The sequence below is a fragment of the Lygodium microphyllum genome, chromosome 9 (assembly GCF_053477565.2).
Source record: "Lygodium microphyllum isolate KBCC chromosome 9, Lygodium_microphyllum_v1.1.10, whole genome shotgun sequence".
NCBI classification, from domain to species: Eukaryota; Viridiplantae; Streptophyta; class Polypodiopsida; order Schizaeales; family Lygodiaceae; genus Lygodium; species Lygodium microphyllum.
The window spans coordinates 139,096,508-139,168,596 of record NC_141143.1 but is presented as its reverse complement, the minus strand read 5'-3'; the positions used below and the strand labels follow the sequence as shown (position 1 = coordinate 139,168,596).

The 72,089-nt window shown below is 40.2% G+C and overlaps 2 protein-coding genes, 2 long non-coding RNA genes and 2 pseudogenes across 4 annotated transcripts; all 6 read left to right on the top strand.

The window, feature by feature from the left end:
- The first annotated feature begins 19,094 nt into the window (after window positions 1-19,094).
- LOC148031642 (uncharacterized) lies at window positions 19,095-29,130 on the top strand. The gene is made up of 6 exons (XM_087685229.1): window positions 19,095-19,796; window positions 25,467-26,651; window positions 26,728-26,959; window positions 27,041-28,401; window positions 28,490-28,825; window positions 28,925-29,130. Exons 2-4 carry the CDS (start codon window positions 26,426-26,428, stop codon window positions 27,069-27,071), a joined length of 489 nt encoding a protein of 162 aa, XP_087541355.1. The 5' UTR covers window positions 19,095-19,796; window positions 25,467-26,425; the 3' UTR covers window positions 27,072-28,401; window positions 28,490-28,825; window positions 28,925-29,130.
- A 2,921-nt stretch (window positions 29,131-32,051) lies between these two features.
- LOC148031641 (uncharacterized) lies at window positions 32,052-32,746 on the top strand. The gene is made up of 4 exons (XR_015692004.1): window positions 32,052-32,173; window positions 32,283-32,365; window positions 32,481-32,566; window positions 32,677-32,746. It is a non-coding gene; the product is annotated as an uncharacterized LOC148031641 (long non-coding RNA).
- A 133-nt stretch (window positions 32,747-32,879) lies between these two features.
- LOC148031640 (uncharacterized) lies at window positions 32,880-33,925 on the top strand. The gene is made up of 3 exons (XR_015692003.1): window positions 32,880-32,995; window positions 33,092-33,608; window positions 33,723-33,925. It is a non-coding gene; the product is annotated as an uncharacterized LOC148031640 (long non-coding RNA).
- A 10,726-nt stretch (window positions 33,926-44,651) lies between these two features.
- Window positions 44,652-46,709, top strand: LOC148031639 (fe(II)/2-oxoglutarate-dependent dioxygenase 4-like). Its single transcript, XM_087685227.1, has 4 exons — window positions 44,652-45,101; window positions 45,288-45,535; window positions 45,818-46,142; window positions 46,297-46,709. The coding sequence occupies exons 1-4, from the start codon at window positions 44,832-44,834 to the stop codon at window positions 46,555-46,557; spliced, it is 1,104 nt and encodes a 367-aa protein (XP_087541353.1). The 5' UTR covers window positions 44,652-44,831; the 3' UTR covers window positions 46,558-46,709.
- A 7,028-nt stretch (window positions 46,710-53,737) lies between these two features.
- Window positions 53,738-54,557, top strand: LOC148031638 (WD repeat-containing protein ATCSA-1 pseudogene; annotated as a pseudogene).
- An 8,166-nt stretch (window positions 54,558-62,723) lies between these two features.
- LOC148031637 (WD repeat-containing protein ATCSA-1 pseudogene) lies at window positions 62,724-63,612 on the top strand (annotated as a pseudogene).
- Window positions 63,613-72,089: the final 8,477 nt, after the last annotated feature.

The window sequence follows — 72,089 nt, the reverse complement described above, 5'->3', positions numbered from 1 at the left end:
ACCCCAAGGTGTAATGAAGGTGGTCTTCTGTTGATCCTCCTCAGCTATTCGAATCTGGAAATAACCTGAATACCCATCACAAACAGTGTATCTCTCATGCCCGGCCACCTCGTTGAGTATTTCATCCTGAAAGGGAAGAGGAAAGTGATCTCTCTTAGTTGCAGCATTTAGCGGCTTGTAATCCACACAAATCCTCCATTTTCCATTCTTCTTGGGTATCACCACCACAGGTGAAACCCACTCTGAATCCCCTATTGGATAGATAAAGCCTGCCTTTAAAAGTCGTTGCACCTCAGTGAGTAGAGCGTTTTGTTGAACTACTCCCAATCGTCGTAGTCGCTGCACCACTGGCCGTGCTCCCTCTTTTAGATTAATGTGATGTTGTACTGCTGTCACACCTGTGATGTGTTCATAATCAGAAATAAAAAGTGCAGAGTGTTTTATCACCACTTCCATGTAGGCTGCCTTCTCCTCAACTGATAGATCCTTAGCCAACATTTTTTCTAACCCCTCCTTCTCGACCTTTGGAAGCTGCTGCGGAATTTCACTACTAGAAGGCCCTTTTAATGTAATCCCCATCACTTCTAGAAAGCTTTCTTTCTCCTCATTAGAAGACTCTCCCTCTGTCATAGATGACCAACCCTCGCTGGAACTCCATTCATCAGTGGTGGTCTCTAACACAAGATCCTCCTGTCGGCCCTCCTTCATGTTGTAGATAGTGCTCTTCCATTTTTTATGCAGCCCCTTTTGTGGCCTTAGCTCTAAAGCCCCTGTCTCCCAATCTTGTCTGGCTTTCATTCCCATTAGCCATGGTCGCCCAAGAATGAGCGGATAGCCGTCCCCCTTCACTGGCATCACATACATGTCAAGCTCCAATTGCACTCCACACACCTTTACCTTGACTTTCTTTATAACTCCCAAACAATTTACTATCACATTGTTAGCCATTTTGGCCCCAAATTTAGTAATTTCATTTACCTCTAATCCCAAACGATGCATCAACTTTTCCGTCATGACACAAATCTCTGCACCTCCATCCACATATGTCTTTGCCACTCTCTGCCCATTGATTTCGGCTTCCACTAGAGGCACAATATCTTTCATCTTTCTAGCCTGGATTGCATTCACATGTCTATTCTTCATGGATCTAATGCTTACCATCTTTGACCATTGTCGCCGCACTGTTGGAGATAGATGTAGTAATTGTGGCCATGAAATTTTTGGCCCTTGATTCCTCACATCAGCAAGCAAATCATAAGCTCTAGTACCTTTACCCAAGGGAAAATCATCTGGCTCAATGTGTCGGCGTGAGCGAGCCCTCCTCTTTTTACTGTTGCGTGTCTTTGCAGCCATTGATGACTCTGCCTCCTCTTCCATATTTTCAACCTCCTTTGGTGGTGTAGGCTCCATCTTCTCAATTCTCCGGGCTTTCTTCACCGGCATTGCTTCAACCTCTACTAATTTGGCCTTCCCTTTGACATCACTCTCATCTAAACTAATTATCCTAACATCATGATTCTATGGCGGTTGGACAGGCAAGGGCGGCACCTCTGCAAGTGGTCGAGGATGCTAGAGAACTTGAACTGGTGGTGGAGGCCTTGGATTCGGTGGAACAAACCTTTCCCTAGGTGGTGTCACTTGTTGTCCCCTCCTTCTTGGTTGGAACCCATTTCCTGGAAAACGCCTAGGATGAGGGCAAAAGTACATACCATGGCCAGTCTCCCCACAATTATAGCAAACATACTCTCTTTCTTGTCTTCTTGGACCTCGATTGCCTTCATTTATGAGGGGAGGGGGTTGTACTCCTTGCACCAAATTTAACGAAAGGCTTTCAAGTTGATTAGTAATGCGTTGTAGGAGCTCTTGCTGTGGTATCTCCGATTCAGTTGGGGCCTTTGCTATTTCTCTAGGCCTTGGCATGGTTGGTAAAACCTGTATGGGCTCAACTCCCCCCTTCAACTGGGCTTGATACTTCAATTTTCTATCTTTCTCCCTCGCATAAGTGACTGATTCTTCATAGGATGTGGGAAACTTTCCTTTGACCTTATCCCTTAGTAGAGGATGGAGTCCGGCCAGAAAACAATCTTTCTTAAGGCAATCAGGTACTCTTTCTCCCTCGGCTAAAGATGCTGTCCATTTATCCCACAATTTTATAAACATGCCTTCATAGGTTTGGTATTCCCTTGCTACGGTTTGGCGAAGATCTAAGAGTTGTCTCCAAATATCTTCAGGTGGCTCTGTATCTTGGTACTTGTGCATGAATGCAGTCTTGAGATTCTCCCAATTACCCCTTGTAGCCTCCGGGAGAGCTTGATACCACACTCGAGCATCATCCTTTAGAACTAAAGAGAAGGCCCGTACTTTGGTTGCTTCATCATCCCGGCCTGTGACTAGGAAGGCCATTTCTAAGTCATCCAAAAAGTCTAGAGCTTTCTCCCCTTTGTGCCCAAAAAATCTTGGAAATGCCATGTTACCTTAGTAGAGTATGAAGATAAAAACGTCTAGACTTAGGTTGTATTTTATAAGGGGAAGGATGAATGGGTTCACAGATGCATTGATTTCAGCAAGACGTCTAGGCCCCAGTATGCTTCTAATAATGCCTTGGAATCTAAGCTTTGTGCTAGCTACAATATGCACAGTTTGCATAGCAAGTGGACGAATAGGTCCATACAACTCGTTCTGATTCATGAGAAACTATTATAATAGGATAAAGACATGTACATTGAAGGATGCATTATAGTCTAGCATTGGGAAGATTATAGGTTCTGGTGATACAAGAATCTCTCTTAATCTTTCAGCCCCAAAGTACATCACAAGATGTTGCTGGAAGAAAATCTTCCTACTGATGCATACATTAACTCGGATGTTTTGTACAGAGTGGAAGGTGTAGAAATTCGGGCCATTATTATTATTCATGGGTGGAGACTACTTAAGGGAGTAGAGGGAACGTACTTTCTTGAATTATGAAGCATTTTTCCCAAAGTGTTTCTTTTTGGAACCCACCAACTTTGCTATACGGAGAATTTGCTCACCAGTGATTGTTCTTGCCTTGGTGTGTCCATCCTCGGTGACATATATTTCATAAGGTGTGATGGCCACCTTTTCAACCACACACAACCTTCGAGCTAACAACAGTTGAAGGTAGTCTCCATACTTTGCACTTCTACAAAACTCCACACCGTTCATGCATAGTTGTCCTCCTTTGATGTGGATTAGGCCAGAGAGAGAGAGGGATTTGATGATTTGGAGACGAGGACCTCTCGGAAGGGCTTTCACTTTGTTTGCAAAACACTCACCACAATTATGAGAACCTAGCAATTGATGGCAACATATTTTTTTCCCTTGTGAGATAATGAAATTTCTAAAGTGAACACCTTTTACCCGCATGCGTGCCGTCATCCGATAGGCATACTTTCTTTCTTGAGCTTCTTTAAGAGACAATTCTGGGAGTCGTGGACTTCGACCAGCTTCAAAAATAGTTGGTGAAGGCGTTGAGGAAGAGCCACTTGGGGAATTTGTTGTAGAGGATGCACCACCATGTGTTGTATCATTCCACATAAGGAGGTAGAGAATTGTGGTTGAGAATGTCCTCAGCGGGGGCACCAAAAATGAGGGCTGAAATGATGAACGGGTTGCCTCTTACCCATCCAACCTCCAATCCTCACTAAGAGAACTAAAGAGGGGCACCACCTAGCCAAAGGGAGGATGGGCTAGGACATCCCTTTTCTCAAAGAGAATCAAGAGAACCAAGACACAAATTTACAAGAGAGAATATATGTACTAGACACCATATTGGAATATAAGAGAGAGAGATGAGAGGAGAGGGAGACAAGAGAAGAAGAGGTAGAAGAAGCTTGCCATTATGCTACATGGAATGAGAAGATGAGAAGAGAGGGAGATAATAGGAGAAGAGGTAGAGGAAGCTTGCCATTATGCTACATAATAAAAGAACTCACTCATAGCTTACCTCAAAGAGATGAGGATATTCTAGAGTGCTCTCATGGACTTGTCATTGTCCTCCCTCCCTCTTTCTTCATTCTCCATGGGCTCTTTATATAGCCTCCATGAGGGATTAGATTAAGCTAATCTTCTTGATTAACATAATCCTAGATGATGTATGGCATCTTTGAAAATATAGAGCATAGTGAATGGGACAAGTCCCCACCTTGGTCATCATGCAAGAAGCCAAGGGTGGTGGTAGACAACATAGAGAAATGGAGCTAGATTACAAGAGGTGGGTGCCCAAAGCACATTATTATAATATATTTACAAGAAGGATAGAGTGGAAAGTTGGTGTGGTGAAAGAGAGAATAAAATTGCATGTAGCTAGCAGTCTGCGCCTTCATAACTTCAAATCCGTGAGGAATTTGAAAAAAGTTTCTTCTGCAACTTTGTAGACCAGGTCGAAACCGATCGGGCTACGTGGGAATTTTCTTGAAATTCACTTTTTCTTGGGAGTTATTAAGATTATAAAAAACGGCTTCTAAAAGTTGCTTTGATTATAAATACATATAAGCATGTGACAAAAGGGGTCCATGCTTGTAAGCTTTTGTGCAAGATCCAAATGACACCATGATGTGGATATTGACTTGTGTACTATGGTGAGGTGTCCTCTAATGATGGTGATAGATTCCAAATCTTAGTGATGCAGACAGAGCCCATGTGTAGTTGGAGGCTAGTCCTTTAAAAAATCTATGCATTCACTCAACTCCTAGGTGTAATCCATTTTCATCTTCACTAAGATAACCATCCCTTTTACCCTTTACATTGACATGCCTTCTAAGAACTTGTTCCCCCCATTTGCTAGAGTTATCATAATCGAGAAGCAATGAAGCATACCTAGTGCTTGAAGAGTAAACCCAAAGTGATATGGTAAGCTCTTGATAGGGGCTTTGGCCAAATTTTTGTGGTAATAATCCGGGTTGTAAAAAACCCGGATCAATATATTATGCATATACATACAAAACATGTAAATGGGGTGAGAAATTATTGTGTCTATTGGTTTACACAAAAAGAAAGAACCATCACATCATAGGTTATCCAAACTTATTACTATATGGTATTTGATCAATTTATTAAACCACACCTAGTTAGTGGTAACTCTCTTAAGGTCCTAGTTCATGAAATTTATACATGTCACTTTAAATGATGCTATATCTAAAAGAAAAAACACATATTATAACATCTTCAAATCCATAACATTATAAATTTTGGCCATGATAACATATTTTCATATAATGTTTAAGGCTCTTCTATTCTAAATTCTCTCTTCACTCCTTCAAACCTTTGTATTCTTACATTAAACTTAGAAATTTCCTAAATATATACTAGCTAGGTCTCCTTGATGTTTTCACCACCATACTAGCTAAGCCTCCTATGTTTTCACCACCATACAACATTATATTTTGTTAGTATGCTAGAAAAGATAGAGGTGAAATCCAAATCTCCTAATAGCCACATAGCTTACATTCATCATTTAAGCTTTCAAGATGTGTGATCTCATATTTGTAACATACAAAGTGCCCTTTAAAGATAAACATAAACATAGTCACAAAAGTAAGACATTCATTAAAAGTGGGACTTGGGAAATTTTCAAAATCTCTAATATGGTGTTTGATGATAATGATCTAGTTTCATCTACTTTTGGTGGCCTTAATAATGAGAAGACCAGAAAATCATTTGTCACTTCTCTATATGTGTGAAAGCCATTTTTAGTTTTTAATGAGTTGGTCTCATGATCATTAAAGAGGTCAACATGTAAGGTAAATCATCTGAATGAAGTGTCTAATAGGTCAGAATTTTACTCAAGTTCAAAAAGGGGACATGGAAGATCCCCTTTAAGAGGCCGTGGTTGGTATGAGACATGCTAGTGATAACCAACAAAACAGGTTGAATTAGTAGTTCAATGAAATGTAGGTTTCAGGAGACCATGGAAACTTTGGAGACAAAGGAAGCTCTAAAGGAAGAGGTGGATGGTAGAACAGAGGTTTTGGTAATTCTGGTATTGTTTCTCATTATTTTAGCAAAACAGATCATATTGCAACCCACTGTTATGCTAAGAAGGATGATATCCTTAGTGGTAAATTGTAGGAAGGAGACTATGTATCGTCTTCACAATAGAATGAATATAAAAATGAGCATCTATTTATTATGTATCATATGATGAATGTTGTTACAGGAAAGAAGAAGATACATGATATTGTATGGTATATTGATTCAAGTATATATAATCATATGACTAGTTATGTTGAATGGTTTGGAGAGATACAAGATTTATAAAATTGAGGATTTACAACTAGGAGTGGTGTCTTAAGTGCTATGGTTATATGCACTTGAGACACCACTCCTTTTGGTTGTCTCAAACTATCATCAGCCATTTTCAGGATAGTCGTGACATCCTTTTGGATGGGTAAACCTATTCTCTCCATTAAATCCATACACATAATATTCATGAAAGAGCCTGAGTCTACCATAATTACACTTTCTATCAAAATGCCATCCATATAAACTTGCACCTTAGGGAAGTGTCTTCCCACATGGTCCCACTATTCACTATCTACTTGATTGATACCAACATGATCTATAATATAACCCATTCATAGGATTTTCTTGAATTCCTTATGAATGTTAGGTGAAAAATGGATTAGGTGACTTAAGTTCATATTCGATTTTACTTCACATAAAGTATTCACTAAATCAAACTCCTAAAAGTTTGCTAGGGACTTTCTTCTCTTTCCACACCATGTGCTCTTTTGGCTTCCTAATGGCCTTAGCAATCTTCTTTGCTTTTTCTTTTTGTTTACTTTTAACCTTAGGTGCCTCTAAAATACCCTCATATTTAAGAGGACTTGCTTAGGGTTATTAGAATCCAAGATCTTCTTGTTAACCACACTAGGCTTAGGATTAGCTTTACTTTTACTAGGGCCATTCTTTTAATCCTATGTCAATTTTTGACCCCTACTAAGCACTCTAACATTGTTAGGAGCCACATCGTCATTAATTGTAAGCATCTCAATTAAATTGACCCCACCGATCATTTCCTATAGGGTGGTTTTTTCCCTTTTCAAGATCTTCTTACGTCCCTTGAGTATTCCTTTTATTTGCATGATGATTCACATGACAAGGTAGTTGACTACCTTGCTAGAGAGAATTGATCCTACTCTAACAAGGATTTGCTATATGACCTAGCTTGCCACATATATCACACTTCACATGAGGCTAGTTTCTTAAGAGGTGCCAATCACTGCACCACTTGCAGCTAAATCGACCCATATCATCAAGCTTTCTAGTTGCCATTAGATGCTAACACTTCAAGAATTTAACATCTAGAGTAATTTGCTAGTATTGTTCCATGATCATATCTATACAATGCTTCATGATATCCCTGACTTTCTCCATATTGGATACAAAGATTTCATATCTAGAGATCTCAGGAGCCACCTCCATACTAGGATTTATGATTTGTATCCTTGGTTTGTGACAAGGGCTTTCCCACTACTCATAGATGTCGTAGGCCTTAGTTGGGCCACATTTGGCACTACAAGAGCAAGTAATTGGGGTGTTATTGGTGGGTAATGCAAGTAACGAATTGTAACCCAGTAGCATCGCATTTGGCACCAACCTAGTGACTGAGAGGGCTTGCCCTCTTGGTACATAGGTAGCTTGAATTCTTGACTTAGCCTCCTCTATTGCTACTATAGCTACATCTAAAGAATTTTTTGTTGTGTTTCTCAAGTGTAGTTGGATCTTCCAACCCACTTAAAAAGAATTATAGTTTAGCAGTAGGGTGTAATTGGCTAGTATTACCCAAACAACAAAAAACTACATGTAGCTTTTGAGCATACACTTTTACACTCTCATTAACTTATTGCCGAGTCACATTTAGGACACATGGCCAATATTGGCTCCTCTTTTTAGGGAAAAACTCTCTATGAAATGGTGTAGAATGCTTGCATAGGGGCAATCCAATTTACCACAAGCTGATAGTACCAATGGGATACATTTTGCCTCAAAGTCATGGTGAAGAATATCAAATGATATGCTTCCTCATTGATTTGGAAATTAAACATAATTTTTTGAAAGTCTTTGATATATAATTCCACATCTTCATTTGGACTTCTACAAAAAATAGGCAATGATACCCTAAAGCGAGTAGAGCTGTTGTGCTAGTTGGGATTTGCATTGCTTAAGGGGGTACTAAGGGTGGTTGTGCCACCGCTATGGATATAGAAATAGGCTTAGGAAACACAACTATGGTGGTGCTAATGGCACCACTAAGTGGGGCTGATCCACCACTTTGGCTAGTCCTCCAAGGAATAGACCACCCAATTTTAGGTGTTAAGGCTAAACTACTACATTTCCATGTGCTAGGACCGCTCTTACTATGAGGGAAATAGGCCTCCTAACTTTAAGAGATACATGACTAGTATGGTCCAAGGAGTATTTGTTAGGGGAAGTTACTATATGTATATCCTCTACATCACATACGTTCAAGGCCTATTTATAAATATCCTTATCTGTGAATTTTTCTTGAATAAAACATAACCCTTTTCTATTCAATCTGTAAATAGCCCCTTTATATTACACCCTTTTGTATGTAAAAAAAGTATAAAAATGGTATTTTAAAAATACATTATTTTGAACCCACGTGATGCACACATATATTCATGAGTAATTTACCCAAGAGTATTTGCAAATAAATTCTATAATTTTGTTAGTTGTTCTTCACATTTTACTCCCATTGAATTTGAGAGATCTCTAGCTTGTGCTTAGGTTCTTGCCTAAATAGCTCTTTCTTTACTTCTAAAAGAAGATTTATACACTCAAAAACTAAAGGCTTAGGCCCTTATGAAAGTCCTAAAGACCCCTAACAATGCACCATCTATCGAGACCTAAAATGGGCTGAATAGTGACTCTCTCACACTTTAAGCTCATTGTTAGATATCACACAACCAACCCTTACGGCTATGCGGCCATGAACAATTGAGATAGAAGGAATATCTCAGAACATTAATAACTATGTTGTAGTCCAATCAAGTAACTACCTATCTTGAACTCCAAGCAGGAGTGCCCAAACATAAGATGTGTAGCACACCACATAAACATTGGCACCAACTCCTTCCCCGTTGATTCTCATGGCCTCTAATAATAAGCATACTACTTGATTAGGGATTTGACTACTTGATCCTGGTCTCTTTACACATGTCATAACACTCACTTCACTCTTTCTCATTGCTTAATCCTTGAACCCTCATAACTAATCAGCTTGAATCTTCCTCACACACTTGGTCAATGCAGAACAAGTGATATGTGCCAATGTGTGCAAGATAATGCTTACATGCATAAGTGAATGGAATATTCTCAAGCATCATTAATGAAGAAGACAAAGTCAAAGTGTAGCAAATAATCTTTCCATATTTTTCTGTGAACATGCTCTAATGATATGCGGTGTTTCTACACAAACTTAAGTGCTTTAAGTATCCCAACTCATGCTACTCTTGAGTAAAAAACTAACACAAGTTGAAACTATATATGATATGCATCAAAATTTAGTCCATTTTAGCAATATTTATTAGAACTCTAACCATTTGGAACACTTACAATGGTGGATGGCAGTGGAGCCAACCAACTCTATATTACCAAAGTGCCATATGGAGAAAAAAAGCCCTTGCTTTTTCATATTTTGAGGATGAGAGTGTGATGTTTTTATATATTTTTTGGTTTCTTAGATGATTCTTAGCATACTACTAATTATTAGTCATTTTCCACTATTTTTTCCTATTTTTAGTTATAAAAGTTTAACTAATTATTTTATAATAAATTTTAAAAATATAAAAAATTTTGAAGTGCTAAAAATTAAGTTCAATACTTATTTTATCTGTTATTGGATTTTTTAAATTTGGATTTTTACACTATAAAAATTAGAGCACTTACACTTAGAACTGCTTATGTGTTGTAACACGTATGAGATATTGTGTGGAATGCAAGGCCATTAACACTTGAGATAGCCACTAACACACTTAACAAATCCTTCATAAAGTCAAAAAATGCACTGCAAATATTCTTCTTCATACCACTCTCACCTCTTCCTCTATTGCACCCAATCCCCTTCTCTCATAAGAATCACCATTATATGTATAAGAAGGGAGGATAGAGAAATATTGAAATGCAAAGGAGAGAGAAAGACTAGAAGACTAGCATTCTATTTTCTTCAAATCAAGCCATGAAATTAACATCATGGCATAGATGAGAGAGAAGAGGATCCATTCTTCATATTTCTTGTGAGAGATGATACATATTCCACATGTAGTGATCAAGAATATCCCCAAAATTTAACACCCACTATTTTTTGCTCTCAGTTTCTCTCTCTCTCCATGATTCTTTCATGGGAATTTGTGCAAATTAAGTGTTCCTTTAGCCTTTTCCTAGATCCCATTAAAAGTGGTCCACAACTCTTTAAATCTTGGGCCTTTTTTGCCTCCTAGGCTACCCACTCCATGTTCCTTAAAAAATTAAGGTCTCTTAGCATGGAATATTACCTCAAACATGTGGAACTAATGTCCAAATAATGGTTGAAACCAACATCATGTGCCTCAAACACTTTGCATAAATGGTAACTTTGAAGCTTTAAATCTTCAAATTTCTACTAAAAATGCCTTATGGATCCACAACAATTACTCTAAAATCCTGCAAAGTGTATCTTAAAATTTATTCCTCAAGCATATACATAAGTGCCATCCATTTATGGCTAAGAAAATCCAAGTATCAAAGGAGTGGTAGTGCCTATATGTGTGACCAATATGGGTGACAAATACTCTCTCAATCAATGGGAGGGAGACACTACATCTATCTCTCTACAATAGCAATCACCAGAGCCACCCTCCCAAGTGTCTCAACAAGGGTTAGGAGTACCAACAAACCAAGGGATTATAAAATTTGCATCTCCATAGCATGCCTAGGAGAAATCCATAGCATAATGAAGAGACATAGTCTCTAGGTCTCCATAACATTCATCAAAGCTACAATCTCTACCATTCAAGTAAGAATTTACCTTAGCCTCCCTCTATGGCCAACCTAGACTGGTGACTACGCCTACTAAAGATTGATACATCAAGGAAACTGAAGCAAAATGTGAGGATGATGACCATGATTGCTCAGTATCTACTCTATCTTAAAGCACATCATCTGATCTAGAGATATATGTATGAAAATATGCTCTAGCTTCTCATTTATGTATTGTGAGTTCATGGTGCTCTCTAGACCCAATGTAATAATCTACATAACCGAAAGTAAATCTCATTATTTCAAACATAGAGATGAAAGTGAAGTACAATAGAAAGATTGAATAGGTCACTCACACATACTATGACAAAATTTTGAGCATGTTGCATCTCATTCAATTTTTCCAAGCTCGTACCTATGAAGCCGATTCTCCATGTGCGAATAGTGTCATGGACATGCCAAGTATATGGATTAATTCTTGCTCATGCCATATGAATCCACACCACATGCAAATGCACCCTTAACAAGACATCCTTGAGCCAACCATGTGAACTTGACCTTGCCATGTCATTGCTTGCTTCATTGATAATATCATCATGGAGCATTCTAGAATATCTTTAGCTGCCCTCCAATACCTATAAAAGGAGGGGCTTGTTATAGAGGTTAGCAATCTTGCCAATGCTAGTTTTGGGAGCTCAAGGAGTCAAGACCTCCAAGTGAGCAACTCCAATTATAGTTCTTGTTTAGTCATGGTATCTAGTCTAGTCTTGTCTTCCATTATACTCCTCTTCTCTTGTCACCTTGGAATCTAGTAGTATGAGATCTTGCCTAGTATTGTGTTGTATGTTGTTCATCCTCATCGAGGAAGATCTTGTAATTGTAATATCTTGTATCCATACCCACAGTCCCAAGTGGTGGGATTTTCCATATGTTTTTATCATTGTACCTTGTGCCCCTATGTGGGATTATCTTGTAACAAATCTTGCATCTAGTCTAGTCTCTCAAGCACAATCTACTATTCCCATAATAGTTTGGTGCAAGACTACTTTCCAGCCCTAGTGAGCACCATGGAGACAACCCTTGAAAGAATCATGGGCTCCCTTCAAAACCTCCAATAACAAATTCAAGACTTGAATGAATGATAAGCACAACTTCAAATAGAACGCCCTATGTATCTAGGCCCTTCGATTCAAGAGATGCAAGACCTGATTCGAGACATGAAAAACAACAGAGGAAGTGATCCGATGATTCTATGTATTTATCAACCCCCAATAAGAGAACCCAAATATCAACATGCTCAAGAAGTTCAATAGTGAATGTTGGAAGTTGAGGGGATTCCTATAAAAAGTAAGGAGCCTCCATATCCACATGTAAATGTATAGGTATCCAGATGATGCTTCCAAGGTGGGATTCACTAGGACTTTTCTTTGTAGTAAATCTTTATCATGGTTCACCCCAATCTTGGAAAAGAATATACTAGTGCTTCATAACTATGAGGCATTTCTTTTCAAGCTCACTTCCACATTTGGTGATGCAGGCACTAGTCAAGTAGTAGAAACAAAACTTTGAAAGATACCAAAAGGTAACCCCCCTACCTCTACTTATGCATATGAATTTAGGCAATTGATCTATGGCCTCACTTGGCTCCAACTGGTTTTTATCAATCAATTCAGATGGGATCTTCAATTACATCAAGGATCTCATGCTCACTATGCGTGAGGCAAAAACACTTAGTGATTATATCATCCAAACCATCCACTATGATAATAGATTGTTCGAGAGGAAGGAGGAAAATTAAAAAGAACTAAGGCCTCACCAATGAAACCTAGCGCCAATCAAAGAAGAAACCAAGCCTAAACTGATGCCATTGGATAACACCAAATTCCAGCCCTTGACCTCACAAGAAAAGCAAAGATGAAAATAAAATCATTTATGGCTATATTGTGGAAACTCTAGACACATTTCCCTAAATTTCCCAAATAAGAGGGCAAGAACCCCAAGAGTTACTACAACCATCCTTGAGCAAGAAAATGAGGATGTCATGTTGTAAATGAGATTGTACAACCAGACTTTGACATAAAAAAAGGTCTCTTAATCTCAGTCATACCAAATGAAGCTTTCCTTGTCATAGTCTAGATGATCGTGTCAAGAAAGACCCTTTCTCTCAAAGCCCTGGTCAACTCTGGGGTCTCTACATGTTTCATTGATGATGGTTTTTTGAATAGATGCCAAATTCGAGTACTCCAAAAGACCAATCCTGCAATAGTTGAAGTCATGGATGGAAGACATCCAGTATCTGGAGATATTAGTAAGGAAACTCGACCACTCATGGAAAATCTTGTTGATCACAAATCTCGATATATGCTTTGATGTCATATCTAGTCCCACAAATTCAATCATCCTTAGGATGCCTTGGCTAAAGAAACACAACCTAGAAATTGATTGGGCTAAGAAAAAGATTACATGTTGTGAAAATCAAGTAAAGTTAGTATATCTAGGAGCTAAAGCCTTTATGCACACAACAAGGCAAGAATTGACCTACATGATATATCATATACTAGCTCAAAAATCTAGTAAGGATGAGTTGGTCAAGCTACTATGTGAGTATCAAGATTTCCAAGATGTCTTTGAAAATAATGTAGATCTCTTGCTGGAAAATAGACCATATGATTGTGCTATAGAACTCCATGAGGGGGAATGAGCCACCTTTCGGACCCATCTACAGACTATCCCCTAATGAACTAGCTAAACTACCCAAGAACATTGATGAGAACTTAGCCAAGGGGTAGGCACTCAAATTCTCCTATTGGAGTCTCAATTCTATTCATGAAGAAGAAAGATGGATCACTTCAAATGTGTGTGGATTATCAAGGACTCGATAATATAAGAGTCAAGAATCGATACCCTTTGTAGTGGGAGCGCTTTCCAATGATAGGTCACATAACTCCAAATTGAGCGCTTTATAGCTCAATAGATTCCATTTTTCAAGCGCTTTCCAATGATAGGTCACATCATATGGTTTGGAGAAACTTATGGGCATGTTATCTGGGTGCCACCTTTTTAGTATTCAAAAAATGGGAATTAGGAGATTCCCAAACTCACTAATATTGTGTTCATAGCTGACGTGCTATCTCTCTCTACAAGTGTACTGAGCTTACCTCCATGCCTGATTGAGTTTCCTTCTCTCCCGAGAACTCTGGTAGCTCCACGATCCAAGTGCAAGCTTCAAGCAATCTCGATCCTAAGCTCCATTGCTGCGAGTAAGGCAAGAGAAGAGAAGAGTAGAAGAGAGGAGAAAATGGAGAGCGTCTCTACCATGGTCCCTCACCCTCACACACTCACTCCCTCACACTCTCATACTCCCTCTCTCAAGCACAAGCTCAAGCAAGCAAGCAAGAAGAAGAAGAAGAAGAAGAAGAAGAAGAAGAAGAAGAAAAAGAAGAAGAAGAAAAAGAAGAAGAATAGATCTACTTTTGGCCACACACAACAATGAGCTCCTCATTCACTTTTTAACTTTATATACAAAACCCTAAATCTCTTTTGGTGGGCAATCATCCCCTTTTTGGTCCCCGATTTTGGCCCATTCCTCCAACGTATTGGCATGGCCTCAACCCATGCCTCTAACCATTTACAATTTGCACAGGTGAGAGCCCGGGACTCTTTTACAAAATAAATGTTGGTGCACCTTGCACTCTTTTACAAAAGCATTGTCTTGTGCTTTTTCTTGTGCACCTCTCTCCTTGATTTAGGAAATTTTTGCACTTCTTATGTTTCCAAATTTTTCTTGGCGTACCTTCATCTTCCGTTTCACTTTTTCCTTGGTCTTTTCTTCTACTTTAGATTTTCTAGATTTTCCACCTTGTTTGTCTGAGGGTTAACATTATCCCCCCCTAGACGAGTGCAAGTCCCATGGCACTCTCCATCGTAGGTAGCAGGCTTTGGCATGCACAGAAGACGTGGGTGAAAGGGGCTACTGTGGTTTGCCATGGAGGAGTTTTGGTGGTGGTGTGGATGAAGGTCATCGGTGGCACTTTGTTGGCTTGATTAGCTCATGATAGGGTTGTTGTAGTTGGTGATAGGGTTGTTCTTTGTTGGGAGTTGCACTCATGACTGGCACAGGTGTTGGTGTTCTAGGGATTCTACTCGTGATGATTCTTTGATGGGCTTGCATGATGATAAAGGATAAGAGTTCAGAGTTGAGTGTTGATGAAGAGCTGACGCTACTTTTGTTGGAGTCTTCAATACCTGCAATTGAAAACCTCTCATATGGTCTCTCCTTAGGGGTTAGTGCTACTCTTCTCATCATGCACACGACATAGTTTGATTAGTTTGGGAGGTAGGTCAAACTCTAATCAAGCTCAGAGTATTGTGCTGCACTTGAGGACCCAAACTATATATAGATAGATTGTGGTGTAGATATTATGCAAGTGCATGTGCATACTTTGATATTACGTAGTTAGACGACTGCTGGTCTAGTTCCTCATAGCAATGTGTTGATGAAGCACGGGTTCAATGGGGCCAAAACATTTGTCAATGTTGAGGAGAAGTACACTTGAAGGCTTCTTGAGACATGAGTTGTGATTTTGACAATAGGATGTAGCATAATTGAGCTTATTGATGCCGAGATTAGAGTGCATCGGCTGAGATTAGATTTTCTCAAGTAGTCAGGGCCTTCCATGTCGATGGTTGATCGCCATTGTTGAGTATACCTGAAAAAAAAAAGAAGTACACTACTTCGGGGTGTGTCTACCTCACTATGGAGTGTTGCATGTTGTCTATGCTAGTGAAACTAGAAGTTGGGTCAACAAACATCAGGGAAGCATGTGGTGTTGTCCACACTTTGGGGACCCAGTTTGTGTAGAGGGTAGGTGTTGTGGGTGTCACTTAGGGAGACAGATCTAACCATCGGCGAGCATAAACTCCATTGGTGTGTCCTACCCTTGATGTGCCCTGAGTGTGAAGTGGGGGGACAAGAAGGGCCAGGGGTTCAGGCACGGATCCGGTTGACCAAGGCCATTGGATGTGCCTAACTTGAGGACCCTTAGGTGCAATATTTGTGGCACTTTAATATACATGGAAAATCTCGTTGCTCTTTTCCTTTTGCTTTGTGTAGGTCTTTTGTTTGTTTTCTCTCTCTTTTTTTCTTTTTCTTTTTCTTTCTCTTTTACTTTTGTTTTGGAGATGCATTGGGAGGGGCATGCTAGACATCATGCTAAAGCTCTACAGTAGTTACATTTCGAGGGGGCCTAAGATATTTGCCAAATAATGCATGGCTTCGCATGGAGCCTTTTGCTCTTCTAACTATACTTGTTGTGGCCATGGAGGGGGGTTGGTTCGTGCACTCATTCTTTATTTTGTTGATTTTATTTAGAGTCATGCCCTTATTCTTGGACTAGCTCTAGTGGCTCTTGTTGAGGCCGCTGCATTTGTTGTTTTGGCTCCCCAAGCCCTAGCAAGGAGAGTTCCTGTGATATTCAACCAATTGAGATTAGGGGAGTACGTTACTCCTCTACTCCTAACCGAGTGTTAGGCTTAGGTGTCGTAGCATGGAGTCCATGTTGCAAGGATGTGTTACCTTGTAAGCTAAATCTTTGATTCCATATTCATTAGAGAAATCTCCTCCTTCCTTTTGCCTTAGTCATTCTTCCTCCTCTTCTGGAATTTTCTTGCACTCTTGTTCTAGTCTCTAATTCCTCCTCCACCTTTTGTAGCTCTCTATTTTCTCTGGAGGTGGATTGAGTTCTTCTTATGAGGATTTTGAGAGTGTGATCTTTTCCTCGCCCCTTGACTTGACATTTTTTTAGCCTTGCTACTCACTGCTCACAGATTGTCTTCTCGCTCTCTTAATATTGAGATGGTTGGTCATTCTCCTTTTGATTAGTAACTCTCTCCATGTTGTCATGCTATTCCTTGTGGACTTCGTCTCCCCCCTGTTGTCCTACTACTAAAAGTGAGATGGTTGGGACTAGGATCTTAAACACTTTTCACTTATACCATGCATCCATCACATGTTTTGCACATGCACCAAATAGATCCATAGATATATTTCATCAAATATCAATAGATCATAAGCATGGGATCACATTGATTCCACCTTTCTAGGCTTTGCATGAGAGGCAAGGAATCTTTGGCTTGATCTTACTATGGATATTATGAATCCATTCACGGACTCCACTCAACTTCTTACAATGTATAGCTAGTAGTCCTTGTAAACTACAATATTGCGCCATGGCTTTCTATGAAGAAAGAACACCTAATGCTTGTTCTTGGGTACTATAAAGTCAAGAATATGGGTGTCTATCTCCAGCCATTAGTTGATGAGCTTAAGATATTATGGGAGGAGGGGATTACTATACAAGACATGAGAAAGTATATTGGAAGGAAATCCACTAATATATGAGCCATTCTTATATGGACCAAGCATGACTTTTTGGATTTTAGAAAGTGATGAGGTAAAGCTTCAGTTCTAATTGTTGGTATCCACCATCTCTCCTTTATGTTTGTGTTGACTCAATATAGATGTTGTGGTAGCCCTTGTTACCTTAAGTTACCCTGCATGTCCATTGTGTGAACCAAAGTTAGACTCTTGAAGGTAATGTATGATGAAAAAGATGGTTTATCATGGACATGCTATCATGCCACTATGTGAACAAAGTGTAAAAGAACATGGAGTGCATCATCATCATCTAGTTTTCTTATTAATCTAGAGAGTCAATGTTATATTAGTCATCAATGTTAGTGTCCATAGTATGGATGGTTTAAAATTATGAGATTTTTGGATAATTTTAGCCTATTTTTGATATTTTGGACAATGTTATTCTTGTAAATATCCTCAAAATATGTAGTAAACTTCTAGAATAGGGTGTCATGCATAAAATAAGTTGCTTTTTAGTCTATTTTGGAGATGTCATGTAAAAATAAAGACCCTCAAATTTGTGTCACATGCAATCACAACTTTAAGGTAACAAACAACACTCTAGAAAGAAAAGTGGAGAAGGAGTGACCCAAAAGAGTTTTAACCAAGTGTCATGGGGTTTTACTCCCCTTTCAAAGCCAACAAAACTATCATGGTCATCACTTGAGTAGTAGAGTAGAAGCTAGTATTTTGGTGTGAGTTTTTGGGTATAACAGGGTGAAACAGGACATAGTGAAGGGGAGACTCATTATAAATAGGTTTTCTTAATCAAGGGTTATTTTTAGGATACTTTGGGCCTCCGATCTCTTTCATGTATATTGTTTCATCTCTCTTGGTCTCTACTCTATGTGACCTCTATCATGAACTCTGCTCTTATACAAGAATGTGCCTAATCTCTTACTATCATTAATCTTCACTTTTAAGAATATCTCTAACATCATATACATTGATCTATGGCTTACTACTCTTATTCACTTCCATAGCCAAAGATCTAGTGTCTTTCCAATATACACACATATTACCTTGACAATTCCACATTCTTCCTAGAGGTCCATGACTTGAGAGGAAGTTTTCTTGGATGACCCCTTGTATGAATGAATGTCCAAAGCTAATGTGAGTGGAAGATGGTCCTCAAGGAGTTGCTTCCAAGTGGAATGGGACAATTCCTAATTTTCTATGAGTTGATATATTGGACCCATTTATAGATCAATCATTTGCTAGATCCCATGTACATTTTTAAGAATGCTGGTAGCTTGTTGTGGGACTATATCATAGGAAAGAGAGACATTCTAGGGGTATGGATGGACTTGAAGAAGATAGCAAAGATGTAGGCATATTGATCACACATATAAGCTTTGATGGTCGTATGCAACTACCTCTCATACTCCTTGGTTCCTATCTACTAAAGAAAAGTGTAAACTGAAGAAAATTATTAGGTCTATCTGCACATTGATGGGATAAAACTAAAATCCCATTATTTGCACAAGATATGCCAAGGTTTTTTTGTCCTAGTCTTGGTAGTATATGACTTAAATAAGTTTTACTATTATTTTTTTACTTTGTATTGATGCATATTTTATAATGCATTAAATTTCTAATAGTTTATACTACTGATTGCGATTGCAGGGTGTCTCACTCCAAAGATATGTCTGGTGATTTATAAGTTGTTGAACTTAGTGCAATGGATCTTGTAGAAGGAGACAAGGATATCCTCCATTGAATCCACAAGGCAATGGATAGTGGAGATAGTTTGTCTCTTTGAGAAGTACTTGCCCACAAGCATACTCATGATACAGACTCACCTCCTAGTACATCTTATAGATGAAGTGGAGATTGCACGATCGATCCATACTTGATGGATATTCTTCTTTGAGCACTTCATGGAAATCCTTAAAGGCTTTCTGTGACAATGGACTTGTCTAGAGCGTAGCATGGCTAAAGATTTTGGCTAGTATAAGAGGCATTAGTATATATTTCAAAGTGCTTGTCAAAAGTGGATTCAAATATTTGGATGTTGTTGATGCTGATGAAGAATGATGATACATTAACAAGAGATGTGGTAGTTAAAAATGGGATAGAGAAGAGGATGGATGGAACCATAGAGAGGAGAAAGTGAATTGTTTTTGTATGTTGCACCATGCATCCATGGTGAAGTGGTTGGGTAGGTATGAGCAAGCCCCATAAGGGAAGCGGAGGCAGCATGATCAGAATTTAAGCATAGTATATGCCAACTACTAGTTTGATATCCCAAGGGCATTAGAGGATTTTATCGTGGCTCATGCCTATGAGGTGATTCCATGATGTTGTGATAGCAGCTTCATGCCAAGAGGAGGAAGTCTCTAAGGAGGAATGGGAGTTCTCAAGGGGATGTTTTCCAAAGGTAAACATATGCTTTTTTTATTATTGTATCTAGCAATTGTATACAGCAACTAACCTAGGTATTTCAATGTACAATATAAAGTCTACAACATGGTATTGGTCACATGGACAACATTTCCAAGTTGAGTGCATTGAAAAATTGTACTCCAAGATGGATTGTGGTGTCATGGAGAAGTTTGAGGTAGAATCTATCAATTACTGTAGTGAGACCATGCCTCTCTACATATTGAGTCTCTGATCTTGTGAAGTTGTGGTTTGTGATCGAGTATTGCAAGATAAACAAAGTATTATTGTTAGAAATAAGGTTATTAGTACAAGTAGTTGAAAAAATAAAAAAGAAAATATAGATAATAGAGGACTTACAAATTTCCCCAAATAAGCCCTGTGACTACCATTCCCAATGTGGTACACAACCCCTACCTCTAACCATGCGCTCGCCACCTCTTGATGCTACCGCCATTGCCTTGGAGAGTCTATAGCCTTCTCCTTGAGTCTCATCCAATCCCCTATGTCCAAACACTTAGGCTTTGGTACACTAATATTTATTGCCTTGCACACATCTAACCATCTATGTGATATATATACACACATATAATCCATCATCCATCCACTGGAGAATAATGGGGTCGTGGCATAGTGGTTTGGGTGTGGGTTGAGTTATGGAGGTGCGTGAGTTCAAACCTTGGGCAGCACATTCCAAAGGCATAATAAAATATCTATTCACTTCAAAAAGTAAGAAAAGAAGAGATGGTATAGATTTGAGTACAGTAGAGCAGTGAGTGATAGAGACATACATAGCCATTGGCCACGAATGTAATCTGAAAGAAAACACGAACATCTGTCATGTGATTTTCTTCATACATGATCAATGTTCACAAAAAACCGAGGTTTAATGTAAAATGAATTGCAAATTTATAAAACTCACTTTAGTAAATTTTATAAAAAATAGGATACAATTTACTTGCACTTAAAATAATATTTTAAACAATAAATAAATGAAAAAATATTTATTGTTATTTTATTTAACATATAATTTTAAATTATTATAAACTCTTGACTCATGACTCATGAGCTATAAGGCATAACTCATGAGTCATGAGTGGTAGTTGCAACTTCTTAGTCATCAAGACTCAAGGGTCAAGACTAGGACTCAGAGTTATGAGTGGAGTGTCAGAATATTTAGTGTCCACGCTACGTAAAGTTTGATTAATGTATTGTTATTAATGAGTGACCATCGACTCACAAGCCCAAAATTTTTTAAAATAAAATCATCATCATCATCTTCTTCTACTCGTGAGTCGTCCGTTGAGTTCCCTCTCATGGGCCACTCCTCCTCACCCTCCTCACTGTCGATTGCTCCTCCAGCTCTCTCTGACTACTTAGTCATCTCTCCCTCTTTTCCCTTGAACCTCCAAGGCATCCACACAAGCATAGCGTGCACCACAACGGGGCCCCAGTGCTTTCAGACAGGCAACCATGGGGCACAGTGGAGCATCTAGGCGGCCAAAGTGGCCAGTGGCGGGCATCCAAGCAGGCATTAGGTGGGCTTCTAGGCAGGCCAATGGCGTGCATCAGACCTAGGCGGCACACGTCGTCCATGGTGGTCATCAAGGCGGGCATAAGTGGGGCATCAAGCGGCACTTTTATCAGAGCGGCAAGCACTTCCTCCTCCTTCAGGAGGATAGGCGCCACCAGGCGGTGCTTTTGCCTCCTCCTTTAGCAAAACTAGGCAGCACTACCTCCTTGGAAAGTAATTTTCATTTTCTTAGCTTTGGCATAGAAAAGTATGTAGTGTGACAATTGATAAGGCCCCTTTCTTAGCTTCACCATATCTCATTTCTCAATTATGTTTTCATCCTATTTGTATGTAAATTTGTGTCTCCCTTGACAGGGTTAGCCAAGCTCACCCCCTTTAAGCTTAATTGTTCTTTCACTACAACAAAAAGGCCTCATAGACACACTTTTAGACGCGATTTTTGAATATAGAGAAAATCTTACGGGCGCGTCTATCCGCCCGTCTATTTGCGCGTCTACCATTTCGCGTCTATAATCGCATGTATGAACGAATTTACATGCAAAATAGATGCGCAATAGACGCACATATACACGCGCGAATACATGTGCATAATAAACCAAAATTGCTATTTATTTAATTCATTTTACGCATCTATTAGCACGTCTATTTGGTAGTTAGACGGGCATATAGACACACTTATAGATGCACTTTTACAAGCACTGGTAGACACGAACAGAAAACAAAAAATCTCATTTTTTTAAAAATATATTTAATTTCTTTTTTAAATTTGAGTTATGGAGCGCGTGTATAAGCGTGTGTACTCTGCACTGTAGACGCGCATATAAACGCGCATTTTCTGCAATTTAGACGCGCGGATAGACGCGCAAAACAGAACTGGAAAAAAAAAACCAGAGAGCATTTGTAACCACATGCTCTCTGGTTTTTTTTCCCCCCCTCCCATACATCAGATTGTGCATTTGGGAAAAAGACAATGTATCTTACAGGCACGAGAATTGAAAATAAAAGTCCATGTATTCATTATAGATCAAAAGCATGTACATGGGAAGTTTAAGTGCTTGCGACCTAAAGCGTGGCCGCAAGCAGTAGGCTCAAAGATGGATCATATATATACAAGAAAACAAGGCCTCATGAGGAGGTATGGTGCTCCTCTACGAATCTGAAGAAGAAACATCTTTGCTAGTACCACCATGGCTACTAGCGTTGCTATCCCCCTCCTCGCTATGCTCCACATCCAGGTTCGCCTACACACACAAAAGATCAAGGTTGCTTACATAGACATGGTGGAGAAAAAGTTATAATTAGCTATACTTTTAATAGGAAAGTAAGAAAAACATACCTCCTCTGGCTGTCGAATCCTCATGGCCCGGTTGTATTGGTCCGCAGTGATGAGACCCTCCTCATAGAAGTGAAGCCATGTGGCTGCGCGGTTATGGCCTCGATGGTAACCTACCTCTCTAGGAGTAGGTATCCTACCAACGATAGTAGTCTGCAAAACAATTATGATATATACAAACAATTATGAGTCACAATATATTAGAATAAATTATATAAAGAATTGAAAGAAATATAAATTTTAAAAAACTAGAAATCAAAATATACTTACAAACTCTGTCTCCCACGACTCTTTGCCGCCCGATCCGTAATGCGACGATCCCATGGTTTCCATTTGGATCCGTCGTGCCTCTGCGTGGTAGCGACTCTTCACTTTCTCTACTGCTTTCTTCTTGGCTTTCTTCCACTCTATGCGGTGGCACATAGGTGGTTGGCTATAGGCTCCACGCCCCTCCTTCTGCCTCCGCACTGAGTCCCTGGCACGTGTCATGAGGTGAGATCTTTTGTTGTGAAGCATATCCCTCACTTTTGTGCGTCCCCAATCATCCGAGAATCGCTGACCCTCAAGATTTGGGTACCTCCTATGGACTGCCCTCAACACCTCCTACCACAAGCCGCTTTTCTAATTTTTGAAGGCAATGAAACAATCTTTATATGTCGCATGCACGATGCTCCTCATGTATGCCATTACATCCCTTCCTTCATCATCATGGAAGATGCCACCAACATCTGTAACTCTATAGTACTAGCGTACAACCTCCTCTACGTGATCTACTGGTGAGGGTGATCACTCGCCACCTCCTAGGCAACCCCCACACAAACCTCGTCCTCCCCCTTGACTCTCCCTCCTCCCTCTCTGTCGACTACCCTCTACCTCGCTGGATGCTTGTGCTTTAGCCGATGCACGTACAGGTGCTGCACGTGTACCTGTATATGGAGTACCTGCATGTGGAGTACCTGCATGTGGAGTTTGGGAAGTAGTGCCAAGCAAAGACGTAAGAGGTGTTCCAGATATGACACTGAACACCTCGTCCACTGTGGGAGAGCGACCAAGGTGTCTGGTCATCTCTCCCATGAAGTCTTCCCTACTAGGAAAACCTCCAAAAAATGCATTGACCCCCCTGCCAAACGAGGCCAATGTATCATTCATGCGATCCAAATCCGGGTCATTGCTAGATGAACCAGGATACGACATCTACAAAAAAAACACAGGAAAAAGACAATTTTTTTTGCATACAAAAAATCATATATTACCTACATTTTCAAAGAGCTTTCTTTAGACATTAAGCATAAAACTTAAGTGCTAATGCTTCTCATAAACAAGAAAACTGATAAGCACAAACATGGGATTGGTCACATTCATCATTGCAAAAATATATTGTTTTTTATCAGAGCTGGGAGAGCTGGCGCGTGTATAACCGCGTCTAAATTGCAGGTTAGACGCGCCCTCAGACGCGCTCCCAAAGTCAACCTTCTGTCCAGCGCATCTATATTCGCATCTAAGATGAAGCACAGACGTGCTGTCAGACGCAAATTCTAGGTCAATCTACGCGCGCGTGTATCATCGCGTGTAGATTGACCTGCACACGCGCTCTAAGACGTGCCCTCAGACGCAATGAGAGGAAACTTTTTTTTGCGTCTATACCTGCGTCTACACTGAAATGTAGACGCGCTATCAGATGCGCTCAGTTGGCTAATTTTAGCCCGACGACTGCCATTGATGATTTACAAAATGCAATACATAATGGAATCAGAAATCCTAAATACACAGACAGAGCAGAGAGAGAAAGAGAGAAACAGAGAGAGAGAGAGAGAGAGAGAGAGAGAGAGAGAGAGAGAGAGAGAGACTCACCTTGGGTGTTTGGTGTGGCGGGTGGTGGCGCTTCTTCCTTCTCCTTCTTCCTCTCCTTGGTAAGTTACCCTTCCTTGATGCTTGCTTGCTCGCTTGCTGCTTCTTCTTGTTCTCCTCTCTCTTGTTCTCTCTTTCTTCCTCTCCTTGGCTTTCCTTTTTCCCTTCTTGTGTGTTTGAAATGAAAGAAGAGGTGAGTCATGAGGAGGTGAGGCATGAAGAGACTAGGTGAGGCATGAAGAGACTGCATGTCGGCTAAACTCAAGCTTCAGAATCGCAAAAAATGCAGGAAAGGAAAGGCGTAGTTTGAAAAGAAATGATTTAAGTATGGTTTGAATTTTGACGTGTACGTCTATTTTTGCGTGTATATACGCGTCTATTGTTCAGATAGATGCGAACATAGATGCAAAAATAGACGCTAATATAGACGCGTACGTAAACGCGGATATAGACCCGCATTTAGGCTTTATCATAATTTTTTGTTTTTAAGATAAGTTTTGATAGTGAATTCTTATCATAAGTTTTAATGTATTTATGATGATTTTTGTGTATTTAAAATTGAGATCTTATGTAAACATATGAATGATAAATATTTTGATATTGTCATGAATAAGGTTTAATCATGTCATTGTCATCACCTAGTGCGGTGCATGCTGATGAGTCAATGAGCATATCCTCAAGTGAGGATGAAACATTGCATCTTCATAATCGAGATGCATGGCTACGATGAAAAATTAAATGCATGTGTGATAATTGTCGAGGGTGTATTTTTCGAGCACGTCAAATTGCAATGTCACACCTCAGCTTGTATGGAGAATGGGACTGAGAAAAATCACCGGTATTCATTATTTTTTTTTACCACTAAGATTGCTAATCTATGTTATGGGAGTTATATATCAACGTACATGAAACTCCCTTTTGTGGTTGAGCATGATGTGGTGCCACATCCTCAGATGCTCCCTCCCGGGCGTCGAGAGGCTGCAAAACGTCGACGCGAGGAGGTAGAGTCTTCAAAAAGAGTAGAGACTGACGACCATGATAGTAGCCCTCATGAAATGCCCCATCAAGTCGTAGAGGATGAGATTTTGGACAACATGGTACACCATCTATTTTCGCAACCGGTTCAGGGAGAAGGTCACTCTACGAAGCCAGATGATCCACTATATGTAGCATCATCTACTCCGTTGTATGAAGGTTGTACGTACTCCGTTCTTCGTGTGTCCCTCGAGATACTTAACTTGCAAACAATTTATGGATGGAGTAATGTCAGTTTGGATGCGTTATTGAAGTAGGTATCAATTCAGTTTGGCTTATGAATCATAATATTAATTGTTCTATTTTGAAATCAGACAAAAATATATGTTGGTGGTTTTTTAACTCGCTTTTAAAAATATATGTAGATTATTATCACAAATGCTTCCAAAAGGAAACAAATTGCCAACTAAGAGAGAGCAAGCAAGACATTACTTGACATCTCTGGGAGGCCTCAATTATGTCAAGATCCATGCATGTGTCAATGATTGTGTCTTATTTCGTGGGATTCATGAGTTCACATGAGAGTGTCCTGTTTGTGGCGAATCAAGATACAAAGTGGAGATGAAGTCAATGGATATGCCTCGTAAGGTTTTGCGACATTTTTTGATTATTCCACATATAAAACTTATGTTCAAGTGTAAGTCTATTGGAAAGCTCATGTCATGGCATGCTAGTCATCGTTCAAGTGATGGAAAATGGAGGATCCCTGCAGACACACCAAGGGCAACATATAGATAATTTGTGGCCCGTTTTCAAATAAGAGCCAAGAAATTTGAGATTTGGTTTAGGTATGGATGGAATCAATCCATTTGGCATCAAAAGCACATGATACAGTGTATGGCCAGTGGTATTGGTGAACTATAATATTCCTCCATCTATGGCAATTAAAAAGGGACATGTAATGTTGTCCCTTCTGATTCTTGGAAAGCACAAGGTAAAAAACATGGACATTTACTTAGAGCCTTTGATTGAAGAGTTAGAAATGTTATGGGAAGGTATTGAGGTGCAAGATACAAGTGCATCTGCATCCTCTAGAGATTTCACATTGAAGGCCATGTTGTTGTGGACCATGCATGACTTTCAAGGATACGGAGAGTGTTCAGGTACATGTATATAACTCTATATTTGAAATTCAAGACTTGAATCAATTACATTTTATTAATTCACTTGTTTTTTCAGGTTTAACTACGTCAGGATATCATGCATGTCCAATTTGCAGTCCCTCTCTAGTTTCCTCTAGGCCGGCACGTTTAAAGAAGGTTATCTACGACAATCATCATCGATTCCTTCCTATTGACCATCCCAAATATGTTCTCCCTACTAATGGAATGACTCCACAATCTCTAACCATTCCAGATTGGAAGGAGAGATGGATTAATGCCGATAGCCACCCTCCACTCGGCATGAGTCGGTAAGAAGTGTATGTCTCTCGATTGACTTTAAAGTATTTAGCATGATGAATTGTTTACATAATATATTGTTTGTTTGTTAGGTTCTCTATATTTTTTCATCTTCCGTACTAGACTGAACTCAAGATCAATCACCTGTTGGACCCCATGCACATATTCAAAAATTTTGTATCTACATTATGGGATCACTTGATAGGGGCTCGTGATTCAGTTAATATAAGGGAGGATTTACATAACATTGGTCACATGAGACGAGCCTGGCCACGCATTGGACCCAGAGAAAAGATTGAGCTACCCCATACACCTTGGATGTTGTCAAAGAACGAGGAAAAAATAGTGAAGGAACAAATATATAGCTTTCGAACACCCACAGGATGTATGAGATGTCTCAAGGGAGCCTTCATAAAGAAAAAGAAAAGAGGCGTGGAGTAACTATCTGGTTTGAAGTCCCACGATTGGCACAAAATGATTCAAGTAAGGGTATCTCTAACCATGAATATAGTAATTAGTGGAGTAACTATGTGTAAACTTTGGGGTATGATGACTTTTTCCTCAACTAATCATTTGATCTATGAATATTGTTTACATTTAGTTTGTACTTCCTACTAGCATATCCCATTGTGTATCCAAAGATGTACGTCGTGATATCATTTACAAGATGGGAGAGCTTGTGAGGTGTGTATACATTGTATTTTTTTATTATATATCTTTGAATTTCTACACAAAAATAAACAATTCTCAAATACATCTTGATAGATATGTGAGCTCGAAGGAAATTGATCCAAACACATTGCAAGATGCTCGAGTATTATCTGTTGAGGTGGTTTGTTTGGTGGAGGAAATTTTCCCTCGATCCATTTTGACTACTCAATTACATTTACTTGTACATTTGATTGATGAGATCGCACTTTGTGGGGCAGTTCATGTAAGGTGGATGTTTTTTCTTGAGCGCTTCATGAAAACCTTGAAAGATTTTGTGAGGCAAAAAGCAAGGCCTGAGGGAAGCATGGCTGAGGGTTGGTTAGTGCAATCATCCCTTGTTTATATCTCTGAATATCTTGCTGAAGTGGATCCCTCTCAACCACGACTATGGAAAGATGATGAAGACTTGAGGATGACCTCTATAGTACCTCAAGGAAAAGGAATGAGTAAAGTGCTAACAAAAGAAGAACTTCGTAAGTTAAATAGTTTTTGTGTGCTCAATAGTGATGTAATGAGTAAATGGGTGACACTATATAATGAAGCAAGGGCAAGAAGAAAAAGCGAAAGACAAGAATTTCGCACTAGATATGGACGTAATGTCTCATTTCCAAATCATCTAAATGCGCTCCCACGTCATATTGATATAGATTGGTTACATGAGGAAATGGAGAGAATGGAAAAAAAGGAGGAAATTAAAATATCTCAAGAAGAGTGAGAATACGCACGAGGTTGCTTATCAAAGGTGAGACATACTATCAATTAATTTGTTTCTATAAGTTTTATTTTATATAAATAATTGACATGTTTGATCTTTTATCTTTTACTACTAGTGCACATTATTCAATGCACTTTGGTGTGAGGGTAAACATCTTCGAACTCAACGTATAGATGAAAAGAGAAATACCCAAGATTGTGGTGTCCTTGCTCACTTCGAGGATGCCAATGGTACCATGGAAGGTTATTGTGGCTTGATCCAAGATATTCTGAAGCTTGACTTCAGACGATTCTTTATATATGTACTGGATGTGAAGTGGTTTAAAGAAGTGATAATAAATGGTGAGCATTGCACAATCAGACGTCATCCAAGTGGTTTTGTAATCATTGACTCTACAAAATTTCACCAAAACAAGAATGACACATTAGTACTACCTCAACAATGCGAGCAGGTATATATGCAAAGGCTAATTTTTTAATATGTATACATGTGATACATATACACAATATAATAAGTATTTAAGTTTCTTGCTTTTGTTTTTCAAATACAGGTTGTGTATCATCCAATGGTAAACAATAACCGATGGTGGTATGTCATCCCTATATCTAATCCTTCAAAACCAATATATGGTAATATTACCGACATGGAGATAGCAGATGACAATCCAACAATTAATGATGATGTGCATGATGACACCATAATGGATGATATGCGTGATATAGTACAAGATGAACCTCGCGAGGATGTTCAAGGAAACGCAGAAGAAGACAATAATGTGATTGTCGATGATATTGATGAAGTTATTGAGCAATATAGCAACACATCTGATAGTGGGATAGACTTATTTGTTTCGTTACCTCTTAGTAACATAGACCTAGAAGTAGATAGTTTAGCAAGGGCTGATCTCATTGAAGATGAGATGGATCATTCACTGTAACATACTTAATTTGCTTAATGATTCAATGTGTATTCCTAATTCTATGGTTTTTATCATGCGCACACGTGCATACTCAAGAATCAATAGTCAAGTTTAAAGCTAAATTGAATTTTTCATAATAAAAAGGAAGTAATTTTTATCAACTTCAAATAGAGAAATTACGAGATACATATTGCAATGCTTGCTACTAATTGTAAGGTTTTTGTCGCTTGCCGCTAATTACTTATATCAGGCTTGTCAACTGGAGGAACTGCCATCCATTAGAGAGCAATGAAAAAGTAATTATTAACTCTATTTTTTTAATTCAATGATTCAATGTGTATTCTTAATTCTATAGTTTTTATCATGCGCACATGTGCGTGCTCAAGAATCAATTTCAGGTGGTTAAATAATTATTAACTTTGGTTTTTTAATTATGTGAATTGCAATTTTAGGTGGTTAAATAATTGTGTGTCTGCTGGCGTGTCTATATTGGTGTCTATTTGTGCGGATATATAGACGCAAAATTTGCGTCTATTTACACGCACTTATAGATGCAATGATAGACATGTCCGACTTTGCGCGTCTAACATGCGCATCTATGCCTCGTTTCTGTTGTAGTGTTTTATGCAACATAAGAGCTTGAAATGGAATCTAAAGTCAACGTAGAGGTCAACACCTTCAAGATTTGAGAACATTGCATCTTTGGAGTCATACACTTTCTAAGAAGATTGGGAGGGATGCATCTACTTGTAGGAGAAAGACTTTGTGTTCCAAAATACATGTATAACAATGACAAGGCTACAGTCATGTTTGTGTCTTTTATTGCTGATTCCATGAAAAATGACCTTATGGACAAGGTAAAGCAATCTTCTTTCTTTGGGCTATATGTAGATGAGTCTACGAATGTCTCAGCTACTTCGCATATGATTACGTATGTCAACTACATGTGGAAACATGAGCCACGTGTTTCTTTTCTTGGTTTACTAGAAGTATATGACAAGTCAGCAAAAGGATTGTATGCATTGCTTTCAGAATTTTTTGTAAAACATGGAGTTGATGTGTCAAAGATGGTTAGTTTTGGATCAGATTGGTGCATCAATAATGGTGGGAATTAAAGAAAATGGCCTTGCTACTATGTTAAAAAAAGGTAGTCCATTTCTTACTACAATCCATTGTGTTGCACATCGAGTGTATCTATGTGCAGGTGATGCAATGAGGGGAAGTGATTATGCATGCAAAGTAGATATGATTCTTAATGAAATTGGCACCTTCATAAAACGAATTCCTTCATGTATAAAAATATTAGAATAATTAGAGCAATAGTTTGATTGTTCTACACTTCATGTAAAGAACATTCATAAGATCAGATGGCTAAGCTAGCACCAAGTTCTTCAAACCATTTGCGAGGTTTTTGAGCCACTTTTGGAATTTCTGCGAGTTCAAAATCTATCTCTTTATGAGCAGGTGTCATGCTTTGAGTTTGTCTACAGTGTACATTTTCTTGCTAATTTGTTGGAACATGTATCACATTTGAGCTATCCATTTCAAAGTGATTTTGTGGATGTCACAACAGTTCCTAGTATTATTAATGCTACTATTGGGGCCATTGAGTTAGAGTTTATTGTTGACCAAATTGTGGATATTAATGCTTGGAATCATGATAGTAAAGGATATCCTATTATTCCTGATTATGGCTCTAAGACCGGTCACTTTGCATCTTTGAGGTAATCTATAAAAGGTGATTGTTTTCCATTAGGAGAAATATGGACTCTCTTTTTTGCCCCTTAAGGAGTGAATAAACAAATATAGGCCTAACCAATGAGAGAGCTGGGATTCCAGATTCATGTAACATGAATCTTCTAGCCATATCTTGGACCAAATCTTCCCTCAGCAATAAAATAAGGGAAAAGGGGAGTACAAAGCTGTCACTTCTTGGAAGTTTGTGCCTCGAATTTTCATTTTCTTATTTTTTATGTTTGACTTTTCTTTTCTCCCCTTTTCAGTTTCCCCCTCTTTTTTAGGCAGAACTCAAATTTGTCATATCTCTTTCCCCGCTTCTTCTTTCCTGACAAAATTTTACAGCCTCACTGTTTCTTGCCATGTCTGTAACCCTGTAAAATTTCATTTGCTTTGCACAAGCACAGAGAGAGATTCATGTGTTTTATGAGAGCAGAGCTTGTTTTACCAAAGCCCTAAGATTCTCTTCACAAAACTCTACAGGTATATTTTTCTCTTCCATAGATGTTCTATGGTAAAGTTTTATCTCGTTTGGAGAAAACCTGTGCAAGTTATGTGCATTCTCTGACATGTAATTTCTTTTGTTTTGATGCTCTAGGAGTCTCTTACAGTCAATAATAGTGATATTTTGAATACTCAACTTCTTCTTCAACATCTTAGGGTTTCTCTGTAAACAAAGTTACAGGTATATTGTCTTGTTTTTTTGTTGCTCCACTGTTAAATTTTATCTCATTTAGACAAAATGTATACAAGTTACATGCATACTGAGATTTCCTTTGTTTTTTTACTCCAAGAATCTCCGAGGGTGAAGAACAATGATTTATTAAGAACTCAACTTCTACAACATCTTTGGGATTTTGAACACTCAACTTCTTCTTCAACATCTTAGGGTTTCTCTGTAAACAAAGTTACAGGTATATAGTCTTGTTTTTTTGTTGCTCCACTGTTAAATTTTATCTCGTTTAGACAAAATGTATACAAGTTACATGCATACTGAGCTTTCCTTTGTTTTTTTACTCCAAGAATCTCCGAGGGTGAAGAACAATGATTTATTAAGAACTCAACTTCTACAACATCTTTGGGATTTTGAACACTCAACTTCTTCTTCAACATCTTAGGGTTTCTCTATAAACAAAGTTACAGGTATATTGTCTTGTTTTTTTGTTGCTCCACTGTTAAATTTTATCTCATTTAGACAAAATGTATACAAGTTACATGCATACTGAGCTTTCCTTTGTTTTTTTACTCCAAGAATCTCCGAGGGTGAAGAACAATGATTTATTAAGAACTCAACTTCTACAACATCTTTGGGATTTTTTGCAGAGAAAGCCACAGGTATATTGCCATTTTTTACTACTGTTCCATGGTTAAATTTCAACGCATTTGGACAAAGCCTATATAAGTTATATGTATGTGTTGACCCAATATTTCTTTTGTTTTTGTACTACAGGAATCTGTCAGTGAAGGAACAATGGTCTTGCTATAAGTCAACTTCTTGTTCAACATATCTAGGGATCTTTGTGAAAGAAATTACAGGTACAATGTTTCTTTTTTAAATTGATCCATTTAAATTTAATTTCATTTGGAGATAACATTTGCAAATTATACACATGTTGATAGGTAACTTTTGTATTTGGTTGTTACAGATGTCTTCACGGAGGAAAAATATCAGTAGCATACTTGCAGTGGAGGTCTTCAATAGGAAAGATAATGGCGGTAATTGGATTTGTGATAAGTATTATAAGTTGGATTGGATTTTGATGCACCCAAGTACTCGAGGGAGTTTCAAGGTCAAGCGCAAGGATGTTGCAAACCCTAGCAAACATTGGAAAGGTAGAATTCTAGAGTTCAGAAAAGTGTTTAATGGCACAAGTGCAGTAACAGAAGTGTTGATTCAACATGTTTATACGCATAAACAAATCTCTGTACACGACGAGAACAACATTGCAAATTATAAACAAAACAGTAAGTTGTTAAATTTTATCATTGATTATTCTTTTGTATCAGAGTTGTTTTTAAAAGTCTTTGCAGTATTCTAATTCAGTCTTGTTTGATTGACAGCTCTATATCCATCGACTTTGCATGAATGGCAGAATGTGGAATGTTTAAGCGGCAAGATACATGTTTGGCATGAAGAGATAGGTTCTTTGATCTATGATAATACCTCTACAAGTGAACTTGCCACTCAAAATATCTTTTTTTATAATTCATTGTATGTGGTAGAAAGCCAGAGATTGCAGCATGTCCCATTGCCGCCACTGTCTAGTGGTGAATGGTTCATTGGTAGCTTGGAGTTGTCAGGAGCTTGCAAGTCGAAGATAAAATCTGACATCAATAGTGCTATGAAACCCACCACAGGCTCCAAAGATGTGCATCTTAATTGGTTTATTCCATTCTCATTGTTTGCACATTTGTTTGGTTCATGTGATGTTTTGAAGAAAACAAAGATTACTTATCAATGCAAGTGTCCATCCGAGGAATGAATGAGTCAGCTATTGGGTGAGTCTTGGGAAGTCAAAAGAACACATTTTGATGAGACGATTGAGTGCAGGGTCAACCAATCTGATATTACATTCAGGTAAAACTTTTTTACTACTTTACATACCTTGATTTAATTGACATAGGTCTCGCTTAGATGAATTGTTATGTTAGTCGCATTGATCACTTACCATTATTTTTGTTTTTATTACAGGTATTTCATTGCTAGACAAACTCTGTGCGTTCGCTTTCGATATAGAAGATGGCGACTTTTGCGAGGGGAGTGGATCAGCTTGGATCAAGATATCCAAGATGACACACATATAGTGCTCGTAGATGTGGTAATCTTGTGGAGTGGTCATAATCCTTTCGTAGTCAGTGCAGAGAGTCATTGGCCCATTTATTTTCTGAGACAAGAAATCCAATTAATGTCTAGTGAGCCCCTCTACAACTTCTATTTCAAGTTAGATAATAGAACTTCTGAGTACTTTAAATTTTAGTTTACTGTGATCCAAGCGTGCGATAATACATACTGTAATTAGTCAATCGTGCAGTTAAAAATCATAATTAAATTGCAGGTTAGAGGTCTATAATCTAGAGAATATTGTCTTTGCACAATGATATATTGTAGCGCATCTCTGCTGCTCGTTTATTACATTTTAATATTAAATTGGATCCAAAGGAAATTTCAAGGCCTTTTAGATTTATTTTCTTTAAAAATTTATATATTTTCTCTCGTTAGACTTGAATATACTCAGCGACCCAAACATATTCGAGGATATAATAATGTAGAACGAAGCGTTTGTCTGTATGAGTAATTTTAACAGTGACTTTAAAGTACTGAAATAAAGAAACTAAGGTAAGAGTTTTAATTTGAAACTTTAGAATTAATAACTTTATAAAGAACCTTTATTTAAAACCCTAGACACATAAAAGCTATAACTCCAAACTCATTTTCGCTTTCATTCTCCACTTTCCTACACTTGTGCTCTCATTCCTTCTCTCTTTGTGTGCCATGGCTACCACTCCCACCTTCGCCGCATGGATCAGTTCCACATGCTACGCGCACATAGGGGACCAGATATACCCTAGGTTTTGCGTGACCTTGAGTCTAGAGAGCTCGCTTTCCGCTGTAGACCCTGACTCTAGTATACTAGCATCGTTTTGTGATGCAGTGAACCCTCTCACTTGCTCTATTCCCGACTCCACTCTCAAGTGGGTTCCCATGGATTTTTTGTATAGTTTGTGTGCCGGATCTAGCCATGCAAAGGTGATAAGTCGAGCCCTGGTGCATGTGGGGCAACATCTCCGCGCTAGAGCAGTGCCCACCTCGTCACAGGACCACGTCACGATGGATCTCATTGAGAGGGATGCCGCCTTTGCCATATATGTTATGTGCACTGAGGTGCAAGAGGACAGTGACGAGGACATCGACGCACCCTCTCGGCCACTATTAGAGTACTTTGAGAGGGAGCCTGAGGAGATCACTCTCAATCTGAGTGTTGAGGCAGCACAGAGCTTGGCCATTGTGCACCCACCTCCTTGCCCTGATGAGATGCCCACGAGCGAAGAGCCACCCCTCTCTTCTCTCCATGCTATCACCATCGAGGGGGTGGAATATCTACTCATGCAGGATGTGCTAGAGTTGTTGGAGCTTAGGGAAGAAGAACTATACTGTATCATGGTGCGTGATGCACCTAGTGATTTCATAGATTTTGATTTATAGGATGCCCCACCACATGTTGATGAGGTGGCTTGTTATGATGGCACAAGCATCGATGACATCTCTGCCATTGTGAGCATCCAGGAGCAGATTGAGGATGCGGCGCCACAGTATTAGATCTCTGATGAGGAGTTCGAGCGGTTGCAGGAAAGCCTTTTTGGTCCTCGACCCAACTATGCAGTGCCTACCCAGGAGAGAGACGAGGGCAGCCCAGTGGCAGGAGCAGACCTGGATGCTCCATTACAGCGGCAGATAGATGATGCAGAGAAGGTAATGTTCTCGGTTTCATATGAAACTTAACCAGTAGGGCCTCTAGGGCATCGGGAGCACAAACATGTGTTTTTGTCGGGATCGGGCCCCCAGATGTGCCCTGGCCGGAGGCTCGCGTCTGGGGGCCTGAACACATGTGTGTGCTCCCGATGCCCTAGAGGCCCTACTGGTTAAGTTTCATATGAATATGATTTATATATCTTCAGCACACTCCATGCATAGTGAGTCTGATACTGAACTTGTGTGTTGCAGGAGATTGTCTATATAGATGAGTTTTCATCTAGGCAGGGTGGCCGATCTGGTAGCCAAGGAAGGGTGCAAGACTCGGCATTGAAGGAGTATGTTGGGCAGCTTGTCAACGACATTATTGTATTTCATAAGACATGCTCCCCTGCTTTTGCAGAGAACTTCTTGAAGTTGAGGGCACTAACAAAGGCTGGGCCCTTCAAGACAATCCCAACCAAATCCAGCCTGGAGAAAGTAGTGTTGCTTCGACGTTCGAAGCTTCTCTACTTATTCACGAGTACTAGGTCTGGCCCACTTTTCTCCATGGTGGCCCGTGGCATGGTTGCCGGTGTTGAAGACCCCACTGTCATTAGACAGGAACTATTGGGGCAAAATGTATTGTTGCCTATGATCAAGAATAGCTCTGACCATGGGGAGCCTAGCTCCAAGAAGCCTAGGAGAGAATAGATGTACTTATTGCCTACTGATATCGCATCACTGATGTACTGCACTTTGTAATCTTCTCTTCAAGTAATGAAAACTGATGTTTGTTGGATTCACGTGCAATGTAGTTTGTGATACGTGTCATTTACTGTTTTTTTTTACTTGAATGTTACATTTATTTATCGAATTTATACGTAACACGATTCGTACCCTAAATTTAATACACAGTGCTTTATTGAATTCGTGCGCAACATGTATTTGTTCGAACGCATGTAACGATAACTCAACGACGTAAATAAAATAAATATCAAGTGACTAAACAAAAATAAGACGCGCCAAAAACTTTGTATTTGTATTAATAACAATTTTACATGGGGTCCATTACAACCAAGGCTTTACAAAATGTCTTCAGAAGCTACATTCCATGTGCTTTTGAGTTTGTACACCTCTATCCTTGCTGACCTCCGCGAGGACTATCTTTCCATCGCCGAAAGAACCTGACTATCCGCAGATCCCTCTCGGTGACAGTGACCCTCCTTGCATGCACCGCTGCATAGACTGAGTCTCCAAATAAGTCGATGAGGTAGGCTTTAGCAGCTTCTTGTAGTGTGAGGAGGGCCTGGGCAGTCCAGCGATCCGGTTGTTTCGCGCGTGATGTGTTTGGAAACTGGTTCCTGTTGTTCATGATCAGTATGCCCTCCATGATCTCCCGCACCAACTTCTGGAATGGAGCCTTTGGTATCAGGAGGTGAGTGGTCTTCTGGTAGTGGCGGATCTCGCGAAGAGCCACTGTGCCTGGCTTCCATCGACGCTTGCGATGCTGGTGTGGTGGTGGTGGTGGTGGAGCTGGAGGACGTGGCTGCCGTATGGAATTTCCAGGGGGGTATCTCCGGGCCGCTTGCTTGGTGCGTACCATGTCTTCTAGGAGAGAGAACTCAGAACTCAAAAGTGAAATGTGTAAAATGAGGTGAAACTTTAAACTTATAGCCAAACTTTTCAAAAACCCTAAAATTTCAATTAATGAATCCACGCTTAGGAAAAATATCACCAGTGCTCCGATTCACATGAAATTTTACCTGTAGGCTCCTCAAGGACACATCAACCATCCAAAATTTTTTTGGCCCCAACAGAAGCCTCTGGGTCACCTGTCCGGAGGCTCGCGTCTGGGGCCCTGAATCTGGGGATTCAGGGCCCCAGACGCGAGCCTCCGGACAGGTGACCCAGAGGCTTCTGATGGGGCCAAATTTTTAATATAAATGAGTTTTTCTAATGCCCAGCATGAGGGTGAAGTTTCACCAGATTCCGATTTATAAATTTGACGGTTCAATCTTTTTTTGAAAATGCGTTAACTGCATTATACTGCACTGATAATGTATTGTCAACCTCGCAACTGTAGATTAAATGTATTGATAGTGAGTGTGTGCAACTACAGATTAAATGTATTGTCAACCTCGCAATGCGAAACATTGGAAACTTAAAAATTGACAAAAAATAAATCATGGGTAAAATGGAATATCGCATCAGATATACTGTTGCCAAACCACTAAATATAGTAAGGATATAGTGCATCGGCCCATGTACAACTGATCACCGACGTGTACGTGGTTGCACATTGAATTTATCCTCAACAAAACTACTTACAAATTTGGAAACTTGAAAATTCACACAATGCGAAACATGGTCAAAATAGAATATCACATATTGGATTTAGCATTGCGAAATTATGAAATACACGGTAGATAGTGCATCGCACCAAGTACAACTAGAGCTAGGGAAAATTTAGCTCCATTTTGCAGGCCACTACTATCAAATACTTGAAGGTCTATTGGAAAGATAACCCAAAACTAAGATCCTTACAATCTACAACCAAACCTGAGCTAAAAACATAGATCCAATTACAAGGTAGCTTCTCAAAGCATATTGTTGACATTAAGATTAAATGCATCCTTGTTATTGCGGATCCTGCGAACAAGAACCAGATCTATGGGCTTAATAGTGATACGTCGGGCATGAATGGCTAAAAGTTGACCATCACTCATTAGATCAATCAAGTAGCTTTCAACTGCTTCTTGGAGAGCAAGCAAGGCTTGGCTTGACCATCGCCCCACATTCCTTGCCTGGTTCCTCAAAAAGAACTTGTGATGATGCCCTGACTGTAGATCTTGCAGTATTTCTCGCACCAACCTAGAGAATGGTGCCTTAGGAATAATCAAGTCGGCACTCTTCTGGAATTTCCTTATCTCACGTAGCGCAGCTGTGCCTGGTCTCCATCTTCGCTTTTTATGTGTTGGAGGGCGTGTATTACGAGCTGGAGCAGTAGTGGGAGGTGGAGCAGCTGGAGCATGTGGACCACCATTTCTGGACAATGGCGAACCATCATTATCGACCATACTAGGGCCACCATTGTTGGCCACAATAGCGCCACCATTATTGGCTGCAGTAGGGCCACCGTTATCGGTCACCAGGGGATCTTTGTCACTCACAGTACGCTCACTAGATTCGGAAGAGTGTTGAGCTCTTGCTCTCGCAGGCGCCTTTTTGATAGGAAGCTTGGAACGTGCCATGGCTGTGATGATGAAGGATAGAAAGGTGGAGGGTAGAGTGGAGAGCAATGGGAAAAAATGAAAGGAGAGACGACTTAAATACGAAACTTTCAAACTTACTATGGTGTAAATGAATTTTAAATTTATCATTTCATTTCATTTCTCCACCCCATCCCTACCTCTCTCTATCTCCTGACACCCCCCTCATGCCCCCCTCTCTCTCTAGGCCAATGAATGTTCCAATGTTTAGAATTTTCATATATTTGTCTTAGGATTTCAAAATGGACTTTTCATAATTAAAAAACAAAGTTCGAAATCGACTTTGAAAAATATAGTGACAAACCTTTGAAATTTTAAAGAAAATTTATAAGACATCTCATGTTAGAGATATGAGTATTGATGTGTCATATCCTTGGGACTTGTGCTCTCTTGTGGACTCTAAATGCATCAAAATTATTATCTTTATCTAGGTCTCCATTTTTTGCCATCTCTCTCTTGGGTTGCCAACCATTCTGCGTGCCATTGTCTAACTGTGCTGTTTTCATATCTTGCTTTTCTCACTTCATATATTGCCCTACTTATAGATTCTGCTTGAGATGTTTTGGACTTCTTTTCTTTTTCCTCGTATCGTATCTCTAGTCTCCTATACCACCATTGGAATAATTGCCTCATAGAATTGGAATCATTGATGCCACCTCCATGATCAGTTGCCTTTTGAAAAGCACAACGAGCTTGCCAGTGAGATCTTTCCATGCCTTGAGTTGACCATATTGCCAAACTTCCTTGATCTGCAAAGTATGGACCATGTGCTTCAAGTATATGCTGCACAAGAAAAGAGATTAGAAACACAAAGTAATTCGAAATGATGATTTTTTTTTGCAATGGTGATAATACTGACCATGTAGTGTGTTATGCTATTTGTAGTCCATGCCTCCACCATGGACTTATGAAATTTAGCAGCTGTCTCTTTAAATGCATTGGCATCACCATCCATAAACCCCAACTTCTGTAAGAGAGCTGCTAATCTATCTAGGTGTATCCACACTTCTGCCTTCGCAATCCTCGTTCGTCCCCCATTGCTCCAATCTGAAACAGCAAGGTGCAACTTTTTCCATGCTTCGTACTTCTTTGGTTGTTTTACTAGTATATTGCCTTCCTCATCTCGAGGTGGAGATAAAAACTTCCTAGCCTTGGGTCCGCCAAAGCATGGTTTACAAGGAACATTTCCACTCTTCCCCGATTTTTTCTCGTCCTTTTTTATTTCTACTTGGCCTCCGTGCAATCCAACTTCAGAGAGGACTTGTTCTACCTTCTTGCATGTAGCATCAGATTCTGACACGGGCTGCATCTTGTATGCAAAGCATATATATTCATATACTAGCTTCTCAATTACTCTAACCAAACAATGCAATGTGCAAAAGTGAACCCTTGTTAGTGGTATTTCCAAAATAGGGCGCCAGTTTGGATCCACTGGAATTAGCATTCCATTTCTCATGACTTTCTGATCACGTGTCGGAGCACCCTGTTGTCCTGCCTTGGCAAGCCATTCTTTCTTTCCATCTTTTCCTTTCTTCCTAGTTTGCATGCAGTATATGCACGGAAATTTTGCATTTGCTGCATTTGATAAACCAAACATACACTTCAATGTTTTTAAATCACCTGCAAGATGCCATTCAACTTAATAGTCCCCAAACCCCTCAACATGTAAAACTGCTCCATTATTTTGTTGTTGAATAACACTGGGTATATTAGTGAGGTTAAAAAAAACTTTAAGTACTTCATGGTCCTCCTTTGGTACTTCAAATGCTGCAAGCCACCATATTTCATTCTCCGATTGTACACTGAAGTATGAAGGATGTTTTTCATCGATGTTGGGATCCAATGCTCAATTCATAAGTGTTATACTCACACGCTCAAGTTTTTGCCCCTTGATAATCTCACTCTCATCAAGTTTGAGGATAAACTTAAGCTTGCCTCTACATTCTTCCATAGACATATTGTAAAACTTGACCATAGCAATCTGAACCCTACATATATCCAATACAAAGTTGTTATATGCATTCAATACAAAGGCAACTTCTTTGGAACCATACTTCAATATGTGTGTGTGTTCCAGATGCGTAGGCTCACCAATTAGTTCTAAAACTTTCTCATTTAGTTGTTTTCGAGCCTTCTTCACATGAAATGGTTTTGGCAGAGGCATTACTCTCTTAGTATTGAAGACTTGCTTAAAACCTGTATCCAATTGTTGATAGAGCATACTATATGACTCAGAACTCATTCCCACCTTGTCACATAATCCCTGAGCATCTGTAGCAGTAAACAAGTTGCTCACATCCCTAAGACGTTCACTAGCAACACCATCCACAATGTCCCTGAATTTACGATTTTCCAATGCATTTTTGACCATATTCTTACTAAGGACTTTGGCAATAGTATCATTCTTTGCATGAGGAAACATATTTCTCATTGTAGTAGATTGAGCATATATCCGTCTATGATATTGTCCACTTCCTTTGGCTAATTGGCCAATTGGTTTAACGGATCGGATGCACCGACGTGCCTCTTTGGTTTTTAAAGTGGGCCCAATCTCCAAAGTTTTTGTGAGCTTCCTCTCTATGTTTTGATTCTCCTTCTCCAAGTCATTGACTTTAGACTGTAACTCCATATTCTGCACGCGTGTAGCATGCATAGCATCTTCAATTACAAACATTGCTTGTTGTAGGTTTTGGTTCTCTCTATCCTTCTCAACCAATAATCTATCCTTTTCCATCAAAGACTGCATATTCCCTTGTAATCTTGTCTGCATATTTGTCAAGGTTTGATGAGCCCCTGCTATTCCTTGTGTGACAAGTCTACATGTGTATCCATACAATCCTTCATTGCCTTCACAAGCAAACTTTACAAATGATGTAAGCCCTTCAAATTGTGGTGGCCTTCGAGTGAGTGGATCGGGTGGATAAATGCACCCATCAACCCAAAGGTCCACATTTTTTTTCCCTGCATTTCTTTCTTGTTGCATCCAGCATCTTATTGCATCATCTCTTTCCACAGTTCTTTTGAACATTGGTGCATATTCATCCTCCAATTGAAAGTGAATATCTCTCTTTCTCTTGGTACATCCTGCACCTGCATTCTGCAAAAAAAAAAGTATGCAAATGTTAACTTGGATTAACATTCAAATAGCAGAACTACACCCCTTTGATTCACTATATCTGTGTTTTTTTTAAAACCCAGTTGGTTCTTGTCTCTTTCTCTTGCTTTCAGTATTGATAGACCCTAATCAACCCCTAACCAGCCTGTAATCTTGGCTTTTAATCTACCTCTAATTAGCATCAAATCTTATCTTCTGTTCTATCCAAAATATTCTCTCTCTCTCTCTCTCTCTTTCTCTCTCTCTCTCTCTCTCAACAAGAATTCATCAAGGAAACCCTAAACACATTCATACTGAAGCTTGGCTAGTGGAAAACAATAACATCATCTTATCTTCTACCCTAATTTACTATCTGTCACTCTATCACTTATTTTCTTTGTTCATCTCACACAGTCCTCTCTGTCCCCCCCCTTCTCCCCTCCTCTCTCTCTCTCTCTCTCTCTCTCCCCCTCTCTCTCTCGCTCTATGAATTGATGCTTAAGGACTGAACAACAACTGTGAAGAATAATAACATCACAAAGATTTAAAAAATAAAGATACCTCCATTATCACTGGATTGCTTGTAGTATAGACTGTTGAAGACGGAGATTTCTTACTGCATATTTTTGAAGAGGAAGATGGCTTGTAGCAGGGTAGAGTGTGTTGTAGATAGAGATTCTTTGATTTCAACAAATGGTATCAAAACTACTCCTCAATGCTGCTTCAGAAGAACTCGTATGCAAGAAACCATATTCTGGAGGGAAAGAGAAGAATGCACAAAATTTGGGACAAAACTAGAGCTTTCTGAGGGAATGAAAAAATGCCCAGAAATAGGTATATACTTGTCCAAAAAAGACGAAAATTTACAAGGAAACTCTTGAGTCAAAAAGGTGTCTCTGGGTAAAAAATAATCTTAAAATATGATGTGTACCTCATTTTATATCGTTTTTTAACTTCCGCCCTTTTAAGAAGCGAGAATGAGAATGATTGAAAAGTCATGAGGGCACTAAAGAGGGCATTAAAGAGTCATGAGGGCATTAAAGAATGATTGGCTGCGTTTTTAGAAAAAATAGAATTGTATTTTTTTAGTTATGAGGATTTTGAGAAAAAGTGACCTTATCCTGCAGTTTGGGAATAAAAGAATAGGTGAAATCTATTGAAAACACAAAAACGAGATTTTCTTGATTGTAGAAGATCTCTTTTTATAATATTATTTTGGAATCTCTTTTTAGAGAGAGAGAGGTGAGAGAAACCCCTTAAGGGGCAAAAAAGAGAGTCCATATTTCTCCTAATGATGGTGTGAAGCTACAAAGATGTGAGATAGGGACTAATTTGCATATTGCTCTTACTTTTCAAAAAGAGTATGGCTCTCAATTATTGATTACTTTGAGAGAGAGGTTTGAAGACAACTCCATCTTGAAGAATTTAACATATTATGTCCCTCTTCCTTCCTAGTTGGACAACTTTTTAAGATGTATGGGATTGAAGAAGTGAATGCCTTGATTGACTTTTATGCATCTCCTAAAACAATTGATAGTCATGTATACGAAGGTGTGATTGATGGTATGAGCTTGAGGAGGGAGTTTCAAATTTTCAAAGTTCAAGGTTCCTTGGATTGGAAAAACCTAGCTTTTAAAGATACTTGAACTCGAATTAGCTTCAATCTAGTGCTATGCGAGAAGTATCAAAACTTATTAAAGCTTAGTCAAATTGCATTATTGCATTGTTCAAGCACTGCCATTTGTGAAAGAGGCTTTTCCATTCAAAACCTAATTAAGCCATGCAATAGAAATCAGCTTGATATAGCACATATGAAAGCTTTAATGATGATTTCTATTGAGGGCGGTACTCTACCAAAAATGGACTTTACCAAAGCAATTGAAGCATGAAAAATTTGTAAAACACCAAGGCATATCTATGGTGCTACTCAACCTTAATTTGCAAGGTTTTTAATGCTCTATATTTTGTTATATTTACATTCATGTTATTTTAAAGTATATTTATGTAACTATTACTTACGTTTAAGCTTTCAAATTATGTGTTTTGTAAGTGTGGACTTGCTCACCGATTGGCTTCTTCATCTCCTACTTAAGGAGTTGAGTCTTGCCATTCTCTTTATACACTTTTGAGATATTTAAAAATGTGTTTTGAAGCTCACATAGCCTCTCTTTTTTATGTGCAGGTGATGCTTTTTTGCTTGAAGATGACTCCTAACATGGAACTTAGGGACATTTGCATATCTTACTTTGTATGAGAAAATTTGTATGGGGAGTATTTGACTCATCCAATGTGGAAACACAATAGTTAAGCTTCTAGTATGCACTTGATATAGCTTTAAGATAGTAGCTTCTTTTTGTGGTGTGAATAGAGCTATCTTGTATGATTCATTCACTCACTCTCTATTATCTTGGATCCCTGTTTGTCATTTAGGATGCTAACTATAATACAAAATCACTTCATTTTGTGATAAGCTCTATTTTGCAAATTAAAATTTTTAGAATGCAAGATTATTTGGTACAAGGTTATTAATAGTTAGATTTTGAATTTGAATGTAAAATACCTTAAACTTTTAAGTAATAAATTTGTAAATTTTAAATATTGATAAAAACCTACATTTACACATGTCTAAAGGTTTTTGTATTGCCTATAAAAAATGTTTTTCATGAACAGTGCACACGGATAGAGGTAGGAAGATAGCCGTAACCCACTCTTTGGTAGGTGGCTGTTGTCGGGGCCCTGCGCCAGGAACGACACGGTATTCTAATTTCTGTATCATTTCGTGGCAAGACCAAGGCTCTTGTTGATATTCATTTCATGGATCATTTCATGGAAAGACCAAGGCTCTTGTACTGTCGTTGATATTCATTTGGCTCTTGTTGGCGGGTCTCTCATCACAGTACGGAAGCGGATTGCGACACCTCCCATGCTTGAAGTAATTAGGAAAGTCTCAGGCACACACACACGCACACACAAACACAGAGAGAGATGGATGCCGCAGCTGTTTATGCTGATCTTCCCGTCGGGATCAAAGAAATCGTCGATGGTGGAATCCAGCAAGTGCCTCTTCCCTTCATCCGCCCGCCCCACGACAGGCCCCAGCTTAATCTCTCTCAGGTCCTCTCTTCTGATCACAATTGTAACGATGATAATGATAATATCCCCATCATCGACCTCGCCCACCTTCACTCTCCCCACCACAGACCCCTCCTCCTCCAATCCATCGCCTCCGCCTGCCAAGAATGGGGCTTCTTCCAGGTATAGGCCTTCATAATTTCTCAATATTATTCCTCTGCGGCCTTTACTCAGATTTCTCCCCGATTTATCACCGCAACAGATAGACCAGAACCATCCTGCATAGATGATCATGATCAGCCGCCTCTCTGCAAATTAAGACACTGACATGTATCTCTCGTGCCGCTCATTGATGTACCTTATTTGCAGGTTATCAACCATGGTGTCTCAGAAGATGTTATCCATGGCATGAAGAAGGCCTGCTATGAATTCTTCCAGCAGTCTGCAGCTGTCCGCAACGCGTATCGCAGCCAGGACAGCTTCTATGCCCCAGTGGCCTATACTACCAGCTTCAACCCCTCCGTTGAGAAAGCTAGAGACTGGAAAGATGGACTCTACGTCCGTGACCTCCCAGGAGTGACATGCAATGGCTTCGAGATAGCTCCAGAAATTTGCAGGTATCTAAAATACGTGCGCAGAACTCTTTCATGCACAAATTCCAGGTTTGATACCATCTTGACCTATCTCATTTCAATCCATGACACGACATGAATGACTGGAAAGTTCCAGCATTCCATCGATGGTTCTTGACGTACCTTATAATTTCGATCCATCCTATTCTTTGAGTACCACTTGCCCCTGCCGCATGTATCGAATTCACTTGATAGGTCAGATGGCGGCCGAGTTAACGTTGATTAAGCCTTGCTTGATGTAACTAAAACCTTGGTTTGCCACCACAGGCAAGCCTTCATTGATTATCGGACAGGCGTAGAGAGGCTTGCAAACCAGCTATACCGAGCCATCTTTGAGAGCTTGGGTCTCAGCACAGAGTATTTGAAGGCTTCTTTGCCAAGCATACCAAGGCTGATAATGGGGGTGAACTGCTATCCTCCATGTCCTGATCCCAGCCTCACATTCGGCCTATCTGGGCACTCTGATATCAGTTGCCTCACCGTTCTGCTGCAAGATGAGGTGCCAGGGCTACAGATAAGGAAAGGGGATGCTTGGATCGAAGTAAAGCCACTTCCCGATGCTTTTGTGATCAACGTGGCAGATCAAATCCAGGTATACTGCGAGAGCAATGACCACGTCTGTACAATTGCTTCTCTGACTGGATGAATGTCTGAATATAAGGTCCCAGATGTGGCCATGAGAACTTATGTGTAGCTCGAACAAGATTTACTGATTCACCACTGTCATGTGTGTGCTATTGATCCAGATTTTGAGCAATGGGAGGTACAAGAGCGTTGAGCACAGGGTGGTGACCAATTCAGAGAAGATGAGGATCTCAGTAGCCTGTTTCCTTGGACCCAAAGAAGACACCAAGATTGCCCCTTTGACTAATCTGGTAAGTGAGGATGAGCCACCCCTCTACAAGGAGGTGGTTTTTGGAGACTACGTGAAGAATTTTTATGGCAGAGAACTCCTTCCCAATAGAGCTTCCCTTGAGTTTGCTAAAGCCGCTTCAGCCACTTCATGAAGAGTATTTGATAAATGAAGAAATATATTATCTTACCATAATATAATCATGTAGATATTGTAGATGTTTGACACTCAAAAACACTTTTTATCTTTACTTTTGTAATCAGCGCAATGCAATTTAAGGACATAGCAAATATATTTCATGTACAATGTTGAGTTTGCTAAGACCAGTTTTAATCTACACATGGACTTAATATGAGTTAAATGTGATTTATAGACAAATTATTTTCCCAACACCCTTCACCATCCTTTGTAGCACTTGCACGAGTAAGTTTTTGTGACTTTTCCTGATCTACAAATAACCCCTTTATATGATACATTTTTTGTATGTGAAGAATGCATGAAATTGGTATTTGAAAGTCCCTTATGTTGAACCCATGTGATACATACATACATACATGATATATATATATATATTTAAGTGACCCCCCTCATCCCTCCCCTTCCCCCACCTTCAAGCCTTAGTGTAGTTACTTGTAAATTCTAGCCACACTTAGGACAGATGATGAGTGAATACTTGTAACACTTTATTCATAAGTATCTCATGGGGTAAAAGCTTGTCATTAGGGGCCAGAGTAGGTTTTATCTAATCTAAAAGAAAATCTCTTCAAGTGTGGTTACATTGCATAGGAAGTTTTGCCATGGTCTCAACCAAGTGTGTCATTGGTTTGAAGCCAAGTACTTGTGATACATGTCTTCTTTTAGACTACATAGCTTCACGAGTCTCATTTGAGGTCTAGATCTACAACGGAATTTTGGCTTTGGACCTTTTAGAGGACTAAACCATACTTGACAATGTTCTTTTTAGATTCACTTATACATTCTCCAACAATCTCTCTACTAAAAATTACGAGTTTTCTAGATTTTAACATTGAACCATTGTAGATAAACTTAGGATTACCTTCCAATAGCCCATCAACCGATTGGTTTTGAGTATACTCTCTCTTAATCGAATACCACCTTTAGTATATGTGATGCCAATTATAAATTACATTTATTATATTTCAAATTATATGGCACAAATCATAATTGTCCTAATGTTGCTCTTGAGCCAAGAAATTGATTGACATGCTTGCTCTCTTACCAATACATGAGACTGAAATTATTGCTTATGGAGCTAGTAATGATGCAGACTGGTTCAGGACAACACGTTGTTTTAGAACAGTTTTTATCGTACTTAATTTTCAGAATTAAGCTATCTATATGGGCAGCTGAGCAACTTGGTGAGGCGATAGAATAAAATGCCAATGGGACTTTTGCATATGGAATTGGACTTTGTAAAGAGATTGTCATTTATATGGCAATTAGGTATCCATTAAATCATGTGAGAACATTAATATTCAATTACTTAAGGTAGAGATGTGCATGTGTTGTGTCTAGTTTTCTATTTTGTTGCAAGTAGAAAATATCATATAGTTCACATTAATATGGTGAAACGTGCGTGATCAACCCATTGATTCCCTCTTGTAGACCTTTAGTAAGATGGGAATGGTTTGAGGAAGTCCATTGGATGGGCTTAGCCTTAGATCGCCTTCTTATGAGTAAAGATCCTTGTTATTGGGTGTTAATATATGTTATCTTCATTTCATGAGTTCTTCCTTAATCTATTAAAACATTACTCTAAAAGCTTGGGATGGTTGGCCAAGCATAGTTACAACATTGAGTGCCATATTAATCCATGGATTTTCAATCATGTCTCTAAACTTTCTATTCCATTTGTATCAAAACAATGCTATCTAAAACCAATCTAAAAGATGGATATAATGTTGAATGGGCATCACTTCAACAACAAGCAAAGAAATACAATTGATATCCATTGGGTTGAACCATAGAAATTTAGTAATAATAAGTTGGTAAGATCTCTCGGGGGTGATCAACCTATTATCCCCAACACAATAAGGATGGGACATGATGAGGTAATTTTCAATTTATTGTCGAAGATACTTGCTCAATATTTTAGATTTACACTAAGGCTGATAGCATGAACAACTTGTAAACCTTTTTCATTGAATTTAGAATCCATGAGAAACCATATTCTAGCGAGCCATGTTTTTCATATCCTGGTGAGGTGATTGATAGAAACTACATGAACCCAAAAACTTAAGCATTCAGAGCTAGAGGAAGATTGGGATTCAAATAAGATATAAGCATAGAAACTACCACATGCAAGTTATCTTTCCCAATTTATGAGCACTCATCGATTAGATTATAATAACAAGTCTTCTTCATCTTCTCTCCCTCTCTCCAATTTTCATGGCTTCCTTTCTTCCTTTTTTGTCTTTCTCTCTCTTCTTCTAGTATTTCTCTCTCCTCATCACTCTCTTTCTCTCTCTTCCGCTTCTCTTCTTCTCTCTCTTCTACAGTCTTCTCTCTCCCCAGTCCTCTCCTTGAGCCATAGGTTCTTGGTTGAGTTGGCTAACATTCTATTCAGTTATCATTTTTCAGTCACACAGATCTAAGAGCCACAGGTACACAGGTATAGACATGACATGGAGTAGCAGTGCAGTTATTAAGGATCACTACAAGATATAGGCCTTATACCGATGTTAAAAGCGACGAAAATCTAAATAACAAAATTTACCCTCGTCCTCACAAACAGCGTTGTTATTGGCAACGCCATAGAACATTCGGTATTAGCGTCATTATTAGCTTCGCTATTTGCATCGGTATCAGCGTAGCAGTCACTATTTGCGTCGATATCAGCTTGCGATATTGATATCGACGCAAATAGCGACGCTAATAACAACACGTGCAGGTAAATTTGAGATGCTAATAGAGATGGTAACAAGGGAAAAAAATTGTGGTAGCACTGTGTGCTTTATTTGGGCCATACAAAATAGTTTTTGCACTGTGTACAATGGTCGTGTAAACAAAAACAAAGTGTACTAAAATCATAACATTGATACATGAAATAAATACATGATCGCATAATGAAAGCGACTGGTACAATCATGACAAGATATCACTACTACATAGAAAATGTCTACACAGATCAGGCAACCAAAAAAGAAGGGTGTGTAAGCTCCAAGGATCCAAGGGCGAGCTACATATCCTCGCCATCCGAAAGCTCGTCCCGCCACAAAGGAGCATCGAACAGACTCTGCAAAAAAAGAAACAACTACACATCAGTCGATCATACAATAATGCATTCTAATTAAACATGGTAACTATGAACAAGAAAGATGAGTGACTTACAGGGCCGCCGCGTCTATACAATCGATTGATCAATGTAGTGAGACCGTGCTTCTTTGTATATCGAGTCTCAAGGCCAGTCGGATTGCGATTTGTAATGGAGTGCTGCAAAGAAAACAAAATACTAACTGTTAGAAATATGATTGTCAGTACAAAGGATATTGCAAAAAAATAAGCAAGCAAAACAAAATAAAAACTTACAAAGCCCTCCAGATATGTCCTGTGGCATGATGGACCACTTCGGCCTCTTGTCGTTTCCTCGCCGCCTAGCGCTGCTGACTCCAATGTCCTGGAGAATCTATAGCCTCCTCCCTCAATTGGCGCCAGTTGTCCACGTCTAGCCACTTGGGCTTTGCAGCCCCACTCTTGAGTGCCTTGCGTACGTTCGATCGTCTATGTGACATATATGCACGCATGTAGTTCATCATCCAGCCCGTAGAAAATCTATCTGTTGTGGCTGGAACCGGAAACTCCTCATGCAAGGATGCTACTATGTAGTCCTTGCTCCCCTCTGGTATGTTTTTCCAATGATCTAAGACGTTGTGCCGAAAAACTTATTGGCACAACTCTCTCATGCCAGCCATCACCCTCCTCCCCTCATCATTACTGATGATGGCTCCTAACCTATCATCGACAAGATAGGCATATCCCTTTGGGATATGCCTAAGATGGGTCCTCTCACACTTGCGTCCACGCTCCTGGACATATCTAGGAGACCCTTGTACATCCGTATACCGATCGGGGTATAATCTAGCGGAGTAGCACCCATAGGGGTGCCACCTGCAAATGGCTGAGCAAAAGCTGGAGTAACTGGAGTGGACGTCCCCACAGGTGTGACAAATCCTGGAGGTGACGCAACTCCAGCAGAACAACGAGACGGAGACACCGCGTCCGTGCCTCCATAGCATCCACTTAAGCCACACTCCCTGGAACCGCCATGAGAGTGAGGAGTCGCACCTGTATCCCTTGCCGACCACGAGCTCACTGCCTCCGTAATCTCTACAGCATCCCCCTGACTGTGAAGCACTCCCTCCCTTTGGCCCAAGTCTAGAGCATCGATCTCGTCTACTCAAAGCTAAAGCATCTGATCGCACCGAAGTAGATCTAGTAGAGCGGCCTGACGATGTCCGAGATAGCTTCTGGTCCGCCATGCCTCTAAATCGTGCCATCTGATCTGGAGACATGCACGTGAAGTTATCTTGCAACTCCTCATCTCTCATCCCTCGACTCATCTTGAAAAGGTCACCTACACAGACAAAAAATGATGTTAGCATAATCAATTTAAATCATACAAAGCACGGTAATATAAATCCTAAAAAAATTATCTCACTTAAAATGCATATCTTATGTACCTTTATAAGCGATTAGTCAACGAATTGAGTAAGTGGATGCTCCAAGTATGAAGTATCCTATGGTCCCATGTTAATCTCTTGATACAACTCCACATACACTTGAAGGTCGATAGATATGTCACCACAAAAGGATGAGTCCACCTCGTTCTCAAAGAATTCTTGGACTCCTATATTTCCATCATTGTTGGCCGATGCTGGCTCCTCTACATGCTCCAAGCTTTCGGTGGCCTCTACCCCTTGTAATATCGACCCCTCTATTTGCATATTGTCCTCATTTATACTCAGAACATCGCTTTGATCATATACTCTCGCACTTCGGGGAGTTGAAGGTATAACATACCACCATCAAGGTTATCGAGGGTTTGGATATAAGATTACCTGTTCACAAACATGTACAAGAGAGATTAAACTATTGTGATATGTACCATGTCGTAATACAATTAACAAACAAATGAGTTCATGCACCTGTTCACAATGGACTGACAACACAAAGGTGTCGCGCAAATCCGTCCATTTTTTTTCGAAATCTATTTTGAGAAATCCAGATAGACCTCGTCGAACTGTTGCTCCAGCTCCTTCAAGTACCACTTTGAACCACTATACATCGAATAGTATCATGGAGAAGCTACAGTAATCCACCGTAACAATACTTTGCAAGTTTTCAAAATACTCCATCTCATATATAACCGTGTTTGGATCCGTTGCTAGTCGTCGGCTCTCTTGCTCGAACCTTGCCATGATACCACAATCCATTGTGGAGCGCATTTTGTCAATACACTCCACGTGAAAATGCCGTCCGTGCGACCACGCTACACTATATATTTTGTACTTTACATTGAAACACTCAAATTAGTTGTCGCATATAGAATATAGATATGACAAATCCTAAACACGTCATCACCTTTGGACTACATCCCCTCGAGAATTCCCACTCCTCCATTGAGACCTCCGCTCCTTTGTGAGACACTACAGTCAAGCTCCATGCAACCACCGCGTTGACATGAACCACCACATCTCCTCCATGGCCTCGGGATATCGAATTAGTTGATGGCACATACTATGTTGAAATTCAGATTGCGCTTCCTCTCGATCTTGCCTAACGATCTGGTACTTGGCGAGCCACGTCTCCATAGAGGTATGGTACTACATACGAAAGCGATTCACCTTCTCCTCCATTGCAGCATCCATTCTTTTTTCTACCCCATTTCCAACCACCACATCTCTGATCAGTCTATCATCATCCTTCAGCGACCATAGCATTTTGTTGTCTGGATCCACCATTGGTAGCCATTGTGAAATATGCACTAGCGCCTCAAACACCAACCAACCTTCAGCCATGCTACCTTCTGGCCGATCTCATTGTTGCAAAAAGCCTTTTAGGGTTTTCATGAAGTGCTGCAAGAAGAACATCCATCGCGTATGGACAGGTCCAGCAATCTCCACTTCATCTACAAGATGCACAAGAAGGTGGATTTGTATCGTGAGCATACTGGTAGGCAAGTATTTCTCAAAGAGACAGACCGTCTCCACTGCTCCCCACCTCGCGGATTCAATAGAGGATGTCTTAATCTCCTTCTGTGAGATCCATTGCACCAAAGTCGACAATCTGTAAATGGCCCCTCGTATTTCTAGAGTAAGGCATCCTGCGATCGCGATCGGTAGTACAAACTGCCACAAATGAGAAAGAATTATGAACAATGGCTACACTCCAAATAGCAAAATGCGTACGCCAGTTACAATCCATTCGTAGTACAAACCTGACATATCTTATGTCAGTCATGGGATTTTAGCCCTGATAATTGGTCGTCTTTAGAAAATGCAAACTTGAGAGAACGCATAATACCCGTCGGAGTGCGGATAGACTTGACTACTTGCTTCACAATGCGCTCTTATTTAGTGGATAAAACCCAAGGAGCGTGAGGTAGCTGCACTCGACCATCAACACTCGACTACGGGGCCAAAGCGCCTCCATCTTGCCTACCTCCTTCAAATCCATTCGTCGCCCTATAATGTCTCTCTTTCTTATGATGTGGTCCCATAGCAAGCTGCCCACATTCTTGAAAATATGCATGGGATCCAACAAGTGGTTGATCTGTCCAATAGGGCAACTCGTAGAAAACTGAGAATCGTTGCATTCTATTTGGATGTGACTCCGTGTGGACCATTTTTAGCTCGTACCAGCTTGCGGCATTCATACGTGTTGGAGGTCGTCCAAGAAAACCTTCCATGAGTTTATGACCCTCTAGCAAGAAAGCGTCATGTCCTTGATATACCATCTTCTTCATGGTTCGTGACCTTCGGGAGTCTAACTATGGCCCGCACAATGGACATGCATGATAACGTTGTCGTATTGCTGCGCATTCGAGGTGTGAAAACCACCCGAAAGTTGTGTGTGCGATTTAATACTTTATGCATACTTAGTTGTTGTGATTACATTTATTCTCTGCATATGAGTATAGATGCTCACATGAAGGGCTTCACTTCAGATGCTTTTGTTAATAGCACACTTATTAGTATCTATGGTAAATGTGGCAGCATTTTAGAAGCAGAGAGCATGTTTGATGGGCTGTTTGATCAGGACATTGTCGTGGCATGGAATGTGATGATCTCATTACACTCTCAACTGGAGAATGGATGTGGAAGATGGTGATGGAAAGAGACATTGGAAGTATGGCTCCCTCATCATTTACAAGTCTTTTAGAGAAGAGAAGGGTTTCAAGCATAGAACTTGCACGCAACAAGGAGATTGTGAGTGCACACAAGAGAAGCATTAATAGTCTTCAGGTACCTGATTTCGGGAGCATTAGATGGATCTGTTGCTGCTTAGGACATTCAGCAGCCAAGCAGCTATGGATACAATTCATGTACACAAAAACATGAGGTGTTGTTTTCAGTTGATAAAAGGGCTAACCATGGGCACACATATTGTGTCTCATGTGTACACTGGTATCCCATTGATACAGGCATCTTCATCACTGGATCTTTCGATCATTTTGTGAATGTTTGGGACACGAACACAACACAGGTGGAACTTCAATTTAATATGTCCAAGAAAGTGTATGCCATTGGAATGTCTGGGCTTACAACTGCACACATGTTGATTGATGCTGGAACTGAGGATACAAGGGTGCGGCTTTGTGATATGGCAACAGGAGCATTCACTCATACACTCACTGGTCATCGAGATAGTGTGTGGGCTGTACAGTGGTCTAGGAGAAGTGAATGGGTTCTTGTTATGGGAGGTTGTGATGGAGCCATTCGATTTTGGGACATTCGAAGGTCAGGGCTGTTACAGATGGACGAACAGTTGAATAACAGGTTTTGGAGTCAAATCCGCTTCTTGAGGCTTTTGGCAATGCAAAAAAATAGTGCGAAACGACAATTCGAGGGGAGCCGTGCTTTAGGGGAAAGGAGCCGTGCTTTGGGGGGAAAAAAGGGCGCATGTTTGCTTTGATCGCCGAATCGTTGCCAGTTTCGATTTTTCGCGATTGCTGTCCTCCACCAAATCCATTCAGGATAGTTAAACCGGCGACCCAGCATTGATTCGGAACCAACAATCGCAATGAGGATTTTATGCTTTGTCTCTCGCACACACACATATGTTTATATATCAGAGTCGAGACTGCTCTGGAGGACACCGATACATTCTTCTTCAACCTGTACTCCTCTTCATAATCAAGGTCGACTGAAACCTTCAAAAAGATGCGAATAGGAACATCAAGATGAGGTCGCATTAAAGAGAACGGCATATCCTGACTGGAAAAGAAGGAAACAGGGCACCTTTATTCTCTTACAGAATAGGCATTTACTTCATTTCAGAGGAACTCTACGCAGATTTTTTATGGTCATCCGAGCATCCTTATGAACATTTGGGCACTGCTGTGTTCTTGGGCTTCAGTCTCAATTGAGCTTTGGAATTCCTATCTTCCATACAGGCCGTCACTTAGATCTTCTTTTGTGCCTGCAATAAGGCATCTGGGCACACCAGAAAAAAAAAACTCTGCTTATGGGAATTGTGAGCTTGGGGATGAAAGATCACCTGCATAATGTGCTTTACAATTTGCTCATACTACTCCTGGTGTTTTAGCAACTGTGGCAGGGATGCCTAAAGTTACGCATGTTGAAGAGAATTGCTGAATCATCAAGTGTCCAACGACAAGTCGTGGTTGAGTATATATTACATTCACAGGTTATGGATGTATGAAGGATTATTGACTGCAGTCTGCCACCAGGGAATAGTTACATTCTCACACTTAGACCTGCTTCAAGAAACCAATTATTTCTGAAAGCTGCTAGTTCTTGAGATGAGAACTTGTGCTTTTACAAGTCCTGCTTTTCAGTTTATAGAGGTGTAAATAATGGGTCCATCCTGAGGTTTCTCAGATGTAATAATCCTCTAATTTTCTGGTAAAAGGGATCGATCATGATGTTGGCCATTCAGATAGTTATGATGTGTATGAGTTATTTTTATATGTTTAACTGCTAAACCTACCATGGAATCCAACATGAAATAGAGGCAAACCTAGCCTTCAGCAGAGTCATGGAACCCAGCAATAAAGAAATACCATAGAGCATGTTAAACTCGTGCAGAGTTTAATAGCTTATGATCAGAAACTGGCCTTTGATTACTAGAACTAGTGATGCTTGGATTCAATAGCTCTTCAAGCTGTGAACAGCAATTTATTGAACAGATGCATGCTAAAACAACAATCTTTACATTCAATATGAAGAGTCTGGAGTTTAGTGTTGCATAACCTGATCTCACTTGTTTAATCTTCTGTCTTGGAATTTCTCAAGGACCTCTGTGGTTGCGACTTTGCTTTCGAAAACCCTTCGACATCTTTGGTGAACCTGACGTGAGAGCGTCGCAGAAATTTCAGGATGGGAGATACTTCAGCCTCTATTTCAGCTTCTTCTACAACTCCAGCTGCATCTACTTGAGCTCCATCAATGACTGCTGCGTCAAGTACTTCAACGGAGGATCTAAAACAGATTTTGCAGAATATGTCCATGTATATGCAGCTCCAAAATCAGCAAACACAATTGTATATGCAGCAGCAACAACAATTGCATCAACAACAGTTGTCTCAGCAAAGGCAACTCTATTCGGAGCAGGAGAATGCAAACAGTGCGACTAAGGCTATTGAAGCAGTTGAAAATGAGAAGAAGCTATTTGACGGGCGTAATGTTTCAGCATATTTGAAGACATATGAGATCAAGATGGGGTTTTTTGGAGTTCCTGCTGGACTTATGAGTAAGTACTTCCTTCGTCTTGTCACACCTGCTTTGAGGACAAAAGTGACTGATCTTTTTATTCAAAATACACATTGGCAAGATTTTAAGAAAGCCCTAAAAGAAGAATACTTCCTTGAGGACTTTGGTATGGCTACTTGGCGGTCATTCCGAGAGTGGGTCTACATGCCAAACAAAGGTCTTGCTGCTTCGGAATTGATTCGAGAATTCGAAGAGAGGTATAGTCAGCTTGATGCTATTGAACGAAGAGCATTGGATGTTGAAAAAGTTGAGCTTTTCTTGCAAGCTGCAGATCCTGCTCTTCAAGAAGAATTGGGTGAGCTTCTTGAAGATCGCACGAAGCCTATGGGTCTTAAAACTGATTGGCAGGATGCTCAGGATGCAGTCTCGACTTTGGCCAAGAGGAGGATATGGAAGACTCGCCTGCAGAATGGTTCCATGACACCTACACCATCATCTGCTCCTATGCCTACTTCTATCCCTGTTATTTCTTCTCCTCCTCAGCCAGTTTCTTGGCCTATGCCAGTGCCTACTGTTTCTACTCCACCTATTCCTCCTGTTCCACGACCGATGCCTACACCTTCTGCTCCAAAACCATCCGCTCCATCGGTGCCTACCTCTCTTGATGACATAATCAAAGGCATCACAGATTTGACACTGGAGTTAGTCAAAGTGGAGTTGGTGGGAAAGTTAAAGGAGCAGTTTGCTTCGACTGCGCCTACTGCTTCTTCTAGCGCTCCTACTGCACCTAGGAGTGCTCCTAGTGCACCTAGGAGAGATCGGAGATGCATTTGGTGTGATAGTACGGAGCATCAGCATTGCAGGGATTGTGACTCTTTTCAGGATGCAAGGAGGCAGAATTTGGTATACTGGGGGCAAGATGGTAAGATTTGGTTGACTGAGACAGAAGCTCCACTTGCTACCAACTTTGGTAAAGGTGGAATGAAAAAGTTAGTGGAGGATATGGCTGCGCGTACTTCTTTTTGTGACAACTAGAGGTGATGCTTCTGCATATGGAGTACAGATTGAGAAGGGATCAGAGACTCAGTCCGCACTATGGACTTATGCTATGGAGACTGCAAACAAGGGGAAAATTCAGCAAACTGTTTTGACTAGTGCAGGCTCTAGCATCAGATCAGAGACAGGTTGGGACTCGCCTGTTGACAGGTACTCTATTTATGCTTATTTGGCTAAATCTCATGGTGCAGATGTACTTGTTGACGAGAAGCGTAAGAGGGATGAAGAAAATCCAAGTGCAGCTAAGAAGACTAGAGGGGGTGAGTTTGTTACTCCACCTACTGCAGGACCGTCTTCAAGACCAGGGCTAGATCGACAGATGGAGGATGCTCAAAAGAGAGAAAAGAGGCAAGAGCCTAGAGAGAGAAAACAGCCAGGATTCAGATTGATGTCCGATATTGAGACATCTACAGACATGAAGAAAATCTTTGATGATAAGATACTTGGCAGTGAGGTGACTTTCACTATTTCTGAGATTTTGGGCATCTCAAAAAGAGAGTTTCAGGATCAGTTTCAGGAGGTCTTGAAGAGGAAAAGACATGCATTGGCTACCACTGATACACATGGAGTTTTGATTGGAGAGTTGGATGAGGATGATGATGAGGTTATGGTTGATAATGCTTCTGTTTTGCCGCAGGTAGAGAAGAGGGTTCAGCCTATGCATTATGCTGAAATTGATGAGCCTGTTTTGATACCGCGTAGTCACTTTTCGCGGAGCCATTGGGCTAGGGCAACTACAGAGACGATGGTAAATGTTGGAGAGAAACATGTGCCTTATGTTGCATTGGTTGATCATGGTTCAAAGATTAATCTCATAGTTTGTGGAGTTTATGAGAGTAACAGATGGCCTATGGATGCAGAGCATGGGTGGCGTATGAGAGCCGCCAATAACACTGCAGGTGATTTGTATGCTGCCTGTCCTAGTGTCAGGGTTTCTATTGGTGATGTAGAGGAGGATTTTCATTTCTTTGTGCAGGATTCATGCTCTTATCCTATAATTCTTGGACAGCCATTCATTACAGAGATGCACATGGAAACAAAGGTCATGGATGATGGATCTGCTTATGCACGGATTCGCAGTAAAGATGGTATGAGAGCAGTTCAGTTTATGACTGTATGTGTTAACCATGTTAGAAACAGAGATACTCTCAGAGATGCACCCTTGCCCACTGTGAGGGATTTGGGTTTTCATTAGGTACCGCCGTTTTGCGAGACGACGGTGGTACAGAGGAGAGGAGATTGGAGTTCTCGCCTCCTGGTAGCAGCAGTGTTTTCTCCTCCGGTTATGTTGGGATTTCAGCAAACAGTTCGATGAGCTATCAGAAGACTTCTAGGTTGCCTAGAGCTGCTAGGCAGTATATATGCAGGAAGGAGAAAAATTTGAAAAATGCAGGAATTTTGGAGGATGATGAGCACATAGATGGTATGTATGACAGTGTGATTTGTGCAGATACGATGACAGAGATGGGAGATATGCTGAAAACTGATATGCTGAATTGTCATGGTAATGTATTAGTGCAGTCCCTGGACATGTTTCATGAAATTGCAGATTTTATGTCACAGATTGAGTCAGAGGCTGAGGTAACTCAGCAAAGAGTGTTGAGTGCTGAAGAAATTCAGCAAATAGAGTTTCCAGCTGGTTATGATCAGCTTTCAGAGAGACAGAGGGCTGAAAATTTTCAGCCAACAGAGTTTACTGCTGAAATATTTCAGTATTCAGAGTTTGGGGCTGTTTCTATGCAGTCCATAGAGCAGAGGGCTGAGAATATTCAGCCATTGGAGTGCAGAATTGCTGATTTACAGCAAGGTTTATGTAATGCAGAAGAGCATAATGAAGCCAGGGTTGACACGAAATACAAAACTGTGGATAAGAAGCTGAAGCCGGTTGCTGTACCGCTTCCATCTGACAGTGATCAGCAAATAGAGAGGGCTGCTAAACAGTAAATTTTGAGGAATCCGGAGCATATTGGTCATAAATTTTCAGCAAGACTCTTGCTGAATTGAAAATTGGAAATGGTGATTTCTTGTTACCCATGGAGAAGCAATGCTTTCAGGAGATGCTTGAGCGTCATGGAAGGGGATTTGCTTTTTTCCCACATGAGATTGGTTGTGTGAATCCTGATATTGTTGCTCCTATGGTCATTTTTACTATTCCTCATATCCCATGGAATCTCCGACCTATTCCAGTGCCTAAAGCACACTTGCCAAAGCTGATTGATTTATTGAATGAGAAAATCTGGATGGGAATCCTTGAGCCTTCATCTGCACCATACTCAAACAGGTGGTTTACAGTTCCAAAGAAGAATGGTACTCTTCGATTTATTCAGGACATGCAGCCAGTGAACAGAGTTACTATCAGGAATGTTTGTATAGGTCCAGTTGTGGATGAGTTTGCAGAGGCATTTGCTGGACGTGCCATCTATTCTTTGGGTGATTTGTATTCAGGATATGATCAGTTTCAGCTAGCTTTGGAAAGCAGGGACATAACCACCATGAGAACTCCTATTGGGCTTGTCAGGATGTGTACCTTGCCTCAAGGTGCCACTAATTCTGTTGCGCATATGATGAATGCCATGCATAAGGTCCTTCGTGATTACATACCTCAACTTACTATGCCTTTCTTGGATGATGTGCCCATTAAGGGGTGTGCAGAAGAAGAGAAGAATGAGAGCCTAAATGAGCAAGGATGTAGATACTTTGTGGCTGATCATATTTCAGTATGTGAGAAGATTTTGGCCAGGCTAGAAGAAGTGAACTTGACACTTTCAGGGCAAAAATCTGTTTTTGGAGTGAATGAGGTTGTCATTGTTGGGCATATGTGTGGATATTATGGTAGGAAACCCTCACCTGATAAGGTGAATGCTATAGGCAAGATTGCAGAGTATTGTTCTACTACTTCAGAGGTACGGAGATTCATTGGTGCTTGTGTGTTTTATATGATTTGGATACCTCATTTTGCACACATAGCAGATTGTTTGTATCAGCTGCTTCGAAAGGGGCAGAAATTCTATTGGGATGAGAGCCACACTAAAGCCATGCGGAAATTGAAGAAGTTATTGCAGAATGCTCCTACTCTCAGGAAAGTGGATTATAATTGTGATAGGCCTATTGTATTGACAGTTGACACTAGTCCAATTGGCATAGGTTGGGCTGTGGGTCAAGATGATGCAGATGGAAATAGGTATGCTATTCGGTTTGGGGCGAAAGTCCTAAATGAGAGACAGAGGAGATATCCGCAAATCAAGAGGGAGTTATCGGGGATTGTCACGGCTCTCAAATGTGACAAGGAGTACTTTATTGGAGCTTCAGTTGTGGTAGAGACAGATTGCTTGCCATTGATTGGTATGATTACGAGTTGCTCTACTCCGGATATAGCCATGTTGAGATGGATTGCATACATCAAGTTATTAAATCCGGAATTTAGACACATAGCAGGGAAGGATAATCCAGTGGCAGATATGTTATCTAGAGCCAGATATGATGATGAGGAGACTCTACTTGCAGAAGAGGATGATGCAGAAATTTCAGCCACTATGGTTGATCATGTTTGTCATGTCTATGATATTGTGGCTTTCACAGAAGAACTCTATGTTGGAGATTGGTTGCAGATTGGCAGGTACCTTAGTACACTAAGCAAAAGAGATGAATGGACAGATGAAGAGTTCAAGAAGATCAGAAGGAAAGCTTATGGTTATTTTCTCAAGGACGGATTTCTTTGGAAGCATCCGAAGAAAAGAGGTGGATTACCTTTGCGGGTTGTCTGCGATAGAGAGACACAGTTACAGGTGATGAGGGAGTTTCATGAGAGTCATTGGGCTGGTCATAGAGGAGTATGGGCTACTTATGAGAAAATCAAGGAGAAATATTGGTGGAAAGGCATGCATAGAGATGTTTCTCACTTTGTTGAGACTTGCAGAGACTGCCAGATGTATTCAGTAGTGCGTCATCGAGATGAGCTTCATCCGACCTATCCGCTATGCATTCATTATAAGTGGGTAGTTGATTTGGTTACCATGCCTATGGGTCTATGGCAGATGAGATACATTGTTTTGGCTAGAGAGGATCTTACTAATCATGTTGAGGGCAGATCTTTGAGAACGAAGATCACTAGTGCAGTGTGTAAGTTCTTATTGGAGGAAATTTTCTGCACGTATGGTTGTGTGGGTAAGATCACTGCGGATCGTGGTGAGTTGGATGCAGATGAAGCGAGGGAGTTTTTCTCTCAGCTAGGAATCAAGTTGGCTCTAACCACAGCATACAATCCAGAGGGAAACGGAAAGAGTGAAAGAGGGCATCCGCCGATAGTGAAAGCATTAGCCAAAGCATGCAGAGGACGGATTGGAGAATGGCCAAGACTTCTACCATTTGCTTTATGGGCTGATCGTACGACTCATAGTGTTACCACAGGATATATGCCTGCAGAGTTGATGTATGGTTAGAAACCTATTATGCCGATTGAGACTTGTGCTTTGACTTGGTCAGTTTTACCTTAGCAGGAGGATTTGACGAGAGAAGAGCTCTTAGCTCTTCGGATTCGACAGTTAGAGAGGAGACCTGAGGATATTCAGCTAGCTATTGACAGGTTGAAGGTTGCTAGACTAAGGAATAAGGACAGGTTTGACAGTAGGCATCGCTTGCGACCAAGAGCAATAGAAGAGGGAGATTGGGTATTGGTGTTTGATAGCAGTCTTGAAAATCAGCATACTGCACTTCGGAAGATGGTGAAAAGATGGTTTGGGCCATACATAGTCAGACATGTCTTTGATAATGCAACATATGAGCTGACAGAATTGGATGGAACAGTGCTTAGAGTGCCTATTGCTGGAAAAAGAATCAAGATTTTCAAGAAAAGAGATGATGAGGATTATGCATTGGAAGAATTTTCAAGAGAAGAGCAACGACAAGAAACTCCAATGGAAGAGACAGATGATATGACAGATAATCTTGTTGATCTACCGAAAATGCATAATGAAGAGATTGATCTGTTTGTGGATCTTGATGATAATGATCATGGGTAGTTGGCTCATCCGGAGGATGCGCAGGATTAGAGGGGGGTGGATGTCGTATTGCTACGCATTCGAGGTGTGAAAACCACCCGAAAGTTGTGTGTGCGATTTAATACTTTATGCATACTTAGTTGTTGTGATTACATTTATTCTCTGCATATGAGTATAGATGCTCACATGAAGGGCTTCACTTCAGATGCTTTTGTTAATAGCACACTTATTAGTATCTATGGTAAATGTGGCAGCATTTTAGAAGCAGAGAGCATGTTTGATGGGCTGTTTGATCAGGACATTGTCGTGGCATGGAATGTGATGATCTCATTACACTCTCAACTGGAGAATGGATGTGGAAGATGGTGATGGAAAGAGACATTGGAAGTATGGCTCCCTCATCATTTACAAGTCTTTTAGAGAAGAGAAGGGTTTCAAGCATAGAACTTGCACGCAACAAGGAGATTGTGAGTGCACACAAGAGAAGCATTAATAGTCTTCAGGTACCTGATTTCGGGAGCATTAGATGGATCTGTTGCTGCTTATGACAATCAACAGCCAAGCAGCTATGGATACAATTCATGTACACAAAAACATGAGGCGTTGTTTTCAGTTGATAAAAGGGCTAAACATGGGCACACATATTGTGTCTCATGTGTACACTGGTATCCCATTGATACAGGCATCTTCATCACTGGATCTTTCGATCATTTTGTGAATGTTTGGGACACGAACACAACACAGGTGGAACTTCAATTTAATATGTCCAAGAAAGTGTATGCCATTGGAATGTCTGGGCTTGCAACTGCACACATGTTGATTGATGCTGGAATTGAGGATACAAGGGTGCGGCTTTGTGATATGGCAACAGGAGCATTCACTCATACACTCACTGGTCATCGAGATAGTGTGTGGGCTGTATAGTGGTCTAGGAGAAGTGAATGGGTTCTTGTTACGGGAGGTTGTGATGGAGCCATTCGATTTTGGGACATTCGAAGGTTAGGGCTGTTACAGATGGACGAACAGTTGAACAACAGGTTTTGGAGTCAAATCCGCTTCTTGAGGCTTTTGGCAATGCAAAAAAATAGTGCGAAACGACAATTCGAGGGGAGCCGTGCTTTGGGGGGAAAAAAAGGGCGCATGTTTGCTTTGATCGCCGAATCGTTGCCAGTTTCGATTTTTCGCGATTGCTGTCCTCCACCAAATCCATTCAGGATAGTTAAACCGGCGACCCAGCATTGATTCGGAACCAACAATCGCAATGAGGATTTTATGCTTTGTCTCTCGCACACACACATATGTTTATATATCAGAGTCGAGACTGCTCTGGAGGACACCGATACATTCTTCTTCAACCTGTACTCCTCTTCATAATCAAGGTCGACTGAAACCTTCAAAAAGATGCGAATAGGAACATCAAGATGAGGTCGCATTAAAGAGAACGGCATATCCTGACTGGAAAAGAAGGAAACAGGGCACCTTTATTCTCTTACAGAATAGGCATTTACTTCATTTCGGAGGAACTCTACGCAGATTTTTTATGGTCATCCGAGCATCCTTATGAACATTTGGGCACTACTGTGTTCGTGGGCTTCAGTCTCAATTGAGCTTTGGAATTCCTATCTTCCATATAGGCCGTCACTTAGATCTTCTTTTGTGCCTGCAATAAGGCATCTGGGCACACCAGAAAAAAAAAACTCTGCTTATGGGAATTGTGAGCTTGGGGATGAAAGATCACCTGCATAATGTGCTTTACAATTTGCTCATACTACTCCTGGTGTTTTAGCAACTGTGGCAGGGATGCCTAAAGTTACGCATGTTGAAGAGAATTGCTGAATCATCAAGTGTCCAACGACAAGTCGTGGTTGAGTATATATTACATTCACAGGTTATGGATGTATGAAGGATTATTGACTGCAGTCTGCCACCAGGGAATAGTTACATTCTCACACTTAGACCTGCTTCAGGAAACCAATTATTTCTGAAAGCTGCTAGTTCTTGAGATGAGAACTTGTGCTTTTACAAGTCCTGCTTTTCAGTTTATAGAGGTGTAAATAATGGGTCCATCCTGAGGTTTCTCAGATGTAATAATCCTCTAATTTTCTGGTAAAAGGGATCGATCGTGATGTTGGCCATTCAGATAGTTATGATGTGTATGAGTTATTTTTATATGTTTAACTGCTAAACCTACCATGGAATCCAACATGAAATAGAGGCAAACCTAGCCTTCAGCAGAGTCATGGAACCCAGCAATAAAGCAATACCATAGAGCATGTTAAACTCGTGCAGAGTTTAATAGCTTATGATCAGAAACTGGCCTTTGATTACTGGAACTAGTGATGCTTGGATTCAATAGCTCTTCAAGCTGTGAACAACAATTTATTGAACAGATGCATGCTAAAACAACAATCTTTACATTCAATATGAAGAGTCTGGAGTTTAGTGTTGCATAACCTGATCTCACTTGTTTAATCTTCTGTCTTGGAATTTCTCAAGGACCTCTGTGGTTGCGACTTTGCTTTCGAAAACCCTTCGACAACGTGAGGTAACCAGACTTGTTCCAACACCTCTATCTAGTGAATACAAACTTGAACGAGATAAAATATAGATATTACCAATGAGAACGAAAGCCTATTTACCTAAGCACTCTCCGAATCCCGAAAAGTCATGCATCGTCCATATGAGAATGGCTCGAATATTGGCGGACCGTTGACCATCGCGCTTGCTCATATCTTGCACGGTGACCCCCTCCTCCCACAAAATCTTAAGCTCATAGACTAATGGATAAAGATACACGTCCATATTTTTTACTTTGTAGTGGTTGGGGACGAGTAAGCTAAGGATGAGATGTCCTTTCGTCGTAGAGAGCCATGGAGGGATATTGTAGTTGACAAGGACTATAGGCCACACACTGTAAGAAGTTGAGTGCAGACCGAATGGGTTCACGCCATCCATTGTAAGACCGAGCCGAAGATTCCTTGGCTCTCGGGCAAAGCCTGGGAAGGTAGAGTCAATGTGGCTCCATGCGTGTGAATCTACTGATATTCGTTGAACTCCATCTGTGGACCTATTCTACGCATGCCAAAATTTTAAGGCTCGCCATACCGGATGTATGAAACATGTGGTTTATGCAGGGGATAAGCGGAAAGTGTCTAAGAACTTTTTGAGAGATGGTTTGCCCTTGCAAGTCCTGTCAATACCTGTGAGCACCACACTTTGGACATGTCTCCATAGTCTCGTATTCTTCTCGAAACAGTATGCAATAGTTGATACATGCATGGATGCTGTTGTAGTCCATGCCAAGCTTTTGTAAAACATATTGTGCATCATCACGAGACTCAGGCATGGTATTTGCAGGTGGTAATATATGATATTTCAATAACCTGAAAAAAATCATAAAACACCTTGAAAAAGCACAAATGTTTTTAGTAATAGTGCCAAAAAGAAATCAACGAAGCGTACGTACAAGGTATCTGAATAACTTAGTCACACTCCTATCGCTCCACCCGTATTTTGCTTGTACACTTAGGAGTGCAAGTAGTGTTTTCAGGCGAGATACTTGACACCCATCATATAATGGTATGGATGCTTTCTCTCTAAGTGGATCAGAAGTCTCGATATCCATGGAAATCAATGCATCAATCATTGCCTCCATCTCAGGCTCCAAGATTGTAGGTAGGTCTGGAAGGCTGCTTGTCTCCTCTGGTATTGACGGTATAGATTGGGTAGTGCCTTCCAAGTGGTGGATTGGCTTATGCACTCCATCCATCGCACACCCACGAACTCTTTTAATTAGCCGCAAAGGGTGCACTCCTCCTTGGGATGAGACGTCACCTCCCTGGATAGAAAATTTGTCAGCCACACCCAATCTTTTTGTATATGGTATTCAATTAGCTTGCGAGTACAATGCATGATTGATATTAACTTTTCTTATCGTTTGCTGAAAATCCGCAATCGCCTGACATGGGACACGCTGATTAAGATACGCCTTGCGATCTTGAACAAGATCTTCATCATTTTCCATTTTGTCTACATTACGACAAACAATTTGTTTTTGTCATCATTCTTTTTTTCTTTCTTAAATTGTTTGAGAAGGGATTTCTTCTCTTGTAACTCAACAAAAATTAACGTATGTAAAGTCTTCACCCACCCACCCACAGATTAACATATATATGTCGGAGTGTTTTCTGTCTCGTGGTTTTGCACCGGACCTCGCCACCACTCTCCTTTGTTTTTTATCCATTCATTATCTCCTCTCCTTCCATCTCTCTCTCTTTTTCTCTTTCTTTATTATGCTATATGTTTATTCACTCTCTCTCATTCCTTCTTCTTTTTTCTCTTCCTCCCCCTCTCTCATTTTCTTTAACAATCACGGCTATGACTACGATGAAGATCACGACCACGACCACGACCACGACCACGACCACGACCACGACCACGACTACCATGACCACGACCACGACCACGACTACGACTACGACTATGACTATGACTACGACTATGACCACAACCACGACCATGACCACGACCACGACTATGACGACCATGACCACGACCACGACCACAACCACGACCACTACCACGACCACGACTACAACTATGACTACTTATATAGAGAGGAAGAGAGAGACAAGAGTTAGGGAGAGAGTAAAGATAGAGAAGAAGAGGAGAGAAGTGAGACAGGTAGAAATAGAAAGAGAGAGAGAGAGAGAGAGAGAGAGAGAGAGAGAGAGAAAGAGAGAGAGAGAGAAAAGAGATAGGGGGAGAGAGAAGAATTTAGGGAGAGTATAGAAAGAGAGAAAGAGGGAAGATTGAGGGAGAGAGAAGGGTTGAGAGAAGAGAGAGGAGAAAGAGAGAGAGATCCAATTAGAGCATTTGACACCCATAGCCAACACACCATGGAGAACACAAGCACAAATTGACATTGACTTATGGCAAGAAAATCCACCACAAAACAATAGTTATAATACTCGAGATCAGATTTCAAAGTCTTACTGATTTCAATCGGTCATGGATGCCATACTATGGGTAGGTTTCACTCATTAAGAATAGAATTGTCTTTTCTACCTCATCTACTCTCCATCATCAATAGAATTCCCCTTTACCATTTACAACTCACCCACCTTCTCTCCACACTATTGCACACTACAATCTTTATGAGTGCATGAGATTGGGATCTCCACAGATACCAAAGCATGATCTTTAGCTTGATGGTTGCATATATACTACTACTACTCATGGAAGAAACCTTAAAATAATTATTATGCTTAAATATATGCTTGTTAGAGCAGAAATTTATTCCTAAGACTATTCTAAGGATGAAAGAGGGTTAATGATAAAAGAGTATCCTTCCTTGCAAGTGATATTATATTATATTTTTAAATTAAAATTGATAGTTGAAGATGAGTTTCCTAAGAGATCTTGTGGTGATGAACATAAGGGACAATCTAGAAGTTATGTAGAAAAGAACCTTTACTATCTAGGCTACTCATCACCTAATGTACTACCAGGACTAGTAACTTTAACTAATGTAAGATAAATAAAGTACAATGATATACTTGGGATGGAATTGTTTATCTTTAGTACTAGTTATTATTGTACTTAACATAACAAGGGTAAGTTATTGTGGATCGCATCTTCTTTTGCGAAGCATATGAATGATGCTGTTTTAGTTTTTTGTATTTGTCTTTTTAAGAAGCAATTGATTTTTATGGAATATCCAAAGTTATTTTTGGATTTACGTTATGAAAAATGAATGTTTTTCTAACTGATAGCTGATTGCCTTCATTGTATACTTCTATAAAAGTTCTTGTGCCCTCATAGGTGGATATTTGGTTACACACTAAACCTCCCCCAAGGTTAGTGGCTAGATCCCTTCACCAAGGGGATAGTTTGAGCATGGTAGAAGCTAGGACAAGCCCCATGTATGAGAGGTCTCTTTGTAGGAAGGACATTATGCTAGGAGGTGCAAGTGTGCTAGGGTTCTCTAGCCATATATCCCTTAGGTTTGTTGAGGATTGGCCTAACCCCCATGAGCCTAGGATGAGCTTATTGTAAGGTCTTATTTCCTTTTCTCTCTTTCTCTCCCTCTCTCATTTCCTCTCCCTCCCTCACCCTCAACCTTTCTTTCTCTTTCCCTATTAGGTTTAATGATTTTTCTGTCTTTTTCTCTCTCTTCTCTCTCTCTCTCATTTTTTCTCTCTCCTCTTTCTTTTTTATTTCCTTTTCTCTCTTTCTCTCCCTCTCTCATTTTCTCTCCCTCCCTCACCCTCACCCTCTCTTTCTCTCTTTCCCTATTAGGTTTAATGATTTTTCTCTCTTTTTGTCTCTCCTCTCCCTCTCTCATTTCCTCTCCCTCCCTCACTCTCACCTTCTCCCCCTCTTTCTCTCTTTCCCTATTATGTTTAACATATTTTCTCTCTCCTCTCCTTCTCTCATTTTTTTTCTTTCTCCTCTCCCTCTCTCATTTCCTTTTGCTCTCTTCCTCTCCCTCTCTCATTTCTTCTCCCTCCCTCACCCTCACCCTCTCCCTTTCTTTCCCTATTATGTTTAATGTTTTTTCTCTCTTTTCCTCTCCCTCCCCCTATCTTTCTCTCTCCCTCCCTCTCCCTCTCCCTCTCTTATTTCCTTATTATGTTTAATGTCTCCCTCTCCCTCTCCCTCTCCCTCTCCCTCATTCATTTCCTCTCCCTCCCTCTCCCTCTCCCTCTCTTTCTCTCTCATTTCCTCTCCCTCTCTCAATACACTCAAATTATACAAAAAACAAGTAAAAGAGAGAGAGAAAATACAAAAGCAAAGCAAGAATGTACAATGCACTCACCATAAAGACTTGAAGAAGGGTTTGGCGGCTCCTCTTCACAACGACATCTCCTCTTCGCCCTCCGTACACCTCCTTATCTTCTTCGTGAACAGTGGCGGCAGTGGCAATGAGAAGCCTTCTTTCTCTCTTTCTCTCCCTCTCAACAAGATGGTCACTCCTCTCCCTCTCACTCTCCCTCTTGCTCTCTCTTTTGTGAATGCACGAAAAATGACGCGCTCGGGTTTCGGCCCGTGTTTTTTTGCTCTGGGTACGAAAAATGATGCCACTATTTGTCATCTCCAATGCGCATCGCTATAGCCTCATATCCTTGTAGTGGATCTTTGGACCACAAGGACTGCAGGTCAGGAGCATTAATGGTGGTATGGACCAAGTTTAGAGGCTAGAATATGAAATTTAGCAGCTCATGGGTCATTTTTGGCCAATTTTGAAGGTATTTTCCTTAAAATAGTGGTAAATGGAGTAGAAGAGGATATAGTCTTGGTTACTTTTCAGGAAGAGTCTTCTCTGTCTTCATTCTCAAGCTCCTATCAAGATTCCATGGACGAAAACCAATTTAGATATTTTCCCTCCCATCTCCATTGATCAAAAGGCTTCTATTAGAGCTTTCCAGCTTCATTTCAAGCAACCATTTGGTCATTTTCACTCTGGCTTTGGTTGCTTTGAATTATTCAACTGGAAACATATAGTTGAAGATGTTTCATGTCTTGGTGGTGCTTTGGTTTTCAGTAATAGGTTGATATTGAATCTTAGAAGAGAACTTGTGTGTTGTTGAGGAGTCCTTCTCCTACTTGGAAGACCTATTGCACTCCATCATCTCAAAATAGCCTTTCCAACTATAGAAGATTCATCACCAGATATGTTGACAGAGTTCATGGTGGACATGAAGTGCAAAGGATGTGTTCCTTTTGATTGGCAGAAGCTGGAGTCACTTGCAAGTGTGAAGAATGTGTTTCTCCTATTCTAGACTGACTTGCAAGTGTGGGGAATATGTGATGGGAGTACCATTTGAGTAGCCAGCAAATATTGGTGCCAAGAATTCTGATCTGGAGAGGGAACAAGACCCTCGGGGGGTTCACTCTATATATATCCTCTATATAATGTGCGTTCATGGCCTATTTATAAATATTCTAATCTATGATTTTTTTTTGAATAAAACACAATCCTTTTCTATTCAATCTGTAAGTAACCCCTTTATATGACATCCTTATGTATGTAAAAAATGTATAAAGATGGTGTTTTAAAAACCCTTATTTTGAGCTCACGTTAGATATACATATGTTTATGAGTGACCCCCCCCCCCCCCCTCCGAGACAAGACCATAAGTCAGGTTTACCAAGAGGTTGCATTCCTCTTCAGGGAAGCACCAAAATTTTCTTCAAGAGTTTACCAACTACCTTCTTGATCATGGAGCTGTTACGGGTCCACTTCCAAAAGTGTTTGGGAACTCAATGCCTCATAGGGATGATAAGAAAGGGAAACTTTGTGCAAAGTACTACTTAGTACCTCGATTTAGAGCTATACAAGGTACAAAATTGTAGCGTAGCTCATCTACAGGTTTGCAATGGCAGATGGAGATTTCACTTTTAGGCAAGACCATGCACAACGTAGTGCTGTTGAACAAAATGTATTCTGGATTACTCGAGCCAGTCAAGGCATTGGAGAGGCTCTAGCAAAGGGGTTTGCGCAACTTGGTGCCCAACTTATTCTTTCCTCTTAAAGGCCTAAAGAGCTACACCGAGTTAAAGCTTCACTTTTGGCCTTCATGCACCTAATGGAGTAGCAGTAGAGAGCAGTTGTTCCTTTCTGAGGATGTTGAAATAGTCTTGAAGAAGAAGAAGACGAGCCTGCAGAGATAGGAGATCAACCATTGAGGAATCCAAACCACTAGAAACATTGCTTAGGCTTCTGTGATGCAAAAGTGACTTCAAGAGTAATATCAATGGAGCTTAAACAGGTAGCTCTTGTATTTTTTGCAGCACATACTCACGAGTTGCACCTCCAGTATGCTAAGTCATGAAATTACCTATCTGTGGAGCTTGGTTTGTTGTGTCGATAACTCCGGTCTCTAGACTCTAGAAAAAATCACTATTTCTCATCCCTCCAATTGTAATATCAATCGCAATTGCGGGTATTGAGAAGGAAAAATTTGTCACTAAACCAAAAGGCCTGCAAAGGCACTTTAAAGCAGGCATGGATGTAGTATCCAAAGAGTTAATGCTTTCACACTAGTCTTAAAGCTGAAGCAAGTTCCTGTATTAGTGAGGCATCAGCTTATGCAACAAACAAGTTCTTTGAAGAAGGTGGAGGTGCATCGATAACAACTAGATCAACGTCACTATGCTGCAAACATGGGCTAGTTGCAAAGTAACCAAATATCTCTACGTCAACTTCAAGCCACACCATTTTGACACCTTTGAAAACACAATCTATGGTGGCCGTTGTGTTTATGATGAGGGTCTAGTAAACCATGCAAAATTGAGTATGTCAAAATGCAAGGCCACCACAAAACAAAAAAAACAATTGTTATAGGTGGTGGGCTAGCTGGCAATATGGATATAACTGATGGCATAAGCAATCAGCAAAGTGGCCCCTCTGCATAATTGGTTGTAATCCATCTAGAAGCATCTGACCAATGTTTACCATATCATAAACTTCATTAGAATCTTTAATTCTGACACAAGTAGTCTGTGACTGGGCATACATGATGTTTTCACTATTTGGAGAAATAAAAACTTGGGATAATAAGGTTGCCATATGATCCTGATCTGGCAAAGGAGAAGAACCTGACTAATCTAAAACTCTAGCTAGTTGTCAAGCAGAGATTGTTGTTTTTGGTACCTATTATCTTCAAGCCTAGGCCTATATGACCTGTCGTCCTGACTAAGAGTTTTTGAATTTG

What these genes read in the sequence shown, in the direction of transcription:
- LOC148031642 (XM_087685229.1), top strand. Translation starts at nt 26,426, where the DNA reads ATGGCAATTAAAAAGGGACATGTAATGTTGTCCCTTCTGATTCTTGGA. An exon ending in AGGATACGGAGAGTGTTCAG is followed by an intron (nt 26,652 to 26,727) that starts GTACATGTATAT and finishes TTGTTTTTTCAG; the next exon opens with GTTTAACTACGTCAGGATAT. An exon ending in CCTCCACTCGGCATGAGTCG is followed by an intron (nt 26,960 to 27,040) that starts GTAAGAAGTGTA and finishes TTTGTTTGTTAG; the next exon opens with GTTCTCTATATTTTTTCATC.
- LOC148031639 (XM_087685227.1), top strand. Translation starts at nt 44,832, where the DNA reads ATGGATGCCGCAGCTGTTTATGCTGATCTTCCCGTCGGGATCAAAGAA. An exon ending in ATAGCTCCAGAAATTTGCAG is followed by an intron (nt 45,536 to 45,817) that starts GTATCTAAAATA and finishes TTGCCACCACAG; the next exon opens with GCAAGCCTTCATTGATTATC. An exon ending in ACGTGGCAGATCAAATCCAG is followed by an intron (nt 46,143 to 46,296) that starts GTATACTGCGAG and finishes CTATTGATCCAG; the next exon opens with ATTTTGAGCAATGGGAGGTA.